Source organism: Oncorhynchus nerka, linkage group LG6 (assembly GCF_034236695.1).
Source record: "Oncorhynchus nerka isolate Pitt River linkage group LG6, Oner_Uvic_2.0, whole genome shotgun sequence".
NCBI classification, from domain to species: domain Eukaryota; kingdom Metazoa; phylum Chordata; class Actinopteri; order Salmoniformes; family Salmonidae; genus Oncorhynchus; species Oncorhynchus nerka.
In genome coordinates, this window is record NC_088401.1 from 58,421,016 (window position 1) to 58,492,798 (window position 71,783).

General features: G+C 42.2%; 4 protein-coding genes across 6 annotated transcripts; 2 read left to right on the forward strand and 2 right to left on the reverse strand.

Annotated features, from left to right (window-relative positions):
• Positions 1-7,817: 7,817 nt before the first annotated feature.
• LOC115130758 (ADP-ribosylation factor-like protein 9) lies at positions 7,818-12,941 on the reverse strand. The gene is made up of 4 exons (XM_029662192.2): positions 12,536-12,941; positions 9,916-10,084; positions 9,491-9,666; positions 7,818-9,180 (listed from the first exon to the last, which is right to left on the reverse strand). Exons 1-4 carry the CDS (start codon positions 12,755-12,757, stop codon positions 9,001-9,003), a joined length of 747 nt encoding a protein of 248 aa, XP_029518052.1. The 5' UTR covers positions 12,758-12,941; the 3' UTR covers positions 7,818-9,000.
• A 744-nt stretch (positions 12,942-13,685) lies between these two features.
• On the reverse strand, positions 13,686-21,846 carry LOC115130759 (signal recognition particle subunit SRP72-like). The gene is made up of 19 exons (XM_029662193.2): positions 21,555-21,846; positions 20,478-20,598; positions 20,205-20,328; positions 19,920-20,063; positions 19,674-19,785; positions 19,518-19,549; positions 19,289-19,413; positions 19,123-19,180; positions 18,854-18,985; positions 18,177-18,305; positions 17,986-18,058; positions 17,484-17,548; positions 17,281-17,376; positions 17,046-17,149; positions 16,842-16,919; positions 15,397-15,534; positions 15,259-15,296; positions 14,935-15,094; positions 13,686-14,754 (listed from the first exon to the last, which is right to left on the reverse strand). The coding sequence occupies exons 1-19, from the start codon at positions 21,652-21,654 to the stop codon at positions 14,451-14,453; spliced, it is 2,133 nt and encodes a 710-aa protein (XP_029518053.2). The 5' UTR covers positions 21,655-21,846; the 3' UTR covers positions 13,686-14,450.
• A 61-nt stretch (positions 21,847-21,907) lies between these two features.
• On the forward strand, positions 21,908-25,951 carry LOC115130761 (leptin receptor overlapping transcript-like 1). Of its 2 annotated transcripts, XM_029662197.2 has the most exons (5): positions 21,908-22,017; positions 22,893-22,968; positions 23,114-23,300; positions 23,651-23,763; positions 25,183-25,951. In XM_029662197.2, coding segments are annotated over exons 1-5 (393 nt in total). In that variant the 5' UTR covers positions 21,908-22,001; the 3' UTR covers positions 25,184-25,951. The 2 variants fall into 2 exon arrangements, with proteins under 2 accessions (XP_029518057.1, XP_029518056.1); XM_029662196.2 differs by having other exon boundaries at positions 21,909-22,017; positions 23,651-25,951.
• Positions 25,952-26,054: 103 nt separating this feature from the next.
• Positions 26,055-31,882, forward strand: LOC115130760 (hyaluronan mediated motility receptor). Of its 2 annotated transcripts, none has more exons than XM_029662194.2 (7): positions 26,055-27,142; positions 27,548-27,705; positions 29,013-29,206; positions 29,976-30,176; positions 30,272-30,424; positions 30,661-30,763; positions 31,534-31,882. In XM_029662194.2, exons 1-7 carry the CDS (start codon positions 27,046-27,048, stop codon positions 31,570-31,572), a joined length of 945 nt encoding a protein of 314 aa, XP_029518054.1. In that variant the 5' UTR covers positions 26,055-27,045; the 3' UTR covers positions 31,573-31,882. The 2 variants fall into 2 exon arrangements, with proteins under 2 accessions (XP_029518054.1, XP_029518055.1); XM_029662195.2 differs by having other exon boundaries at positions 27,551-27,705.
• The last annotated feature ends 39,901 nt before the right edge of the window (positions 31,883-71,783 follow it).

The window sequence follows — 71,783 nt, forward strand, 5'->3', positions numbered from 1 at the left end:
CCCTGTGTTAAGAGTCAGTGTGGAGGAGGTGTTGTTGCATTCCTCACAGCCTGTGGTCTGCCCATCAGGAAGCTCCAGCTGAAAGCATACAGTGTCCCTTCTTGCACATCACTATTAAATCATATGATTTGTGTTGCAGCTAAAAAAAACATTAGCAAAATTATAAAGAAATGGACAATTGAAAAAAATGATACCTCACCGCTCCTTTATTGATATGTATCAGAAAGATAATGCTACATTGCTTTTGACGTCATTTCCGAACTACAATTCAATGGAATGAAAGGCTTGCTGGAGTGGTTGTTAGCATGCTATAAGAGGTCCATGAGGTGTGTGTGGAAGTTGAATGGGCCCTGGTATTGTCTGTTGCTAAGGAGACTTAGCAGGCCTGTGTGGAATCTGTCACCCCAGGACTGGTGAGCGTCAGAGCCGGGAAGATTCACTGGTCCAGCTGGTCCCAGGAACTGACTCCAGAACTTTCCAAACGGCACTTTCCAGGACTCGAGAAGCTGCTAGACGAATACGGTTCACATGTGCATCAATGTATGAGCGAAGATAGTTCTCACAAGGACTTTTGTTGTTGATATTCATTGGACTTGAAATTCAACAAAAGATGCAATTGAGGACATCTTGGTTTGTTCTTATTGCTGGATTAAGAGGAAATGTGCGTTGAGGATGCAGCACATATTTTGCCAACACGCTATAAAAAAGGTTAACAACTCGCAGTGCAACATGAATACTGCCCTTGTCACAGACATTATGTTGAGAGCATGCTAGCTACATATGCTAGCTACATTTCTTTGATCAGAGGGTTTTTGCATGCAGCTTTGAATAGTCAAGGATGATATGACAACATCTTATCTAAGGCCAATAAGACACAGATTGGAGCATGGAATTTGTTTTCATACTTAGCAATTGAGGCAATGAGTTGATAGGAAAAATATTTGTGCAGACTGAACTTCATAAAGGCTTCATCGGCAAGTTGTTAAAGTAGCTAGTTTCACTCAATAGTGATCTTCATTCATGTGTTTATAATGTGATATATTTACACACACAACTGTTCATTACCAATGACTAAATCAGTAATGAAATGCCTATAAACTACCCATGCACTGTTTATAAACCCTGTGTTTATAAACGTGTTGCCTAATGCGTAGCTTAAAATAGTGTTGCAGTTATCTGCCAAAACCAGATCAGTCGCACTAATACTCTGCAAGCGTAAGCATCCCATCTAGCCGGCGGGATCCAGACTGAGACAGCCTCCCCACTCACAGCCTATCAGTGTCAGAGCCGGCTGCCACAAACAGACAGATAACCAGCAGCAAAGTTCAGAGCTCCTCTCTAGGCACAGGTGCAACATAGGAACTGAGTCAACTAGCAGGAGCCACCGACAGAGAGATTACACACCCCTCCTTTCTCCTTTGCCTCCTCCACCTTCCAGTAACCCTCTTTACCCTACAGTCCCAGGTCACGATCATTGGTGGCTTATCCCAGATTAGGTCCCAGTTGGACGCTTGGATCTGCTTTGAAGTCTAGCCTCTGAGATCCGTACGCCTCTCCACTGGGGCTCTACACCCATGGCGGCTACACCAACCCTCCCGCACCGTTCTAAATCCACATGACCCTTTTGAAAGCCATTGTGTCCACCTTTACATAATGCTCACATGCGCCTGTAGTTGAACCAGGATTACGGTGGATTTCAAAGCGAGCTCACGGCGCCCCTTGTAAATGATACAGTGGTCATACAGCGAGGGTTGGCTGCGACTGACTCTTTAGAAGGAATTTGAAGCTCCTGGGGCGAAAATGTTATTTTTGAATCAATGTATGTGATTTCACTTTCTCAAGGAAAACACATGAGGAATCTTTACAACATGTGGTTATGATATAAACAGAGAACCCAAAATGATTGAAATGTAGAAACACATGTGGATCCTTTTATCATACCTTTGCTTTCATTTCAAAAGACGATAACACATTATTTTGGAACAGGGGCTACTTGATCTTGGAAGTAGCAAAGTAAAGAAAACAACCCCAATGGACAGAAAGGAGACAGTTTGGTTTGGCCATTTGCTAAAGACAATGAAATGTAATGCTTCGATTTCGTTCGAAAGAGCTCCAAGCACACGTCTCATTGCACATGATTGCAAAACCAGTGGGGGACAAAGAGGGGCCAGTTTTACCATCTCAGCCCTGGCGCCAAACAGATTTGAAAAAGCAGAGACCCCTTGAGTCTGTACCCATTTATTTTGCTTTTCGCAGGTGCCATTTTCCCTTGTCCGTTGTGCACCAACATGCAAGCAAGCACATAAAGATGGCAGGTCTCTCAGAAGAATGTAGTCCTTATTAAGTCCCTTAGGAGCTGATAGAGGTTGAAGGCGTGAGGTCGCTGTAGCCTGCCGGCCTCCCCTTGACACCTGTTGAGAACGCATGTTTCAGAGAGTCCTTTCCAAGGATCTAGAAATCTTCTATGAAAGCATAGCAGTTTTTTTTACATAGCATCTTTCCCCAAATGATCGAGAAGATGAACAATATTGAGGCAATGTTACACATTGCTGTGAAGCATCGTTCTAGGTCTAGGAGCTGAACTGTTTCCCAGCATGTTGTGTGGGTGTCAGTAAAGGTGATGTGCTCACTGGCCAAATGGAGTCTTCTGGACATTTGACTGTCCCTCAACTTGGTTAGTAAGAGCGGGTCCAGCCTAGAGGTGGTCTGGCCAGTTTTGGCAGCACAGGAAATGTATGTCTCCACTTTCTTCAACAAGAAAAGGGTACAGCCGAAGAACCCTTTTAGGTTCTAGATAGCACCTTGTTTTCTAAGAGTGTACCTTTCATTCTAGGTACTCACTGTACCTCTGTTGCTTTTGAAGTTGAGGTGGTTCCCTTTGAGATTAGCTAGCTGTAGTAGATGTGGAGTGGTCTCAGCAGTGTTCACTCTGGGGTCTATGTGCCAGATAGGGCAGATGTACTCATACCACAACGTGTGAGGAGGCCTGTGGAACCACAGAGATTCTAATATTCCTATTTCTACATGCAGGATCACCGTTAAACATTATGAAGCATCAGGAACAACACAAACACTTCAACATTGCCCTCCACCCTGACCTCAAACATCTCCTCTTTTACGGCCATGCCCATTGGAGAGTGTGAGACAGAATTATGAAAACAAACAGGCATATTGTTTTTCATATTTGATCTGGTGTGCAGGCTTGAGAATCTTTTCTAGGAGGCTTGAGCCCAAATATGTGCTGTTGCGCTTCAAGAATGATAAAAATACTTATGTGGCTGTCTGTGAATGTCCCAGGGGCCTGAGCTTTGGACAATAACCCCCATTGTCTCACCATCGTTTCCTCACTCCCAGAGCCACAACTTGCTACTGAAATAACATGTCAAAATATTGGCTTCCTAGTCCAAGAAGGAGGCTAATTTTAGATCTGGGCCAAGTGGCATGCTTGCGTATACTCTAGTATTTAACAACATGGACTGGGCATGTTTTGATCACATTTTCCACTTTACTCCATTTCCTGGAAGCTTCGGGACCTGGTCTTTGGTGTTGCCAGGCGGACAATGCGCTCATACTGGGCGGTCTTGGAGGAAGGACGTAGTGTCTTCTTGGAGGAGCTCATCACCCCCTCTTTCCTGCAGGAAAATATGAGCACTTACTGTCCATGTCTTTGGGCTAAAGGATGTCTCATCATGCCAGAGTGATAATACATAACCTCCTCTTTCAATGGACAAATGGAAGGGTTAAATGCATCACTAATGATGCAAGTGTTTTAGAGGGGTGAATAGACAGATCTGACTCTGTCGACCCTGATCAACATGTCAGTAAAGAGTTTTATTGTTTATTGAGATATTGATGACACATTGTGAGGGTGACATGCCCACCTCTCTTGCCTACAGGCAGCACCCAGGGAACTAAATTCACTTTTTCTGTAATCTCATTTAGACTTAATAGTTTAGTCATAAACTGCACATTTGAAGAATATCAAATATTTGTCTCCAATTATCTAGTAGGTTTATGTGGTAGTCTGACGACTAAATTATTCCACTGCTCTGTCGTTCTGGCTACATACTTTAGTCTGAGACTGCCATCATTGAAGTCATATGTGGTGACGAGGGGCGTTGTACGAAACAAAGTCATCAGCGATTGGACCAATCACAATTAACTCACGTGTGTTCTGGCTCTAGCCAAACCCATTGGTTTCTGGACCAATCAGATGGCCACAAATGTGTTTGAATTTTGTGAAGGGTCGGGGAGGTACTCAGATCCAGACTCATTGCAGAGATGAAACGAACGTCCATGGGCGTAATGTAGCGTTTGTCCGGAGCAAGGAGTCTGGGTAGCCAGGCAACGTAATGTGGTGCAACTACAACCACTTGGAACACTTGAGAACTAGTTTTTTTCTGCAGCACATTAAGACATGAATTCAATGAGCACAGAAACAATGATATCAGCTTGCCTGTGGCCACACTGGCCATTCAATCTCACTTACTGGCAATTGTTGCCTTTTCAATTCAATGAATGGCTTATTTAACAAGGCAGGGCTTCCTGAAAATAACTTTGATTGGATTATTGGTCTAATGTTCCTTACAGATTTAGCTTGATAGCTGAGAAACAAAAAAGTAAGTAGGTAATCTAATACAGGTTCTGAACCTGACCAACAGATATGTCATACATTTAACATTTAAGTCATTTAGCAGACGCTCTTATCCAGAGCGACTTACAAATTGGTGCGTTCACCTTATGACATCCAGTGGAACAGCCACTTTACAATAGTGCATCTAAATCTTTTAAGGGGGGGGGGGGAGAAGGATTACTTTATCCTATCCTAGGTATTCCTTAAAGAGGTGGGGTTTCCTTAATTCGAATGGATGTAATGTATCTGGAGCAGTCACCTCCAATGAGGATGCAGGAAATTGGCAAATAGCCTGAACATCATTTTCAAGTTTCATGTTTTTTTAGTCGTATGTACTGGATACACATGGTATACAACATCCAACGAAATGATTACTTGCAGGTTCCTTCTGGACAATGCAGCAACAATAAGAAATAATCAATGATAAGAATACGAACATAAAGTAAATTGCTCAGTAGAATAGAATAAACATTTTAGCATAAGTATAATACAGGAAGGCACAATTGATAGTTCAGAATGTACACTTGTTTCGTGGAAGGGGGATTGGGGGGGCAAGTGTTTAAATTGTGCAGTATTTAGCAATCCTAACAGGAGTCTGGTAGCAGCAGTTGTAATGTGTGGTAGCATGAATGCGTGTGTGTGTGGATGTGTGTATGTCACTTTTCATTTGGGAGGAGTATTTCCTGCACTTGATATGAGCTCAGAGCCAAATCTCCTGTATCTGATGCAAGCTTTTAGGACAGACCAATATTTAGACTTAGCAGACATTTTCACAATTGTGTAGTGACACTGCACAATCATATGGTAATGTATGGAGCACTTAAATGCTTTTCTTCTTACAACAGTTGGCTCATACTTTTGATGGAGTCATCAATAATGTTCAGCCTGGGTGTAATTAGTATACAATTCCCTTAGGTGTTTCTCCCATGCTGAGAAGTCTCTTTTGTGCTTAGCTAGGTATTGGCTTATTTCTGCTGGAACTGCTTCCAGCGCTGAGTAAGACAGGGGCTCGACTCCTGGTTGCCCCGAGTAAGCATTGGATTAGATCAATGACAAAATAGACTTTCAAGGTGTGAAATTCAATAGGGAAAATGGCTCAAACATGTCCACTATGAATGTTGATGTAACAAAATAGTATTTGGTTGAACTTTTTTCCACTGATAGTTTTATAAAAAATACAATTTACAAGTCTATATCTAATGTCATGAGAATAAAAATATCTGCAAATACTGATACTCAAAAAGTAGCCTACTTACCAAGGTGTTGTGACCCCCAGTGTTTTGGACTCTTTGTGTTGTGCCAGTTCCAGGATCCTACAAGAATGTTTCAGTTCATTATCACCTGTTCCAATTTATCCTCACAATACAAAGAAAATCAATAACAACGTAGTAGTTATTGTACCTTGCTTTCAGTTACATCAGGGAATTCATAAAGAATTCCCTGATGGACGAGATCGGTATTAAAATCCTACAAAAGAGAAAATTGTTTGGAGAATACTATTAATTTGGGTTTATGCCCTTATGATTAAAAGAAAGGGAAATTCTCCATCCAAGAACATTTTGGATAACATAATGATCAGCATGCGCATTTGGACAACATGCCCCGTCAAACGTAGCTGTTTTTCCAGATACCTTGTTTGCCTGATGGAAAGGCTTTATAATGCACCAGGTTGAGTTCACCTGCTGGGTCACAATGGTCTGTGTTGTTGATATGACATTAGAAGTCACATGGCAGGACTGAAGTACAGTTGAAGTCAGACGTTTACATACACCTTAGCCAAATACATTTAAACTCAGTTTTTCACAATTCCTGACATTTAATCCTAGTAAAAATTCCCTGTGTTAGGTCAGTTAGGATCACCACTTTATTTTAAGAACATGAAATGTCAGAATAATAGTAGAGAATAATGTCTTTCATCATTTCTTTCTTTCATAACATTCCCAGTAGGTGAGAAGTTTACATACACTCAATTAGTATTTGGTAGCATTGCCTTTAAATTGTTTAACTTGGGTCAAACGTTTCGGGTAGCCTTCCACAAGCTTACCACAATAAGTTGGGTGAATTTTGGCACATTCCTCCTGACAGAGCTGGTGTAACTGAGTCAGGCTTTTAGGCCTCTTTGCTCGCACATGCTTTTTCGGGTTCTGCCCACAAATTTTCTATAGGATTGAGGTCAGGGCTTTGTGATGGCCACTCCAATACCTTGACTTTGTTGTCCTTAAGGCAGTTTGCCACAACTTTGGAAGTATGCATGGGGTCATTGTCCATTTGGAAGAACAATTTGCGACCTAGCTTTAACTTCCTGACTGATGTCTGGAGATGTTGCTTCAATATATCCACATAATTTCCTGCCTCATGATGCCATCTATTTTGTGAAGTGCACCAGTCCATCCTGTAGCAAAGCACCCCCACAACATGATGCTGCCACCACCGTGCTTCACGGTTGGGATGGTGTTCTTCGACTTGCAAGCCTCCCCCTTTTTCCTTCAAACATAACGATGGTCATTATGGCCAAACAGTTTGTATAGATGAACATGGTATCTTCAGGCGTTTGGAAATTGCTCCCAAGGATTAATCAGACTTGTGGAGGACTACAATTTTTTGGCTGATTTCTTTTGATTTTCCCATGATGTCAAGCAAAGAGGCACTGAGTTTGAAGGTAGGCCTTGAAATACATCCACAGGTACACCTCCAATTGACTCAAATGATGTTAATTAGCCTATCAGAAGCTTCTAAAGCCATTACATTATTTTCTGGAATTGTCCAACCTTTTTAAAAGGCAGTCAACTTAGTGCATGCAGTGTGATACAGTGAATTCTAAGTGAAATAATCTGTCTGTAAACAATTGTTGGAAGAATTGTGTAATGCACAAAGTAGATTGTCCTAACTGACTTGCCAAACTATAGTTTGTTTTAAAAAAAATGGTGGAGTTGTTGAATAACTAGTTTTAATGACTCCAACCTAAGTGTATGTAAACTTCCCACTTCAACTGTACTTGAGTGTGGCGGGTTGAAACCCGAGTGAGTCGATCTTCTCTCTCAAGACTTCCAATAAAGGATGTCAAATTCAAAGTGATATGAGGTCAAAGAATGACTGAAGTATTTATGGTTAGCTGTACTTTAACTCCAAAAATAAGTTATATGTCACCGTAAGCCTATATACAAAACTTTGAGCCACACAGACATTTACAACAAGGGTTTTTATTTACATCACCAGGTGTGACAAAACAGAAAAATAGTTGCAAAAAATTAGTTTTTTGATGCTTAAATGACAGAAATGGTTTGGAGGTCTGTTGTAGTCATGGCACCTGCTTATTTCTCAAGATTATACCAGTAGTTTTACCCGTGTTAAACATGAAAACAAGAAGCACTTTTTGTGCTCATATGTAGAGTTATTCCTGTAAAAGCTTCAATTAAGTCCAAGGCAAAACATTGTTAGCCAAATAAACATGCCTAGACACATGAAAAATTGTACTTTGGCATTTTTAAAATGCTTCAAATAAATATGTGGATGGATTGCTTTGGTTACACAACAATCAAATTGGTTTTAAGAAAATATAACTAGGTAGCAAGTTCCCCTTCAAGACGATATAGTCAATACTTAACTTTTATTATGCAAAATAACAAAAATAATTCTATGTACCTTGAAAGAGTCTTCAACATACTACCTAGCAGCACTGACTCTAAACATGTAACCTACATTGTGCTCTACAGTTGTAGATAGCACTAAGAGAAGATCTTTGATGACCACAAAGCATTATCAATTAAATCCCTATAGGTAAGGATGTTGAGACCATCCTTGAAATATTGTGTCTGAATGTGAAAAACAAGTAAATGATCATCAATGAATGAATGAATGTAATTGCCAGTAAATGAGATTGACCATAAGCACGTTGTCTGCTTTTGGCTTCTCTGGAATCATCATCATTCTACAGATGTGAATGAGGCCTTTCACTATCATGGTGTCTGTCAATAGAGCTTGTAACTAGTGCTATCAAAACAAATGACGGCAAGCCAGAACAGGGGTAAAATTAAAGTAAGATATCCCCTCTCAGCCAGTGGGTCATTCATACAGATGTAGAATCTTAATTTGAGCCAGTTTGCTACAGCAGGAAAATAATCCTGCAGCAACAGGAAATATTAATTATTATGTGGATTATAATTATACATTTTTATAGGAAGTTGATATCTTTTTCATTAGGGCAAATCAAGTCAAACATTTCAAGTGGAAATTACCAACTTTATAAGCCTTTTCAAAATGCAAATGCACTACAAATGTGCATTTCCTGCTCTGCAGGAAGATTCTCAGCAACAAAATAGTGATCAAATTAAGATCCTACATCTGTATCTGATGACTAGATGGTGAGTCTATCTACCATCCTGCACCATTTGAATGATCAGGTCCCGGGCGTCCTGCACAGCAGAGTTCACCTCTGTGTCCCCCTTCCTGACATGGGTGCCAATGAGGAAGAGCTTGCGCTGGTCCCCCACTTCCTCCAGGGACAGGGCTTCATGGAGCGTTGTGATACTGCAGGCCCCTTGGTTATCCTGGAGATGGAGGAATAACCGGAACAAACCAGAGGTAAGACACTGGAGCAGGTGCAGTATCTCATAGGGAAGGAAAAAAAAGAGGCGACGAGGAAAGGAAATGCCCACAAGTCTATTGAGATGCAACCCTATGCCCTTTCTGAATTGTCTTCCCTCGATTCCTCATGTCCTTTCTGCTTATCTCGTTCTTAAAATGCATTGAAGGAGAAGTTCTAGGATTACGCCCCTTTGCGTTTTGAGAAGGAGGCCAGGAGAGAGGACGTGATGAATCAAGGAAAGACACTTGAGATGGGAGTCTTATGTGTCTCACCTGCTTGTTGGCTAGTACCACTAAGGGAAGGAAAAGGTCAGTTTCGAGTAGCTCGTGGAGATGCTTCTTAGCCAAAGGGAACTGGGCGGCGTCTGAGGAGTCCACCACAAACACCAGCACCATAGCCTTGCACATGTACCTCTTCCAATAGGGCTGCAGGTTCTCTGTGCCGCCAACTGCAAAATATGCCATGTTTTTTTATTTAATTTCTTCACCACAAGGTATCATAGAAGTCATTTTTGTACATTTGTGAAACAAGAAAATACTATGAATGCATATTGAGTGATGAACTCATTTGACATTTTTCATATTTAACAGTTTGAATTAAGGTCTCCACTAATGAGACCCATTTCTTCTTATCATGGTCATCCAGATAATTAACCGTTTCTGTACTCTCATCATTGTTATGTGCAGGTTGCATTCACTTTCTAGGAACTCGATCTGCAGGTCCTCCCTATTGATGGACACAGCGTTAAAGCCCTGTGTTGGGGTCACATCCTGCTCCAGACTCCCCGTGGCAAAGCAGTGCAGCAGGCTGGTCTTCCCTGACCCTTCAAGGCCAAGCACCAGGACTTGCTTTCCTGTGGGCTTCACCTAGGAGGACACATAATAACAAAGAGACATCAGATGTAACCATCCAGATATATAGAGTTCACAATGTTGTATCTGTCTATGGAATCAATGAGAGCATGAGAGCACGGGAAGTGCCATTGAGACCATCTCCATTTTGAAGTAGACGATTTCTTCTTATTCTACTACTTCTATAAGTTGGTAAACAAACTGAAAGGGTGCACACTGCCACCTGGAGTGTGTTGTTTGAACAGGTATAAAGCCAAGGTTGGTGATTTACTGCCACCATACTTGCTCACAAGTATAATTGAGTTATTCCTTCCTTAAGCCATTGGAAGTCCCACCAAGTTGACTACTTCAAAACGGCGAAATTCCTCAATGGCGATGTCCATTCTAAAACATGCTTTTGGGCACTAGAATCATCTACACATCTCTATGGCTGCTAACCCATAAGCAAAGATAAAGTATATAAAGGCAAAAATGTCACTCATGTGGAAGTATTATCTGCAAGTGCTGATCCAGAGTAATGAGTTAATGTTAATTAAAACCATGATACTGGGACATTCTAGAATCTTGCAAATGTCTACCCACACACTCACACTGACACTAACACACACAGCTGCTACCCTGTTTATTATATATCCTGATTGCCTAGTCACTTTTACCCCTACCTACATCCACATACTGTATTACCTCAACTACCTCGTACCCCTGCACATTGACTCGGTACTGGTACACTTTGTATACAGCCTCGTTATTGTTTATATCGTGTTACTTTTTCCTTCAGCAAATATTTGTCTTACTTTTTAACTCTGCACTATTGGGAATGTCATAAATAAGCATTTCACTGTAAAGTCTACACCTGTTGTATTTGGCGCATGTGATCAATCAAATTTGATTTGATTGTGAATAGTGGAATAATTTAGGCCAAACACAATCATGTTTCTTGCTTTATCTTTACTTCAGCCTTTTATAGCATAGGCCTACAGAAGTCAATGAGACTGAACTGAACTGTCACATCATGTGGTCAGTACAAGCTGACCCACTGCCTGAGAATAGACTATAGGGCCAGGTTACCACTGTATGATGATACAGTCTGGCAACATTATTATAATGTCAAGCTGACCAAGCGACAATAGTTGTTTCAGCCACTCCAGTGACTAATCTGTCACAGAAAATAAGCTATATCGGAGTGCTTACTTATTACATATTTATAAACATTACGACAGACATATGACACTAGTTTCACAATAGAAATTGTAAAGTTCTTTCAAACCTAAGGTTAGTGCAATTTTGGGACATTTGGGACGTCGCTACCTTAAACCCTAACCTTAAGTCCTATTTTTTATTAACAACAAATCAATACAGGAAGTACATGGGGGGAACACAAGTATATATGAATAATACACAAAGAACAATTGGGCTAGGGGGTACAATATCACATTACACACGGACCATAAGGGACATACATACACTTAGAATTATAAGATTTGTTAGTAGAGTAATTAATTGTATTAAAATATAGTTCAATTTATTTTTGTAAGGTAAGAAAATGTGTTTTGTTTGGAAATTTACATTTGTGACTATGAAATTTGCCCAAAAGAATAATGAAATGAATTACATAAAATGGTTTCAACTTATTTCTATCATAGGTAAAGAATCCAAGCAGTACATCTCTCCACAATAGTGTAAGATCTTCATAAATGTGTTCAAATATAAATCTCCTGATGTCTTGCCACAGTTTCCTTACATGAATACAATGCCAAAAAAAGATGCCACATCGTTTCTGGGTGGTCATTACAAAAGGCACAATTTGAGTTTGTTTTTCTTAAACTTCTTCATATAGTGGTTGGCAGGATAATATTTATGAATAATTTTTAAGGAAACTTCCTTTAGGTAAGTGTGTGGCAACATCCAAACTTTTTTCCAACAGATATTATCAATAAAACCGTTCCAAAAAGGCATAACATAAGGTACAGGATACAACATCCTGCTAAAACAAGGTTCGTATCGCTCTGTTGTTGAATGAACCAAAAGAGATATACAAATCGTTCATACTGATGAGTCAACAGGGTTAATGGAAGGTCGTTTCCGAGGGTCAGGTCTCGACACGTTCCTGAATAATAAAGCAACACCTGAGGGAATGGCATCTTAAAACAATTGCAAAATCTTTTGGTGTTACAGGGATCTTGCAAAGTGATAAGAATTCATTATAACTAAGTAAAAAGCCCTCTGAACCTTAACTCCTACCCTTACCACAACCCTTAACGTTTAACGTTTAAATTTCAAGTGGGCTAACGTCAGAATTGGGACGTCCCAAGAATCCCATTTAGATTGAACCAAAATCGAGACAATTTGCGGTGAGGTTATTTCCACTAGCAACCACAAACATCCGTCCTGTAGGCGTGCCTCATAATCCCGGAGGTATCAAATATAAATATTTTACAAGCACAAGATGAACAAAAAGTAGCCTACCTCTGTTACTACGACTGTTGGTGTTTGTTTTGCGCGTTCTGGTACTTTTTGTGCAGTTTCATTTCTAGTGTCCTTTTCTATTTTCTCTGGTTCTTGCTTTGGCTTTGGCTTCGCCTTCTTTGCCTTTACCCCCGAAGACACAAAAGTCCAGATGACATACCCAACTCCTCCGGTTACTGCGAGAGTAAAACCTACGACCGCAGCTTCTCTGACACCAGGCATGTTAGAAACAATTTTGCGAAATCTTGAAATACCTGCTTCACATGTCTTTATACATCGTGATAATGGTTATTATCTGGACGTTTGCATCCCCGGTCACAGCCTGGTTCTAATGTCTTTGGTTATCGTTACAACAAGTGGATTAGTCAAACTATCTCAACGCGATAGGGGATATCCGGGTGTTTAGGAGCACACAGGAAGGAAGTACCAGACAAGAAAATATTATGATAGCAGGATCTAGAATATATGGAGATATAGATATATATAGTATAACACATTTAAAAAATCCAATATTCAACAATTTAGCCAGTTTTTGCTACATTACACACAAACTTGCTATCCTGTCCGCGGTGACTTAATCCCTTCATATACAGTCAATGTTTAATTAATCCTCTCATTTCGGCTCATCAATTTTATTGACATGTAGAGAAATCACCCTATGCACACTTACTTTGCGCATAAAATTGTCATGGCTAGATGGGATACAGCTAATCTCAAATTTCCGTCAAAAAATGATTTTGTGTGGATTTCAGCTAAACCTAAACCTTTTCCTAAATGTAAACCTAATTCTCATAACCTGCTAAGAAAAGTCAATTCTGACAAACTGTATACTATCTAGTCAAAACTATTTAACATGTCTTGGCTGGGGAGTGGGGGAATGTAGCGTCACAATTTCAAATGTAAGACTGAAAAACGACTTCAATGACAGAATGGAAAGGAACAGAAAATGTGCAACACCAATGATGCATAATTGCATCCGAATGATCGATTCTGCTTTGCATTTCCATAGTAAATCCAGCAGGCGGCGCTTGATATTAAAGAGGGCACACTGCATACAATGCGGATGAGATGTTCCATGACCATAAATCCAGATAAATTTCGCTTTGGAAAGTCTGTTAAGTTAAAAACAAACACAAGAAAGCAACATCAGTTTGTCAGTTGTTAAGGAAGCCTATTTATTAAGACAACAATGGGACACACATTTTGGCAAAAATAGTTTGCTTCCATCATTGTAAACAGTTCCTAAAACAATGTCCTAATTATGTACTGTTAGCCAATAATTAAAAAGGTACTCAGCAAAATTACATTGCAACGATGAGCAAGATGCAACACTTCGCTCTCACACAGTATCTGTGCACGGGTTCACTTCACGCTGTTTACAGCGTGGCAGGTAAGGGACCAAAACAGCAGAGAAGTTGAGCAACGTGCTTCAACGCTCTTAGTTGTTGCAGAAATTGACCCACTTTGCTGTGTACTTTCTGCATCATATCGCTGAGTCTACGTTTAAAAACAGACTTTTTACTTTAAGCCGATAACAATGCAGGGATTTAAAAATAAATATACTTTAACTTTGACATACACAGCTTACCTCTTAGGTTGAAAATAAGGTCAAGTGATTGAAATTGAGTGGGCAAGTCAAGGAAATTAGTTCACGGTCAAGGAACCGTGTTCAAATACTCAGGCTCAGGGAGAAGAGAAAAACGTCATTTTTTTCTGCACAGAAGATATGCATTACAAACTAGTAAAACCCCCCTAGTCTACAACACAAACAAGGTCTCTTAGTTCACAGACATTTGTTTCTGCATCTTAAAAGAAAACCTAACCGTGAACAAAGCATTGGGGCCTTTTACTAAATGTATTGCAACTTATTCAACAACCAGAAATTGGATACCATTATTTGTTTGGTAAAAAAAAATTAAAATGTTATAACCAACTTAGAAAAATGACAAAGCTCATGATTCTGTGAGTTCCGGGCCATGTGGTGGTGGTCACCAATGTGTTGCTCAATATCTGCAACGTTCTCCAGGCTACCAGCCACCCTTGCCTCCCTTTTTCTTCTTCTGAGGGGCCTTCTTGCGGGCCCCTGGCCCTGCAGTGGCAGGCTTCTGCTGTCGCGGAGGGACAACGTTGCTGGCAGCGGGGGCCGAGGTGGAGGCAGGGGCTTGGGCTGACCCTGGCCGGGGGGAGGTGGGGGACTGTTGGCTGTCTTACTGGCATCCCTGGAAACACAGCAAAATGAAGTGATTACCAGCCAAATGCAACACACTGCATGAAAAAAGGTGCCAACTGAATGAATCTGGAGTCAGACAGATGTATTAAATGTTTAACTATTAGATGCATATACCTTTTTAGAGCTAATGAAAGTGACAAATGATAAGAGACAAGGATGCGTTACTCACAGGTCGGACACGGCTCCTGACGTGGCCCCCTGCGTGCCTTTACCCACTTGTTCCTTCTTCTTGCCCTTCTTCCTGCCCCGGTAGTAGGTGCGCTCTCTCATGGGCAGCCATCTCTCCTGGTCAGGGTTCGCTGTTTGGTCGTAGTTCTTGGGCAATTTTCCTAAACAGAGGCGAGAGAAAAATAGCAATTCCCCATCAAAATCAGAGATGTTGACTTTATAAACCTCTTAAGGATCTGCCCCTTTGCCCCCCAATTTTCACCATTTTCCCATGGACGTTGATAAGATATTCACATATGTTGCAAGTTGTGTTGTGAGGACATACCCTTCTTTTTCTTCCTCTTCTTTTTAACATCCCCCTGGCTGTGGAGAGAGAATATTGACAGTGAAAGCATATGTATAAAACAGGTATTACGCAGCTTAATTAACACAGCCTTTAATTAAAAGCATTAGGTCTCCTTACCCTTGTTCTTTGGGAAGGTTGTCTCCCGGTACTTTAACGGCCTTCTTTCTGACGTAGTTGGCGCCATGAGAGTTCTCCAGCTCATCTACGTCCACGTTAAACGACATGCTTTCAAGGGAAGGGAGGTGCTTGCTGAGGCTGGGACAAAGGACTAAGGACATAATAAAATATGCTTTTCCATTCACTAAACAGTTCTAGGCACTTTATGATATCCCTGGTAAAATCACCTTGACTGTGAATGAGAACTGGACCAAATCAGAGGTAGCACAACTTTCAGAACGGCAATGTCTATAATAGTGGCAACGGCATGGACTGCTGGATCAATTGCAAGCATTCGTTACAAACCTGCACCTACCCGCCTGTCCAACATCACTACTCTGGACGGCTCTGACTTAGAATACGTGGACAACTACAAATACTTAGGTGTCTGGTTAGACTGTAAACTCTCCTTCCAGACCCATATCAAACATCTCCAATCCAAAGTTAAATCTAGAATTGGCTTCCTATTTCGCAACAAAGCATCCTTCACTCATGCTGCCAAACATACCCTTGTAAAACTGACCATCCTACCAATCCTCGACTTTGGCGATGTCATTTACAAAATAGCCTCCAATACCCTACTCAACAAATTGGATGCAGTCTATCACAGTGCAATCCGTTTTGTCACCAAAGCCCCATATACTACCCACCATTGCGACCTGTACGCTCTCGTTGGCTGGCCCTCGCTTCATACTCGTCGCCAAACCCACTGGCTCCATGTCATCTACAAGACCCTGCTAGGTAAAGTCCCCCCTTATCTCAGCTCGCTGGTCACCATAGCATCTCCCACCTGTAGCACACGCTCCAGCAGGTATATCTCTCTAGTCACCCCCAAAACCAATTCTTTCTTTGGCCGCCTCTCCTTCCAGTTCTCTGCTACCAATGACTGGAACGAACTACAAAAATCTCTGAAATTGGAAACACTTATCTCCCTCACTAGCTTTAAGCACCAACTGTCAGAGCATCTTACAGATTATTGCACCTGTACATAGCCCACCTATAATTTAGCCCAAACAACTACCTCTTTCCCAACTGTATTTAATTAATTAATTTATTTTGCTCCTTTGCACCCCATTATTTTTATTTCTACTTTGCACATTCTTCCATTGCAAAACTACCATTCCAGTGTTTTACTTGCTATATTGTATTTACTTTGCCACCATGGCCTTTTTTGCCTTATAGACTTGTTTTTTTACTGTATGTTTGTTTTACTCCATGTGTAACTCTGTGTCGTTGTATGTGTCGAACTGCTTTGCTTTATCTTGGCCAGGTCGCAATTGTAAATGAGAACTTGTTCTCAACTTGCCTACCTGGTTAAATAAAGGTGAAATAAATAAATAAATAAAAACAAATAAAGTTATTATTTATGTGTAGTTTCAAATACAGAGAGGAGAAAAAAAGGATACGACTTGGCTTTATCTTGATCGACCAAAGAATAGGCAGAGATGAGTTGTGCCAAAGTGTGGATGTCATTGGTGTTTTGCCTGTGGAGCAAGGAGATGGATGAGTTGTTACACTGAATACCACACGTAGAGCAAGCAGGACATACACCAGCATCACCACTGCAGAACAACAGTAGAAACAGAACAATCGTTAAGAGCATCACTCACTTCCACAGTTGTTCCAGGTCACTGATGGCTTCCTTTTTCCGTCCATACTTCAGCTTGAAATCGGCGGCCTCTCGAACGAGTGCCAGGTGAATAGAGGAACCAGGCTTGGATGGAGGAAGACAAAGTGGAATAGTGGACAATGCAGTGTTACTATAGAAACAAAGAGCAACACACACACTCCAGTATTTAAAAAAACTTACATTGACTTCTTTATAATGTGCTTGTTGACTAATACCTGTTCAGATTGGTAGTGCTGAATAGCTTGGCTGAAGACATCAATTGCGCTGTCAATGTCCTCTTCGTGGTTGTACATCGTTACCAGAGCTGAGATCTGTGAAACAATTTCAATTTGTTAGCAGGAGTGTTATGATGTAATATTCATTCAGAACATTTTTAATCTATGATTAGATGTAGAATAATAGAAGTGTAACAACTAACCATCCCTTGTTTGTGCTTGAAATCGTCGATCGACCTCAAGATGTCACATGCTTTGGTAACGTGACCTTTGGAGAAGACACCAATGAAGGTTTATTTACTACTCGGTCAGGTGCTCAAACACCTGAATTCTGACAGAACAGGAGTCACTTGTTCATCAAATGACATGATAGCACAGCACTAGGTATCAATGAGTAAGTATACTGTTAAGCACTAATCTAATTTATCATCTTCAATAGGCGGCAGGTAGCCTAGTGGTTAGAGCGTTGGGCCAGTAACCAAAAGGTTGCTGGATCAAATCCCCGAGCTGACAAGCTAAAAATCTGCCGTTCTGCCCATGAACAAGGCAGTTGTTCCCTGTTGGCCATCATTGTAAATAAGAATTTGTTCTTAACTGACTTGCCTAGTTAAAGAAAGGTTCAATTATAAAAAATATAGGCCTATTTTCTGCTTGTTACCGAGCAAAAAAACAAAACAAAATTGGGATAGGGAAAGACAACCTTACCTTGAGTCAAATAGAGTTGTGCCATTGTTAATTTGATACCAGATGCACTCTCTGGGTGCTGGTCTGCGAAACACTTTAAAACAGAAACACACACATCTAGCATTATACATAGAAGAGCTTTCCATGGCTATTTATGTATTTATACATCAACTACACGTATCTCAAGTTAGGCTCTGGTCAACAGGAAGTACCTGAAGCAGCTCCATGGCCTTGGAGTGTTGCTTCTCTCTGCACAGCTGAGCCACCTGGATCAGAACGGGCCGCGGGTGGCCTGGGTTCTGGGACTGGAGGCCTGACGACAGCTTTCTGCACTGGTCCACCTGTGGGGTGCACGTAACAACTCAGCAATGACCGTTGAGATTCCCAGTCTAACCTGTTCACCATTCTCCCTGGTCTGGGACCAAAAGGCTCCTGAACGACTTCAACCCCAAAGCCATAAGACTGCTGAACAGTTCATTAAACGGCTACCCGGACATTCTGCTTTTCACCCCCTACCTATATGTACTTCAATCAATCACCTAACCAAATCTATATGTACATATTACCTCAATCACCCGAACTACCTCGTACCCCAGTACAATGACTCAGTACTCCTTGTATATAGCCGTGTTATTTTATTTAGTTACTATTTTCTTTTGAAATATTTGTCAATTTTCGTACTTTTTAACTGCATTGTTGGGAAAGTGCTCGTAAGTAAGCATTTCAAAGCATTTCAAAGTCTACACTTGTTGTATTTAGCGCATGTGACAAATAACATTTGATTTGATTTTGATTTGACATCAGTATGTAGTGAAATTGTCAAAATAAAGCTGTGAATAAAGAGTGGAGGATAATTTTAACAATGAGTTAATGCATTCAAATCCGATACCTGGTTAGTGTACATAGCCAACAGGGCTTTGTTGAATTCGATGGCTTGCAGCTGTTTCTTGGCCAGCTTGTACTCGACACCGTCAGCATTTGTCAGTTTCACCTTCTTCTTAGAGTCAAACACGTTTTGGTCCTGCAGGAGAAAAAGCATATGAGTAACATCGTCAGCCCACATGAATTCAACAATAAGAGAACAGTCAATAACAGCTTAGCCTGTTTCAATGTTTAGTAGTTCCTAGCAGTACGGCGAAGGTTCATGCGTGTATCTACCTTGTTTATTGTAATGATGTTGTTAGCAGTCACAGCTAGAAGTCCCACATCCGATGGCCTAGGATTCAACAAAAACGGATTCCACTACTCTCTCGTCCTGTGCCTACAATAGCACATACAAATGAATGTAATGGCTCAATTGATTCCACTTTGGAGTAACACTCACTTGAGCTTGATGACTTGGTTATAGAGCTGCAGCGCCACTTCTGTCCGACCCTGTAACTGCATAACGTAGGCCATCTGGGAGTGGATGACGGCCAGCTCTGACTCAATGTCCTCCTCAGTTATATCCTAAATTACGATTCACAATTTGGAAGAAAAAAAAGAAGACATTTTTAAATCTGTAAGCTCAGCCATGACATTGTGAACTTATTTCACAGGCATAGAGCACTCACCAAATCCTCAGACAATGAAACACGACAAAGCTCTGAAAAAAATGACGCAAACAAAAATTGTCAACATTAACCATAAAAGGGCTGGACAAAACCTACCGCACAGCATTTTGAATTATGTCTGTAGAATGCAGAATTGCAATTGTCTGTGATCCTAACCTTCTGCTTCCTGTAGTTTGTTCATAGCCTCCGTGAGTTGGCCTTGACCAATTAGAGTACAGGCAGCGTTGTAGCTCAGCTCATATGTAGTCTCTGACAGGCCAAGATCATCCTGCAAAAACAGGATGGAATTAAATGTATTATTCAGTGTTAAATTGAGACTCAGGGAAGATGGCTTCAATAACCAAGTGTCTCATAAGATCAGTACGAATAGAAGTCTGTTCTAATTGGGTGCAGAAGACCCACCGGAGAAGCCTTCTCCCATGTGCTCATAGCAGCCACCACGGCTGAGAGGTTTGTCTTCCTCTCCTCTTCGTATTCATCCTGGGAGTTCCTGATCAGGTCCGTGTAGACAGCCTTGCACTCGTCATAGCGCTCCATACGGTACAGCTATGGTGAGAACAAAGGGGAGGTCAGGGATCAGTACATTGGGTCAGTTTACTGTGGCTGGCAGGATCATCCACTGAAGGGTAGACAGGCAAGCAGTGCAAACAACATCTAATGTCATTTCTTATTTTCATAAAGTCTTACCACTTGACCATAGAGTTCTTTGAGCTTGTCTGTTTGTTCTGAAACACCTTCAATGGTCTTCAGAGCACTTTCAACTCTGTTCAACCGGTACTCACAGTAGGCCTTTTCAAACACAATGAGTTCACTGAGGTAGCACAAAGAAAGTGTTAAACATTGACCTAAGGGTACAGCCAGGAGTTTCTCAAACCAGACCAAGAATTTATAGATTTTGCATTGCTACAAGATTATCACTATATAACATTATGTTAAAGTCACAAGTCATATTCAACATACCTGCCAAGTATTTTTGAATATGTGTTCATGACATTCAGTGCCTCTTTGAAGCTACCATTTTGCAGCAGGCATACTATTTTACAGTGAAGGGCTGTCACGTCTTCCTTGACTTCATGCAAAACTGTGGAAGAAATGAATAATTGAGATTAAAAAGGGGCAAACTGCAGTTAACAGTAACAAAGCATACACCCCACCAGTGTTTTAGTAGTTTAATGATGGGGCTGGAGAAATGTAACTTGTCAAATTCATAGACAGAGCTACAAATGCTAGGACTCACCATCCATGAGATACAAATGATCATTTCAACCATGTTGAGGTTATATACTGTACAACGTTGGTTTACAATTACATTGTTGACAAACATTGGAGTAAAACAAGCTTCTATTGTGGGTTCTGATGATGTATGACAGTTGAGCTCAGTTCATAGTTTATGAGGCATGTATACGTTCTAGTCAAGAATCACTGAGTGTATATAATTAATCTAAAAGTATTTATAAAATAAAAAGTGATGTAGCAATCGCAGATTGGCCCTTAGTGTAATTACATGCAAAAGTATAATTTTCCTTCAGGTCAGTCACCACCAACGATAACTTAATCAAATCTCAATTTACGGTGCAATAGAGAACTCAATAATGTTCCAATGAAAGTGCAAATCTGTGAATCACACTTCCCAGCAGATTCAAGGCTGCTAGCTACAGGATAGCTAGAGTAAAACAGTGTAGTTGCTAGCTAGCCAGCTAACTAGTCAGCCAGCTAATTGGGACACGTCACTGTGTTTACAACTCAGATGTGACTGACAATTTTGAAATATTATCCCTAGAGTAAAAATATGCTATTACTGTTCTCAATAAAAATCTACACTATGTTCCGATCATTGGGGGAAAATTGTAATTTAACAAAAACTACCTAATTAGTGATTAGCTTGATTATAGCTGCATATTTATTTTTTTAGCTAAGAGTTGTAACTTAACGTTAGCTCGCTAGCCAGCTGGATAGTAACCATTCAGCCCTCAAACAACACAGAACATCTATTCAGATTTGACAGCTACAAACATGTGAACAAGAGTAAACCCCTACTTTTGTTGACAGCTTTGATGGCCCGAGTAAAATCTCCATTCTGTCCACAACGATTCACTTCTGTCCACAGCGAAGCAACTGTGCCTCCTCCACTCGCCATCTTTTACTCCATGCAGACTGCCAGCGGAGGCACAATTATGTTTCTTCCGGATGGATAGAATCACAAAAACGGCTAAATAAAAAAAGTGAAGAACCCGCATGCATTTAAAAAGACAAACATCATAATTAGCAAACGTATTTAGATACAAGGTGCGTTTCAGCATACACATTGATTAGTCAGATGATCTATTTTACATGTTCTTCTGACTGATGGGATTCCGCGCATGCGTGTTGCTAAATACAGACACAGCTCTGTGGGTGAAATCGAATTCACGGACTGTTTGATGCAGTACTAGTTAAGGGTGTATTGTTGTCGTGGACTGTGTGACGAGTTTATGTCCTGCAGAAATGGCCGGGATTAAAGGTGAGGAAGTTGCTGTCTTACTTTTAAATAATACATTAATTGGATTACAACAAAGGTAGTCAATCACACATAGCGAGCCAAGTAGCTATGCCTTGACATGGTGTGCTGCTACCTAACACTGCCTGAGTGCTAGCCAGTTAAGCTAACTCCCTTAGCTAGCCAACTAATTTGATGTCGGCTTATTATCTGCTAGCTATGTAACGTTAGATAAATAACTAGCTAATTATATAACGTCAACTAACAAGGACGTTAACTAGGCACTGTAGCTAGCTAGCTAATAACTTGATTGGTGTTCTAGTTAGTAACGCTTTAGCTAGCTACAGTTAACGTTAGGTAGCTAGATTAGCACCTGGCTAGTTGTGGTATTGATGATGGGCCATTTAACTAGCTCATGATGCAATTACGAATTGATAAAATACACGTTAGAAACTAGCTTTGTCCTGCCAAACCTAATGTTGTATTGTTATGGCTAGGCAATTATGACAAGCTAAATTAGCTAAGGTTAGACCTCGCTAACAAGTGCGTTGTCTCAAACCTCCTTTATCTAGTTAACCATCTAGCTAGCTAAGTCATAATGACATGCAGAAGTTTACAAATCAATGTTCTAACTAGTTAAATTAATACACTTTAATACTAGCAGCTAGCAACTTTCTTAAAAAACATCTATGATAGCTGAAAATACTCTGCATTCCCTCACCCAATCCATCCCAGCCAGGCCCTGAATGTGAAATCATCTGATTTGTCACATGATTATTTCCTCGTTGGGTCTACAGCATTAGGGTCATGGTCAGATCAATTATGACCTAAGGAATTAGTATTACATGAACACACACACACACACACAGTTGTTTAGTTTATTTCCCTCTCCTTTCTAGCTCTGATCAGCCTGTCCTTTGGTGGGGCTATTGGCCTCATGTTCCTGATGCTAGGATGTGCTCTTCCAGTGTATGAGTAAGTATCTCCATCATATTCATGTTTCATGCGTTAATGTCAAGTGCACAAGTACTGTATAATGCCTTGCAAGGTTTTATAATATGATGCTGCCCACATCAAGTATTTTCCAAGTCATAACTGACGGGAACTTCTCTCTTCACAGTAAATACTGGCCCTTGTTCCTCCTCTTCTTCTACATCCTCGCCCCAATCCCTTACTGCATCTCCCGGAGAATTGTTGACGACACAGACTCAGCCAGCAACGCCTGCAAAGAGCTGGCATTATTTCTCACAACGGGCATAGTGGTTTCAGCCTTTGGCCTGCCCATCATTTTCGCAAGAGCTGATGTTGTAAGTATACATCTTGGTGATTTTACTTGTGTAGGCTAAGGGGTGTCCGACAACACTTTGTCCTCATACCTGTGCAGTAACAACATTGCGTTAGCTTTGTTGTTACAAGTAATTGCTTTCTAAATTGCATACATTTTTGGTGTTACACAAATGGAATAAGGACCATTCCTTATAGGACTGTTGGGCTACATCTTATAGGCTACCATTTGTGTAATAACAAGAAATGCTCAAATCCGTTACTAAACAACACTTAAAAAAGGGCTGTGATTTGCTCAGTCCAAACAGATTGAAAGTATGCAATGCAGAATTTTGTAACATATGTTGACTGAATTATTTATGTTTGTTTACAGATTGCCTGGGGAGCATGTGCGCTTGTGTTAACAGGCAATGTAGTCATCTTCGCAACCATTCTGGGATTCTTTTTGGTCTTCGGCACAAACGACGACTTTAGTTGGCAGCAGTGGTAAAATTGGGGTGTGGGGGGGCTAAGTCAGAATTGTTTATTACTAGCATTGTTATTATTATTGTTATGATTGCAATTATTGTTTGTTGTTATTTATATGACTGCCCGTCCATAGACACACGAAACCAGTGCAATAATCTGTTTTAACTGTCATGTGGAATGTCAGACTGACTTCAGGTGGATGTGCTGACTTTCATTTGGACTTTTATTTTTTGCTCCATGTTTGTGAGTCTTCTCCCTTCATGTACTGTACAGGCTTATTTTTTGAGTGTTGCGATAAAATATTGTTGAGATCATAAATGCCCATCTAATCTGTGCAAATGCAAAAATGTCCACCTGGACTCAGATTGACCTTTGGAAGGGGTCTTTGGCCATCGGTTTGGGATTTTTTTCCATTGTCTGAAGGTTGGAAGCTTTTTTTCCTGTGACAAAGATATCTTACTGATAAAAGATTTGTAACTTTGGGAGTGTGGGTGTATAGTAGTGTGCTGGTCAGTTTCGAGAGGATAGTCTCCCCCTCCAAGTGCTGACATGAAGCTGAAGCACTGGATATTTTGTATGGAGTAAAGGTTGTTTTTGAAGAGCACATTGAAAGCTGAACGCCTGTGAGTTTCTCTCAGCTTGAAACCATTCAATATGAAGGTAGATACAGCATATATTGATATAATGCATTATCCAATGCACTGTCCCCCATTGCAGTGATCAAATTCGAATGACTCAGCTATTCACCAACATTCATTTGATACAGGCCTCTTGTGTTTGGTTGTTTAGCGTAGCGTAGCATATTCTGCCCCTTTTGAAAATGGTCTAGAAGTCATTGTAACCCTGTGTCATCTTTTCTCTTTGGAATAGAGTCATCAAAAACCTTCGTCAGACAGCCCAGGATTAAGGCTAGCCGGCGTGAAATGTGGCCAACTTAAGATCTAGGCTACTTATAACCCGGGTCACTAATACCGCTAGCCCTAGATTTACCAGGTATCCAAGAGACCAATTTGTTTCAATACCAGTAATTGGAAACCAAGGCTGCACTGTAGTTATATTTCACAAATAAATGTGGATGAACCCTAGTTTTTACCAAGGCATATCATGTTTTGTTCTATATTTAGTACATCCTCACTAAGATGTTCTCCCGTACTCTCCCTGAAGGAAATGAATTCGCCGTATAGGTCTAAACTACTTTTAATGTGGTCATTGTATACTTGCATTGGGTGTGCTGATATCATACATTCACTCAGTGTAGTTTGCTGTTACTTAAAGGTGTCAGAGGACTGTGTCCTGAGCTTTGAAGTGTGTTGTTACATTTAACTGAACTAGTTGTAGCTAAGCAAGGTATTAAGCATCCGTCACCCCGTGTGCACTGGCCTGTTTAGCTGGGTGGAAAGGTTGCGTGTTTAAGATCTCTTTGTTTTTATTTTGCAGATGGAGCAGTTATCTTTGAAAAGTGGTCTCTGGAAGAGGCCAAAAAAAAAAAAGACTGAAATCCATCTAAAAAAATTCCAGAAGTAATCGGAAGCACCGATTCATCCGGTATCTCTTTCTGTCCCACTCAGATTGTGAGTAAGTTTGTCAACTTCTTATTTCCAGTCTTCCAGAGACCACAACCTCCATGAAGATAGTGATCATAATGAAAACCCTTTGGCACCTTTTGTGAGTTTAGCTGAACTTTTTAAATAATCATTGTTACCTTGATTATCAAAGGTAATGTTACAACAAATGGCTTTTGGTGTTTTTGTTATCCTTTTATGTAAGTAAAGTTTAAACTTTCCATACGTCAAAACAAATGATAAAATATACATTTGTGCCTACAGCAATGCACTGATGGCATATCTACAGTTTTTGGACATCCAGGTTAGGCTATTTATAGCATTTTGAACCACAATTGAAGTATTATAGACTGAGTATTGCTTAGTGAAAGTTTGAGAAATGTACAAAGACTTTCAATACCATTCTATCAAACAAATGAACACATACAAACTGCATAATCAGGTCATTCCAGTCATGGGATGGGTTTGTAACGGATCTCTTTTGTGAAAGATGTGTTTCACACAACGGGAAGAATATTTTATTTATTGGTATTAGAGGACGCTTTGTGTAGATGACCAATTGCCACTTTCTATCTACAACTGTTGTTTTTGAAGGCAGAGGTCAGCATGGGGGTTTTCTTTTCTAAATAAAAGCCTTTTTTGAACATCCTCTCATTGAATGAATTATGCATAAAATTCCTACAATATTAACACTTCCTAGTTGCATTTGGTATGAGATGTTTGAAGAGACTAAATTATTGGGTTCTAACTTGACTACAAAACCTTCAGATCTCGCAACAGAATCAATGGTTTGATCCTATCTAGTTGCTTTGATACGTTCTGCACTGGTGTGTGTATAAGGTAGAGAATGACATGTTCATTAACCATCACACATGGAAGCGGGTAGTCAAGCACTAACAGGAGGAATAGCTGTGTTTCGTCTCCCCCACCTGGCAAGGAACTGATGTGAAACAAGGCCGTGCATAAACTGTGACTTCTTAATTAAAGGCCCCAGACTCAGTGCAGTGATGTCCCCATTGTTGTGCTCATATTAGCATCAGAACTGTAAATGGATCAATGGTTGTTCAGATGGGTAAAACCTCACAGCCTACTACACCCCCCCCCCCCCCCAAACATGTCACTAGATAATTATATAGCAAGTTCAGTCATGGTACAAATGCAAATCTGAGGAAATTATCTGCAGAGGAAATACTTCCTCTTTAGGAACGTTTATGGATTTGACTCCCCTGATATAAGATCCAAAATATAAATGTCAAGTAAAGAGTAAGGTACCTGTTTTAAGGTTGTTTACCAGAAGGTTAGTTATGTAAGTGTATATAGCTCCAGGGTGTATTTTAGATATGCATCCAAAGGTGCCTGCTAGCTACAACTTGTCCGATTGCCATGTTAGATTTCATAACATTCACAGCCTGAGGGGCACCATTTAGGTAGATTTGCATATAACTTTGGATCCTGTAAAAACTAGGCCCTGAAAGGTTAAAATCGTCAATTAAATCCTTAGTATATCCAGTGACATGCACTGTTTGGTATTTTTCCAATTCCGTCTCAAAGTGACATAGCAATAACACTGATAAAGGCCTAACACTGACATATGAGAACGGGAGGAGTTTCTCTCTGTCTTTAGGGTGCCACGCAACTAGAAGAAGCTAGTAAATCAGTGGCTTGTTCCTTTGCATCTGACAGTCATGGAAGCTGAACGATACAGGTGAATCACAGTAAAGGAACGAGGGAAGCGGGAATGAGGAGATTTTTCAGAGCGCATAGCTACAGCGATGAAGACAACAGTCAGATCCAGTACCTGACTGCTAAGTGTAACCGCCTGACACATGAAAAAGGTAGGTATTGGTAGTTATTGGGTCATTATGGGACTGGGAGGACTTATAGATCAACTACTTTGGATTATTAGTCTGTTGGCTATTCACTCAAAGAAGAATGCCTGTCATTGAGCAATGTACTGTACACATGTCACCATAATCAATTGCAAAATGGTTAAAGTGTAGTTCTACAAGAAAAACAGCAATACACTAACAGAGTTAGCTATTCTCAGGGTGAATGATGTCATGATTTCACTGTTTCTAGTTAAGCCATATAACAGGCACCAATGATTTTACAGGGTTCAAAGTCCAAACCTACTGTACAGTGACTGAGAATCATGTTGAATAGGTAAGGGAAAGTTGTCCTCTGATGTGGGGACAATATACCAATTCCAGTCACAGGGCCGTTGTCTTCTTTTGGTACAGTAGTGCTGGAGAGGGAATGCATGGGGGCCAGGGAGAGAGAGAGGAGCCTGCAGAATGAGCTGGAGGCTCTGTCCACACAGCTCTGCCAACAGGAGCAGGTCAACATAGATTTGATGTTCAAACATGATCAAATGCTCTGCAGGGTCCATCATGAACAGGTACTGACGTCTTGTTTCCGTCTTTTCACTGGTCAACCACAGATGGCTCTTGTCACTCTGAAGCTGTGTACCTATAGTATAATTACAGTGTACGTGCTAATGTAATGTTGTGTAATTGCATGGATTAGATGTCATGCAATGTTCTACATCTTTCTAATATTCTACTTTTAATTGGCAGAATGTAGAATCTAAATGCAAAAAAACTCAATACATTCCAATGCTAGTGAAGCTAAGCAAAATTGCCTTGACACATTCCTTGTTAAATCCTAATTCTGTTCTCACGTGTGGGCTTGCTAGTCGCATTTATCTACACTGTTCCTTGCCAAAGTATTCATCCCCCTTGGCATTTTTCCTATTTTGCTGCATTAAAACCTGTCATTTAAAAATATTTGTATTTCATGTAATGGACATACAACATTAGTCCAAATTGGTGAAGTGAAATGAAAAAAAACTTGTTTTAAATTATTTAAAACAATAAACTGAAAAGTGTTGCGCACATATGTATTCGCCCCCTTTGCTAAGAAGCCCCCAAATAAGATCTGGTGCAACCAATTACCTTCAGAAGTCACATAATTAGTTAAATAAAGTCCACGTGTGCAATTTAAGTGTCACATGATCTCAGTATATATATAATATATATATTTAATATATATATATATACACCTGTTCTGAAAGGCCCCAGAGTCTGCAACACCACTAAGCGGCACCATGAAGACAAAGGAGCCCTCCAAACAAGTCAGGGACAAAGTTGTGGAGAAGTACAGATCAGGGTTATGTTATAAAAACATATCTGCAACTTTGAACATCCCATGGAGGACAATTAAATCCATTATTAAACAATTGAAAGAATATGGCAATTAAACAATTGAAAGAATGGGGGGGGGGGGGAATTGTAAGGCAACAAAATAGAAAAAATGCCAAAGGGGGTGAATACTTTTGCAAGCCACTGTAGGTGTTATTGGAAAAGACGTGTAAAATCTCCAGAGTTTGTCAACTGGATAACATGAATACTAACAGTATTATAGAATAAATGTCATGGAAATTCCTCCCATTTTTGAGGAAAGTCTTACAATAGCATGTGCTGAATACATACAGCATCTGTGTCCTTGTGTTTACCCACGTGTTTCTGTTTGTGTGGACTGTGGCCCTCACCAAGGATCTGGTTGTGTTCTTGTGTTTACCCACGTGTTTCTGTTTGTGTGGACTGTGGCCCTCACCAAGGATCTGGTTGTGTTCTTGTGTTTACCCACATGTTTCTGTTTGTGTGGACTGTGGCCCTCACCAAGGATCTGGTTGTGTTCTTGCAGCAACGGGTGCATCTTGTGGTGGAGGAGAGCTTCAGAGATGCTGCACTGCTGGGCCTACAGCTGGAACAGGTCAACTCGGAGCTACTGCACCTGCAAAGTTCTGAGGTGCAGCTGGAAGGCCTGGTGGAAGAGCTGCACACGGAGGACCTGCAGAGAGCTGCATTGACAGAGGACCTTCAGGTGCAGCTGCACAGGTAAATCTACTGCCCTGCACTGTGGGAAGGAGAAAGTAAATGGTACTATTGTGTGTGTGTACCCAAAGACCCCCTTAATGTTTAAAACATAAGACCATACTTTTTTTTTTAAAGGCAGCAGTATTTAGCTATGGTTTATCCAGCTGTACAAATGGACATACTGTAAAAGTAAAGTCACTCCAGATAAGGGTGTGCACTAAGCAAATAAACATTCAAATGAATGAAACTCCTAACTTTTGATTACCATCTCCTACAAACATGAGCCAAGTGAAGCCGTCCCAACTGTTTTAAAAACACACTGAACAGATCTCCAAATAGTCAGGTTGTCACACGTCAAATAAATGTTTGGATTTGTGATTTTTAAGTCTGCAAAAACACACGTGCCCTTAAGCATGCTGTGCTATAACTTGCTGACTTTGAATCCCCAGTTTGGAAAATTGGCTGACAGTCAGAATACATTATCACATCGTGATTTCAGGGGTAGCATTGCACTAGGGGTATGATAAAGGAGAGTTTAACATGAGCTCAGCTCAAACCCTCAAGCTGAAATTCATTGTTTGCCTGTGAAAGAAACTGGGGAATCATGGAGAAGTATGTTTTCATGATTGCTTGTACACGAATATGACCAGGAGGTTACATGTTGGTTAGATATATTGGCTGTTCATGCAACATTCAGGAGGGATGATGCATAATAGATTTTTTTAAGACCACAAATTAGAAACATTTCTAAGCACCTAAGTTCAGGGTCTCATGTGTCTTCGGCTGACAGTAAGGTATTGGAGTTGGAAGAGCTTCATTGCGGCTACGCTGCCAACACCCAGGAGATGGAGGAGCTGCGTAGCGCCAACCAGAGGAAGGTGCAGGGACTGCAGCGGGAGAACGAGTGCAGCCTGAAGAAGCTCCAGGAGACGGCCGAGCAGTTTGAGTGGCTGTGTGAACAGCAGCGCTACTGGATGTGCTGCGTCAAGAGGTAGCTATGCTGTACCATCACTCTGTTGTCATTGGTTATTTAGCACAGACAAACGGTGGATAACACCAGATTTAATCTCTGAATGAAACCTCCAGATTCAAAGACTGCCTGTCAGAGGAGAAGGACTCTCTGGTGCAGCAGGTGAAACGGTTGGAGAAGGAGGTAGCAGAGCTGAGGAAGAGCTCAGAGAGCACCACCCAGATGCTGTGCTGCCCCCTAGAGGACACAGTCAGCCAGCACTGTGACAGGTAACAGCAATTTGTCCTCAGTGACCTGAGGCCTCTACCTATAACAACTTGTCTCAGATCAGTTTTTCTTCCTCAGTCATACCATTAACAGTCAGTTATGTGTGCCACAGCAAAACAGACCCCATAACAGTTCTCAGACATAGCTAATGTGATTGGTAACAATGGTTACAGACACAGGCTTTTCTCAATCCCACATGTCCATGAGAACTTATTCCCTTCCCTTTCCGATTCTGCAGAATGCCCTCTTGGGAATCCGGTAAGATGGCTGACCTGCAAACCCAGGTGGACAAATGGAGAAAGCTGTATGAGGACCTCTTCAGCCAGTTCACACCCCACCAAGTAAGCATAGCCTACACTAACTTTGACCGAACCAATGGCTGCGTGTTGCACATCTCTAGTCTTCAGGGGCTGCGTCTTTCTGTGTGTTGCCAATCAGTGAGTTTGTTTGCTTGCTGGATTTAGACTGACTACAAACGGGAGTTGTGCGTCACTGGTCTAAATGGACATGGCAATAGTAATATGACTGCCTAGGATGTGGAGAATCGTATGAACCTTCATTTCTCGGGCATGGATTTCTGTCTGCTTTTCTCAGTCAGTCTGTGCTATGCATGGCTGGGTTCCAGGCAACGGGGTGCTCTTCCAAACCAAGGGAATGAGATGACTAATGACTGGAGGAGGTGTTTCCCAGTGGTCTCTGTGCTTTGTTCCCTTTTGACTAGCTCTGGAGTGCACATTTTGAGATAATTATTCTGATTGAGTGCAGATGATGCAGGCTGCAGTCTCTAGTGAGCCTGAGAGAAGAGGAAGTTAGCCGAAGCAATAGGGACTGCCGGAGGAGACGTATAGGACATGAGACAAGTGACCATGCTAAAATGCATTACCGTTTTATGAATTATATGGTTGATTCACACACCAGAGAACAGACTCATGTTATGACTCTTACATTTGAGGGAGATAAAACATACTGTTCCTTACATGAAGGTTTGGGGAGGGAGCAGATGTTGAATTTTCCAGAATATTCTCACTGTAAATTGTGTAGGCCATGTGTGTGTGGTTTATGTTCATTGCCTTTTGGCCGGACTCACCTATAGTTTACTTTGTATTCTCAGGGGGGGCACGTTGTCGACGGATACCAAAAACCTCCTTGAGGTCAGAAGACCATGAAATCCATCTATTTTTCTTCAACCCAGTGGAGGCACTCCTAACTTTTGGCTGTTTGTCTCGCTACTCAACTGTTGCTGAGAACCATACAACCTCACCGTTCTATTGTTGTCATTGTTTAAATGTCTTGAAACCACTGCATGACCATGACTGTACTGGAGTGTGATATGCCACTTTGTTACAGTCTATTGTCTATATTTTGGTATGAGTATTAGTGTTCTCCTATTTGGACACTTTCCTGTCATTGTCTATTTTCAGACACACTGGTGGAACATAGTAAATCAACAAGTAAAAACACCTGAGAATGTCTGTTTTGTTGTTACTCTGCCAATCCGGATGATGACTCTAGCTGATGAGCAGAGAACCACAACACATGCTAATGTTTTGTCCTGGTGAACATTCCTGACATTAACTCCCATTTACAATTAACCAGATGTGGGATTAAAAACACAACTCATGTAAAATATACTCTCGGTAAAATGTACATAGGTTCAGAACTTTTGTGAAACGGCGCAGTTAAAAAATATATGGCAAAATAGAAATCAAACTGGATGCGCTTTAGCGATAGATGGTAGCTGAAGGATGGGATTAAAAACAAACAAGGGAACTATTGTAAAATACGTTGTCTGTAAAGTGTGTGTGTAGAAGCCTAAGTGGTCTTGTCCATTAGTTTACTCCAATTAGAAGGCATGGTAGGTTTAGGGGGAAAATAATAAAGGAACATATATTTAAAAAAATATGTATATATATAGTAGCAGTCAAAAGTTTGGACACCTACTCATTCAAGGGTTTTTATTTTTTACTATTTTCTACTTTGTAGAATAACATTGAAGACAAACTATGAAATAACGCATATGGAATCATGTAGTAACCAAAGTGTTAAACAAATCAAAATATATTTTAGATTCTTCAAAGTAGCCACCGTTTACCTTGATAAAAGCTTTGCACACTCTTGGCATTCTCTCAACCAGCTTCACCTGGAATGCTTTTCCAACAGTCTTGAAGGAGTTCCCACATATGCTGGGCACTTGTTGGCTGCTTTTCCTTCACTCTGTGGTCCAACTCATCCCAAACCATCTCAATTGGGTTGAGGTCGGGTGATTGTGGAGGCCATGTAAACTGATACAGCACTCCATCACTCTCCTTGGTTAAATAGCCCTTACACAGCCTAGAGGTGTGTTGGGTCATTGTCCTGTTGAAAACAAGTGATTGTCCCACAAAGTGCAAACCAGATGGGATGGTGTATCACTACAGAATGCTGTGGTAGGCACACTTAACCACCATGGCTATCTGCAATATTAAAGCTGATCTACCCCCCAAAAATGTTTTTGTTGAAAGATGCCTGATTCATTTCTATATCAACCACAACAGGATTCAACGGCTGCCATGTGTGAAGTCAGATGACCTGAAGGTGTTCTGGAAGGTGAAGGTGTAGCCAAGGATGAACTATGTGTGGCAGCTGGAAACTAGTTGAATTTGCACATAATAAATAGTTAAGAACTCAACCATGCAGAATCCAACCTGGGTTTATTAATGGTACCATTACAGGTATTACCAGAATAGCATATTTACGTTTGACCTTGGTCACAACCAGGGAAAACACATTATATACATTCAACACCAGGATATATCCATTAAAAATGAGAATTTTGTTATGTGTGAAATGAATGTTTGTCTACTGACCTGCTTGTCTAAATATTAAGTCCTCACCTAGGGGTTATAAATAGAAATGGCTGAGTCTGGGAGTTGTTCGATTCTTGTAAAAAGGCCACTTTATAGGTACACAGGGTCTATGTAAGGAATGCCTCTACGTGCCTCCTCAGAAAACACTCGTTCCTGAACTCTGGGTCTAACAAGCCACAGACATACGGCTTCTCACAGAGGTTTCTTGCTTACGAAAGAGAAAACATTGCCAAAATGTTGAGTCCTGTTTGATTCTGCACCATCTTACAGATGAGGTTTCACCCTACCCGAGGTGAAGGTTGTTTACTGAAAGTCCATCCATGTTCTCATGTTTGGTTAGACCAGATTGATTACTATGGATGTTTGGGGGAATTTGCTGTTGCTCTCAGAGGAAAAGAGGAACTTGTCGTTTGCTTGTTAATGCAAAACAGAGTGGAATTATGTGGTTGTTTGACACCGTGTTTAGAAGGATATGTAAATGTTTAACGCTGACGTGAGTAAACACACACAAGGGGTTAGGTGTCAGGGTTTGGAGAGGGGCTGCACGGCCGGACTGACGCCCACGCTCACTACGCTTCTATGAACAGGAACATCTCCGCGACACAACACTACCAAAACAAGATGTTATTCTAAATCTAAAACTCACAAGGACATCGCACGAAGTGACAACAGTTTCTCTGGAAAAACAAGTGGCTCAGTCATTTGAGGATAGTTCTAGTGTTGATGTCGAGTGTGCTAGAAGAAGTAGTCCTCCTCAACCCCTCACCCTCAGCAGCTCCCTTTGTCCAGCTTCAATGAGCGCTCTCCAAAGGAAGAGGACAGGGGCTGGGGGGGACTTGTGGCTCGACGGAGGATTATTGACACACCGTTGACCCCTCGTTGGCGAGCGACAGCAGCTTATTTTACAGCCAACGGGGTGACCAGGGGTCCAGACACCCGCTATGGGTCAGGCAGCCAGGCCACAGGGTGCAAAGGTGAAGTGACAGAGCTGGTTATTACAACCATCAGCTGGTGGGGAGGAAAGTCTCCATTTACTGCTGTACAAGATGTATGTTAGCACACCTCCAACTCTTCTAGTGTGTCTGGAAGACAGATGTGCTTTCTACGTTTCACGCAGATTACCGTAGGCCTACTTTCAGCACAATTGGGTATTTACCCTGGCAAGACATAGTGCGTGATATTACAGCTAACATGTTTCATTGTTATAAATTTCCAATCTCGCATATGGTCAGTAAATCACAAGAGAATGTGGTGTTATTTTCAAACTTTAAGATGCCTAACAAAAAGACTCAGAGGTTATAACCATAGTATAATAGTAGGTTACCATAGTCTGCAATTTAGCAGGAATGTATGATACATTCCCTTACTTCTGGATTTCTAGTCCTCTAACTTTAGCTTGTTATAATCCTTTTGGATTCACTATGGAGTTGTACCCATCCCTCCATATTCCATTCCAGGTGTTGAGTAACATATACCTCTATGAGACACGTTTGGAACCATGTCTACTACTGTTATGTGCTATGATTTCAACTTGCATTTGAATGTGAAAACAGCAAGGTATCATTCCATCTGTCTGGCACCCATAGATGATACAAGGTGCACCAGGCTTGAGACATTTCCCCCTGCAACTTTAGGAGCCATCTGTAATCTATTTTCTCACAGGGCCTAAATACCTTAGTGCCAGGCAGCTTCTGAGGCATCATTTCTGCTCAGCTGTGTTTCTTTTCTTTTTATCTTCCCTAGCCTCCCACTTCTGATACCCAACTGGGATTTTTTTCTCAACCATAAAAGGAGGAATGAAGGGAAAGGCTGCTAAGTATCCTGGGAAAAAAGCTGAAGTTTCTGTCTTATCTCTCCTCTCCTTTTCCTCTTCTTCCTCCCTCTCCCTCCACTTGTCCATTAAAACAAGTTGAGCTACCTCTCCTACCACCTGTCCTGTCTTTAGGAAAAATCTATCATGGTGGTAGTAAGGCCTCTTCTCAGGGCCCGTTAAATCAAGATGGTAGTCCACCAACCTTTGGAGCATTGATGAAAGCAGGAGGATACTGGGTATCAACGCTTCACTGGGATGACATAGAGCATTCACAAGCATTGAATAACCTTTTTTGAACACTGCGCTGTTACACATGCCAAATGTAATGTTGACATAATGTGTACAGTAGTAAACAAGCCTAAAGTTGTTGGTATACTTACGCCTCTGTCTGCCATAGGGCATGAACATTCATTTATGGGTTACTACTTGTAGAAGAGTGCCGAGAGAATAGCTGTGATAATGACAATATGGTCAGCCAGGTCGTAAGCCTCAAAAGGACTTCATTTGAATGGCATGTATGTGGCATAAACTCCATCTGGCTAGCAGGAAAGACATCTGTACAACAACAATACGAGGGGCTGTTCCAAAAATGGTCATGCCAGTAGAGGTCTCTCTTGCACCGGTGTTGCTGTCTGTGGAGCTCTTTGGCAGCCGTTGAGACATCTCTCAAATGTGTCTTCAATTATAGAGCTCTGCTCCACACCATCCACTGAATCGGAATGCCAGTTGAATTCAAGATAACCCAGGATAAGATTTTATTTGATCTCCCTCATAAATATCCAAAAGGTGCAAATTCTATTTGGACATCTTGATACATTTTGTTAAGCATGTTCAAACATATGAAGGCACTATTAAAAACCCTTTTCCCTTTAGCTTACTGATGATGTATGAGAAAACAAAGGAGTTGTTTGCTTTATGGAAATAAATAAAGTATGACAGAACATAATATACTTATTTACCCTGTGCACACCAGCTGCCTGATAACCTCTTAGTGAAGTTGAAGAGACAATTAACTTTGTGCTCTGAGTGAGATTCTTCAGCAACAGGGATCTCAGATGAAAGGAGAGTATCAGGACACACACACACACACACACACACACACACACACACACACACACACTCCTCTCAAACCCCCATCTGCAATGTTATCACAACATATCCCACCTGTCTACCCCTGTCAGCTGGGTTGTCTGTCTCTCTCTATGGACTGACACCTTCTCAGTCTGCTATGCTCATCTTTTCAACACACACAGTAGTCTACTCCCCAGCAGTAGAGGGGGCCTTGACTGGCCTGATGACCGTATCTTCCACCACAAGAATGAGGCCTCCCCTTTCGCCCCAAAATGAGGTATGACAACAAACCTTAAAACATTTGCAAAACAATTTGAAAACTTGAGCCTCCCTGAGTCCCTGCATACTTGCACGATGCAGCCCACCCTCTCCCCGAAAGGCATTCAAGGGAAGGCAAGGGAGCCCATTTCCTTTATTGGTCTCCAGAAAACGGGATTCAACAAACTTACTTCCATGCCTTCACACGGTTTCCAAGAAGTATGTTTTGAATCAATCAAATTAGTGGCACAAAATATGGTGCGTGACACAATGACCATGTTAACAATGTGAAACTATGCATGTCATTACAGGGGCGGAGAGGTGGGGGCGGTGGGTGTGAATTCTCCTCCTGTTGCCCCTCTCTGCCACGCAGACGGGGGACTTGAGAATTGAACCATCTGTGTCTTTCTGTCTGTCGGCCTGTCGTTAAGCAGTCTGTAACTCAGCCCAGCTGTCAAAAATGGAAAAGATGCTCTAAACCGATTGGCAAGAGAGGTACAGAAGAAGAAAGAAAGAGTAAGAAGAAAAAAAAACATGAGACAAGGCAGATGCAGATGTTACTTTCTCTAAGCCATGTTAACTCTGGCTGGATCTCTTCCATCATTCACGTCTGGTACGCGCTGCGTTGACCCAAACAAACCTCTGTAGCAGATGTCAAAATCCTGATCCTTGCTCGGACAAGACAGGAGAGTGTTCAGTTTTGCGGCGGGTAGCCTAGTGGTTAGAGCATTGGGCCAGTAACCGAAAGATCGCTGGATCGAATCCCCGAGCTGACAAGGTAAAAAACCTGTTGTTCTGCCCCTGAGCAAGGCAGTCAACCAACCCACTGTTCCCCAGAGGGGTTGGATTAAATGTGGAAGAAACATTTCAGTTGAATGCATTCAGTTGTACAACTGACTAGGTATCCCCCTTTCCCTTTCTGTCTTAGACATGTTGACACTAACCAGGTCATCAATAGCTGAGAACATAAAAAAACATAAATCCCTCAGCCCATTTACTTCTGAACAGTGTTTTGTATCAGGGACTTGGCTAGCCAGTAGTAGAGGTCTTCTCGGGTCCAAAAGGTGAGACCCGGACCCGAGGACAATCAGACCCGGGCCCGAGAATAATGAGCCCGAACCCGAATAGACCCGACAACAGCATGACCTAGACCTGACGGGCCCTGACGGGTCGGGGTCTAGATCCGAGTGACAGAAAAAATAATGTTTGTCAGCCAAGTTGCTCTTCTGGTTAACAAATACGTCTTTATCAGGGCCGGACTACTGCATTTGAGACCCTGGGGCACCGGCTTACTTCCTGCATGTCAACACACGGTGCGTGACACAGTGCAGAGAGAGAAAAAAGAATCACTGCTCTTTCAACCATTTAAAACCACAGCAAAATTCAAAATGGGAATACAATGTCAGATGATATCACTGTGCTTCATCTAATAGCAGAACCACATGACCTGGATTGCAGTTGAGATTACATTAAAAGTACATGGTGCAAGGGATCAATAGCTTTCGAGATTCTGAGCAAATCATTGCAGCAATTGTGAATATCTCCGCAGATCTGCGATGACCTATGCATGCTACTGTATCTTGAACACGCACACTTTATATGATTACATAAGAAGACATTTATAGTTAAAGTAACCTCAAAATGTGGCCATGGATGTGTTACTAATTTTAAGGTTGAATGTTATGTTAGTTTGTAAGATAGCCTTAATGTTTAGACATTTCCTGTATTGCAAAAGTAGTGTTGAATTGTTTGGTTGACAACACAACCAAATACCAACATTTAAGGAGATGCATCTACTGCTTGGATAGTTCCATAATCCCATTCTTTAACTTTTAATTTTTGGTTGAGTTGGAGACGTGAATCCTACATATAATTTGTTGACAAGTTCAAAGGCTATTTATTGTATTTCGAAAGTGATATTGAATTTTGTTTGGTTTTCAACACAACCAATATCAACATTTGAGGGAGATGTATCTTCTGCTTGGATAGTTCCATCCATGCCAGTGTAGATAGGGTAGCTGTAGATAGATACACTGGCTTTATTCCAATTGATCTAAAAAGTATTAATTGATGGGCATCTCAACCAAAAATGTAAGAATAAGACTAAAATAGGACTAAAATTGAGATTCATTCCTGTTATTTAACTTGGTTGAGATGGAGACGTGAATCCAACAATAAATTATAAATCTGTAGACAAACTGGAAATAAATCCAGACTAAATCAGTTGCAGAGATGGAACTATCCAATCAGAAGATATATCTCCTTCAAATGTTGATATTTGGCTGCTTTGACAACCAAACACAATTAAATATCAAATCAAATGTTATTGGTCACATACACATGTTTAGCAGATGTTATTGCGGGTGTAGCGAAATGCTTGTGTTTCTAGCTCCGACAGTGCAGTAGTATCTAACAAGTATATCTAACAATTTCACAACATATACACAATACACACCAATCTAAGTAAAGGAATTAACAATATCTAAATATACAGAGCGGCATAGACTAAGATACAGTAGAATATAATATAATACAGTACATACATATGAGATGAGTAATGCAAAATATGTAAACATGATTAAAGACACTTGTGTTCCATTTATTAAAGTGGCCAGTGATATTAAGTCTATGTATATAGGCAGCAGCCTCTAAAGTGTTAGTGATGGCTATTTAACAGTCTGAAGGCCTTCAGATAGAAGTTGCTTTTCAGTCTCACGGTCCCAGCTTTGAAGCACCTGTACTGACCTCGCCTTCTGGAGGATAGCGGGTGAACAGGCAGTGGCTCAGGTGGTTGTTGTCCTTGATTATCTTTATTGCCTTCATGTGACATTGGGTGCTGTTGGTGTCCTGGAGGGTAGTGTTGCGTTGGGCAGACTGCACCACCCTCTGGAAAGCCCTGCGGTTGTGGGCGGTACAGTTGCCGTACCAGGTGGGGATACAGCCCAACAGGATGCTCTCAATTGTGCATCTGTAAAAGTTTGTTTTAGGTGCCAAGCCACATTTCTTCAAGATTTAAGAGCCGCTGTTGCGCCTTCTTTGCCACTCTGTCTGTGTGGGTGGAACATTTCAGTGATGTATACGCAGAGGAACTTGAAGCTTTCCACCTTCTCCACTCTGCAGTCCTGTTGATGTGGATAGGGGGGTGCTCCCTCTGCTGTTTCCTGAAGTCCATGCTCAACTCCTTTATTTTGTTGATGTTGAGTGAGAAGGTATTTTCCTAGCACCACACTCCCAGAGCCCTCACCTCCACCCTGTAGGCTGTCTCGTCATTGTTGGAAATCAAGCCCACTACTGTTGTGTCGTCTGCAAACTTAACGATTGAGTTGGAGGCGTGCATAGTCATGCAGTCATGGGTGAACAGGGAGCACAGGAGGTGGCTGAGCTTGAGCCCCTGTGTCTGAATCACGCCCTGTGCAACTGGGTCCTGGACTTCCTGATGGGCTGCCCCCAGGTGGTGAAGGTAGGAAACAACACCTCCACTTTGCTGATCCTCAACACGTGATTCAGACACAGGGGCTCAAGCTTAATGATGAGCTTGAAGGGTTCTATGGTGTTGAATGCTGAGCAATAGTCAATGAACAGCAGTCTTACATAAGTATTCCTCTTGTACAGTTGGGATAGGGCAGTGTGCAATGCGATGGCAATTGCATCGTCTGTGGATCTGTTGGGGCGGTAAGCAAATTGAAATGGGTCTATGTGACAGGTAAGGTAGAGGTGATATGATCCTTGAGTAGTCTCTCAAAGCACTTCATGATGACAGAAGTGAGTGCTACGGGGCCATAGTCATTTAGTTTAGTTACCTTTGCTTTCATGGGTACAGTAACAATGGTGTCCATCTTGAAGCATGTGGGGACAGCAGACTGGGCTAGGGAGAGATTGAATATGTCTGTAAACACACAAGCCTGCTGGTCTGCACATACTCTGATGGATGATGTCTGGGCCGGCAGCCTTGCGAGGGTTAACAAGCTTAAATGTCTTACTCACGTCGGCCACGGAGAAGGACAGCCCACAGTCCTTGGTAGAGGGCCACGTCGGTGGCACTGTGTTATCCTCAAAGCGGGCGAAGAAAAGGTGTTGGTGTCCACGATGTGACTGGTTATCCTTTTGTAGTCTGTGATTGTCTATAGACCCTGCCACACACGCCTCATGTCTGAGCCGTTGAATTGCGACCACCTTGTCTCTATACTAATGATTTGCCTGTTTGATATCCTTGCGGAGGAAATAACTACACTGTTTGTATTCTGCTGTATTCCCAGTCACCTTGCCACAGTTAAATGCATTGGTTCGCGCTTTCAGTCTTGCGTGAATGCTGCCATCTATCCATTGTTTCTGGTTAGGGTAGGTTTTAATAGTTACAATGGGTACAACATCTCCTATACACTTCCTGATAAACTCAGTCACCATATCAGTTTATTCGTCAATGTTATTATCGGAGGCTACCCGGAATATATCTGAGTCCGCAAGATCAAAACAATCTTGAAGCGCGGATTCCAATTGGTCAGACCAGAGTTGAATAGTCCTTAACATGGGTACTTCCTGTTAGAGTTTCTGCCTATAGGAAGGGAGGAGCAAAATGGAGTTGTGGTCAGATTTGCCGAAAGGAGGGCGGGGGAGGTGTCACGGATCCCCCCGGTACTAATGCTCAATCTGTTCCAGAAGTCTACGTCACCGCCTTTCTAGGTTTAACTGAATGAGATTCCTTATCATGAACCCCGGACTGTCTTGTCTGATTACACACACCTGGTTCCCATTTCCCCTGATTAGTATGTTATAAAAAAGAAAAGTCCTCTCACTGTCAACTGAGTTTATTTTCAGCAAACTTAACATGCGTAAATAATTGTATGAACATAACAAGATTCAGCAACTGAGACATAAACTGAACAAGTTCCACAGACATGTGACTAGCAGAAATGGAATAATGTGTCCATGAACAAATGGGGGATCAAAATGAAAAGTAACAGTCAGTATCTGGTATGGCCACCAGTTGCATTAAGTACTGCAGTGTACTCACCCTCCAATCCAACAGGTCCCAGACGTGCTCAATGGGATTGAGATCCGGGCTCTTCGCTGGCCATGGCAGAACACTGACATTCCTGTCTTGCAGGAAATCCCGCACAGAACGAGCAGTATGGTTGGTGGCATTGTCATGCTGGAGGGTCATGTCAGGATGAGCCTGCAGGAGGGGTACCACATGAGGGAGGAGGATGACTTAGCCTGTAACGCATAGCACTGAGATTGCCTGCAATGACAAAAAGCTCAGTCCGATGATGCTGTGACACACCGCCCCAGACCATGACGGACCCTTCACCTCCAAATCAATCACGCTTCAGTGAACAGGCCTCGGTGTAACGCTCATTCCTTCAGTGATAAACGCGAATCCGACCATCACCCCTGGTGAGACAAAACTGCGACTCGTCAATGAAGAGCACTTTTTGCCAGTCCTGTCTGGTCCAGCGCCGGGTGTCTGTCAACACCACTATGGTGGAAAGTCCAGACTGTGCTCTTCAAGTGGATTTTCCGGAGGAGTACCAGGATCTGCACCGGGTTTTCTCAAAGACCCAGGCTACGCACCTGGCCCGTCGCCCCTGGGACTGTGCCAAATCAAATCAAATCAAATGAGATTTTTCACATACACATGGTTAGCAGATGTTAATGCGAGTGTAGCGAAATGCTTGTGCTTCTAGTTCCAACAATGCAGTAATAACCAACGAGTAATCTAACCTAACAATTCCACAACTACTACCTTACTACCATACTACACAAGTGTATGGGGATAAAGAATATGTACATAAAGATATATGAATGAGTGATGGTACAGAACGGCATAGGCAAGATGCAGTGGATGGTGTCGAGTACAGTATATACATATGAGATGAGTAATGTAGGGTATGTAAACAAAGTGGCATAGTTTAAAGTGGCTAGTGATACATGTATTACATAAAGATGCAGTAGATGATAGAGTACAGTATATACATATACATATGAGATGAGTAATGTAGGGTGTGTAAACATTATATTATATTAAGTGACATTGTTTGAAGTGCTAGTGATACATTTTTACATCAATTTCCATTATTAAAGTGGCTGGAGTTGAGTCAGTATGTTGGCAGCAGCCACTCAATGTTAGTGGTGGCTGTTTAACAGTCTGACGGCCTTGAGATAAAAGTTGTTTTTCAGTCTCTCAGTCCCAGCTTTGATGCACCTGTACTGACCTCGCCTTCTGGATGATAGCGGGGTGAACAGGCAGTGGCTCGGTGGTTGTTGTCCTTGATGATCTTTTTGGCCTTCCTGTGACATCAGGTGCTGTAGGTGTCCTGGAGGGCAGGTAGGTTGCCCCCGGTGATGCGTTGTGCAGACCTCACTACCCTCTGAAGAGCCTTACGGTTGTGGGCGGAGCAGTCACCGTACCAGGCGGTGATACAGCCCAACAGGGTAGAAGTTCGTGAGTGCTTTTGGTGACAAGCCAAATTTCTTCAGCCTCCTGAGGGTGAAGAGGCAACACTGTCTGTGTGGGTGGACCAATTCAGTTTGTCTGTGATGTGTACGCCGAGGAACTTTACTACCCTCTCCACTACTGTCCCGTCGATGTGAATAGGGGGGTGCTCCCTCTGCTGTTTCCTGAAGTCCTTACTCGGATTTCATCAACCTTGTTGTCAAGAGACTGGACATTGGCGAGTAGTATGCTAGGGAGTGGTGCGCGATGTGCCCGTCTCCGGAGCCTGACCAGAAGACCGCTTCGTTTGCCCCTTTTAGGACGTCGTTGTTTTGGGTCGCCGGCTGGGATCCGATCCATTGTCCTGGGTGGAAGGCAGAACACAGGATCCACTTCGGGAAAGTCATATTCCTGGTCGTAATGATGGTGAGTTGACTTTGCTCTTATATTCAGTAGTTCCTCCCGACTGTATGTAATGAAACCTAAGATTACCTGGGGTACCAATGTAAGAAATAACACATACCACAAAATACTGCATAGTTTCCTAGGAACGCGAAGCGAGGTGGCCATCTCTGTCGGCGCCGGAAGTGCTGGAACATTGACCTGTTGCCTGACGCAGCCCTCCAGAGAGGACATGTCTATCCCCTCTTCTATGCCGAGACCGAGGCATGGAGACCTATGTACAGGAGAGTCTCCTGCAGAGTTTTATCCGCCCCTCCAAGTCACCAGCCTCCTCAAGCTTCTTTTTTTGTCAAGAAGAAAGATGGGGGACTGCGCCCCTACATTGATTATCGAACAAGGTCACTGTCAAGTTCAGCTATCCTTTACCCCTCATCCCAACCATCATCAAACAAATGCACGGGGCGCTGAACTTGAGGAGCGCCTACAATCTGGTGCAGATTCGTGCAGGTGATGAATGGAAGACTGCTTTTTCCACGACCACGGGTCATTACGAGTACCTCGCAATGCCCTTTGGCCTGTCTAATGCTCCTTCAGTTTTCCAGGCCTTCATCAACAAAGTGTTTCGGGATATGCTGGGACAGGGCGTAGTGGTCTATATAGACACCATTTTGTTCTATTCTGCTGACCGCGTCCCGTATGTCTCGTTTGTCAGGTCTGTGCCGAGAAGACTGTTGGAGCATGATCTATATGTTAAACAGGATACATTTTTGTTTTTCCAGCGGTCCATGTCCTTTTTGGGCTATCTCATCTCCACGGAAGCAGTGGAGATGGAGGAGCAATGCATCAGTTCACCATCCCCAACTCTGTGAAAGCAGTCCGACGATTCCTGGGGTTTGCCAACTATTTCCGGAGTTTCATCCAGGGCTTCAGCACGGTGGTCACGCCTCTTACCTCCCTGCTGAGAGGAGGTGCCTACGAAGTAAGAGTCGGGGGAGTGCTGTCCCAGCGTATCGGAACCCCTCCAAAGCTGCGGTCCTGCGCTTTCTTCTCTAAGCAACTGAGCCCCGCCCTGCGTATGGAACCCGCACCTGCACAGTGCCCGGAGCACCCTGCCTACGTGCCCACAGGTGTGTGAGACCACCTCCTTTCCTGGGTGCACATGGTGCCTGTGTCGGGGAATCCTGGGATAGGCCGTACCATCGCCTGCCTAACGGAGAAGTACTGGTGGCCCACCTTGGCCAGGTACGTCCGGGTTTATGTCTCTTCCTGCTCCATATATGCTCAGTCAAAGACATCCAGATACCTCCATTATGGAAAGCTCCTTCCCCTGCCGGTTCCACAATGACCCTGGTCTCTCGATGGACTTTGTCACTGACCTTCTCCCCTCCCAGGGGAACACCACCATTCTCGTCATTGTGAACCGATTTCTCAAAGCTTCTCACCTCCTTCCTCTGCCTGGGCTTCCGTCGGCCATGCAAACCGCGGAGGCTCTTTTTACGCACGTCTTCCGGCACTATGGGATCCCGGAGGATATTGTGTCACCTCATGGGTATGGAAGGCGTTCATGGAACGCATGGGGGTCATGGTCAGTCTCACCTCCGGGTATCGGGCTCAAGCAAATGGGCCGGTTGGAGAGGGTCAACCAGGAGGTGGGCAGATTCCTGCGGTGTTACTGACAGGATTGGCCGGGGGAGGGGGCAGATTTTCTACCTTGGGCGGAGTACGTGCAGAATTCCCTCCGCCACTTCTCCACTAACCTCACTCCTTTCCAGTGTATCATCTGGCCCTTGCACCTTGACATCCGAGCCAGTCCGAGGCTCCTGTGGTGGACGAGTGGTTTCGGCACGCTGAGGAGATCTGAAACCATTTCATTTGAAATCAACCAGAGTTTGAAATCCTATGCCTATATGTATTGTCTATTTTTAGTTGAACCCTGTGTTGAAATTTAGCAATAGCTGTTGATGACTTCCTAAATTCTATATAGGCCTAAATAGTAGCATTGATGATATGAGTGATAAAGTATGGTTACATTTAATTTGCTCTGTTGAACCTACCCTTTGGAAATCTTTTGATAGCAACAGTGAATCTATTTAGATATATCAACTCTTCAGTAGGAGGTGCTGCCTAGCCTATTGTTTTTTTCTGATAGTGGCTATAACAATGAAAATCTGACATTGTTTTAAAGGTACAAATTCATTGTATTTTATAGAAGGTTTGTCTATGTTAAAATGTTGTTACCATGATGACATAATCATGTGGTAGAAATTTTACTTTCAAAACAACAGTTTACATTTATGACTTTTTAAAAAGCCAATGTGTTTTTCACGTCTATTCCGTGTCACAATACGCTGACAAATTACATTTAAACAACGTTGATTCAACCAGTTATAGCACAGTGGGTGGACACTAAAAGCGGATTCCCTTGCTACAGTAAATCCTATATGGTTCTGTCACAGAGCCAAGGCCCAACTCGGCAAAGCCCAGAAGCTTCCCATACATCTGTGCATAAAGAATATCTATTCAACTGAAGGCCAGTGTATTTTCTTTCTGGCATACCATGGTTTTAAAATTCTCTATGTTAGGCTTAAATTTAGATTCATAAAAGGGTGTTTTCTTTCCAGGTATTTTTGTTGTCAATGAACCTTTATGGATTGGAGTCAAGGGGTTGCGTTTGATGTTAGCCACCCCCTGAGTAGCAGACATGGAGGAGACTTTCAGGCAGTAAAACGGATCCACTGGATGCTGAACAGAGAGATGTGGTGGGATTTGGACTCCATATTATGCAAGGTTCCCACCACGGTGGCTTCAAACCTTCAGCTTCTATACACACTGAGAAATTGGGTTTGCTGCTGTTGAGGGTCAACACTAGCAAATCTATCAGAACAATACACTCCATGTCTTTCCACAAGAAGACTGGTGTAACAAATTGAAGGCGATTAAAGTTAACGACCACAAGAGGGTGTGTCTAGGGTGCATAGCTATTGTATGTCAATCTGGTTAGATCATATGACGTCACACCGTTCCAATCCAAATCTGAGCACAGTATCCATTTGAAGAAAACAGTCACTCCTTATTGTTTATTGCCACCATGCATATCGAAAATGATTTTGCAGTTTCCAAAGAAACAAGTGTTTTCCAAAATAACAGTCACACTCCCCAAAACCGAATACTTGACTATGGAAACAGTCACTGATGGTTTGAATGAGGGACAGAATGTAACATATTGAGAGCTGGTTAAGGATGGAGGACATGCTTTGAAGTTACATGTATTGGAATGGACTGAGGTGGCTGCGTTCCCACTGTAAGCCGTGTCCTCTGTGAAGGTCCATGGTTCAGGCGGATCCAGAGATCTCACAGTGCTCCACTCTCTGTGTGTCTGTCTTCCCACCGTCTGTCTGTCTGTCTGTCTGTCTGTCTTCCATGTGGGGGGGGTAGTGGACCCCTCACTCACAAGAACCCAATCTTACCCAATCTCTGTCAAGTATCCTGCTGAGAATGTGGTTTGACATGACAGGAAACTCAATTCTCTATCAAATACACACACACACACACACGCTCTGACAACTCACAATGCCCCATCATAATTACATACACACTTGGCCGGTGAAACATCTCTGGACAATCTGGAGTGTGCATTTCGAAATCCTTTTTCAGTGACCTAATCAAAAAGCCTGGTAATAAAAGTCTCCCTGAACAAGGAGTGTGGAAACAATGAAATGATCACACAGAAGGCTGTAATGAGAAAAACAGAGTTATAATAACACCAAGCAGGGGTTGAAACTGGTTCAGGGAACAGAGACGAAAACTGGAAAATAATGGCATTTTTTGAGGAACAGAATCAGAACTGGAAAATAAAGGGATCAATACTGTTCCGGAAAATAACCGTTATTATAAAAACATGGGAACCGGTTAATAAATGTATTTTACTTTCCGGGTATTTTTTTCAGTCACACAAAAAACGTCTATGCAAAGCCCTTACTCTGTCACTCAGAAACCTATTCCAGTGTCTGCCTGTGAGCAGAAAATCTTTGCCTGTGTGTGTGTGTGCCTAGGCAGCCTGCCCCTCCCCCTCCGAAGCTTGGGCTACTATAGCCTACTGACATTACAATTCAGAAATTAGGGAGAGATTTTTTATTAGAGAAGAATGGATTTACTTTTTCAATGCTAGTTATGGATACTATAGTTATCACGTTTCACATTGGATTTTTTAAACTACAAAAAGGTAAGACGTGTTTTTAATTCTGGTGCCGCTTTGCACACACAAGCTTGTTAGCTAGTTAGCTAGCTCTTGTCCAATGTAAGACAATTCTCAGAAGTTTCAAATTCCTCCATCGAAGCCGCTCCTATGTAGGTATAATTAGCGCCCATGCCTCGGCCGGACCATCAGGCTCACCCAGGTGGGACGCGAGTCCCTGTTCCTGTGTTTCATTAAATGTTCACTCCCTGTACCTGCCTCTCATCTTCAGCATCGATCCTCACAGTCACACTCACAACTGTAAGCTATTTTCTGTCATTTGTAAATAATGATCTTGTTGTGAGTTTATTTTCCTGTAAAGTGAAGACGTTGTCAGCTACAGTATATGATATGGTCATTATTTGAACTGGCTAGCCAGCTAACTATATTATGCCGTAAGTTCCGAACAAAGAAAGACAAACAATACTCCATCAGTAGGTTTGAGGAAAAATAGAAACAGAAACCATTGACATGGACCACCTTGGAGGCAAATGGCTTTATTTGTACACTGGAGCTGATTGATGCTGGAAACCAAAGTTTGTTTCGTAGGGTTCTTGGCGCACAGGCACTTTGGGAAGATGTCTAAATGGTAGAAGTCCACAGCAGAGTAGCAGTCTTAATGTGAGAGCAAACACCATTGGCTGTGCTACTGCTGGCTTAGCCAAGGTGGTTGAAGGGGAAAGAACAACATGGCTGTAATAATTTGCATACACTTTCCCCACACAACCTATGTTTCTCTGACATTAACCTGTACTCACCCTTGTAGTCCTAAACCATTATGGCAGCGGAATCTGAATTCGGACCAACAGCTGCTGTTTTCTTACAAGGAATACATTTCTCAAGCTTCTAAAGCAATAAACAACAGCTAAATATTAACCAGAAGTGTCAAGAATATGGAAATAGCTATTGCAGACAAAGGAGGAAAGTACTGGTAATATAATGTATGTCTATACTCTTGATGCCATATTGGGCTTTCAGTTTGAACAATACAAGTATCTAATCCAATTTAACACAATGCACAAAGCCAGTAGGCTCGGCCCAGTCCGTGCTCTTCAAACAAGCAAGGCCTTTTTTCTCCTAATAAGGTAAGATTAGGGGTTGGATCAGAACTGGCTCTCTGTTAGACACATCTGTGCTACAGAATCTCCAAGATAGATTGATGTCACACCTTGAAGCCTTTGTCAAACAGTGTACAGCATATTAGAATCAGGTCTCTTCGAGTTCAGACTTAGACACTTGGTCATTGAGGAAAGGTCTTCGGACACATTAAGAGATGGAAAAAGTGAATGGTCTCTCTTGTTTCATACATGTGTCTCTGCTCTGGACTACGAAACATTGAATTCACTGTCCAAGAACTTGGTCTAAATGAGGCAGAACATTCATAAAAATTGTAATGCTGCCAATTAGTTGAATTGGTACATTTCTGCTTTTCCAAGGTTTATTAATGAGAGCCTATGTAGACCCCTTTATTCTGAATTGTCCAAAACCAACTGGACTATTTTTACCCTCTCTTGAGGAGTGAGGACCCCCAGAAAAATACATAATTGAGCAATTGAAAAACATAATTGAGCAATGTTTCTTGCCAGCCATGTTTCTCAGGATTGCTCTTCTACATTTATTTAGTTTGACTGAACCCTGTGGTTGTAAACCAAGGTCCTGTAATCTTTCCATTTCTAAGGGAGCTTCCTCCCAAAATACACAGCATGGTGGGTCTTCCTGTGTTCCCCTCACCAGACTGAGACTAACTTAAACAGAGAGGGCCTATGTCACCTCACCGTTGACCTGATTTCAGACACAGACATTTCTCAAATTTCACCGAGACAGGTCTTAGTATGTTACCTCATCCTTCTCATTGCCCGGTTACACGTTTGTGTATTCTAAGCCACTGCAGAGACATAGACCTGGACGGTATTTCGGGTGCGCCAGACAAAAGACAAAACGAGTTTAACCCTCTAATAGAGAATTAGTACTAAAAACAACAAACAGACCTAAATACACAGGAGGAAGACAAAATAAGCAACACATGGCAGACACTCGTTAGCTGACAGAAGGGGTTGGATTGACCTAGTTAATCTGCGAGGAAATGTATTGGGCAAGAGAAACAGCTCCTAATGGGTAAAAAAAAAGTAACTGGTGAAACTGTCTCTCCATAGCTCTCATTATTACACCACATTTGGAAAATCAGATCAATATGTTTACAATAATTGTTTTGAAATGGACACCCTCATAGCGTTGACCTGGAGAAGGTGTCAGATGCTTATCTTTTCTAAACAGGACTATCACAAAGGGGTCTGTCTTCAAGGCTTACCAGATTTAATCAAATTCAATTATCAGCTGTTAATCAGTACTTCCAAAAAGAAAAGAAAGTCCAATCAAAACCTCTCATTTTGGATGACTCGTGAGAACTGGAAGAATAGGCGTTCTCTCATACAACATGTACTTTTGTAGGTAGGCCATTCAGAGAACAAAAAGTTGCCAGAGGATTTGGGCTTGGAAAACCGATTCGGATATGCCTCCCACAGTAGTATGATGTGGATTTGTTTAATGGGTGGTTTGGGAGTCTGTATGGTGGAGGCCACCTAACATAAAATAAACAGTAGCTCAATAAAAAGGCAAAAGTCCTCTGTTTTCTTGTTAGAAGCTGCTTTGGTGGTTGCATAAGAAACACATTGTCTTGTTCCGATCCAAAACAGGTTTTGAACACCAACAACCATCATTACCCCTGGCACCTATTATTAAGCATAAGTACTCCTTTTAAAAAACTGTTGTGTGTGTACATTTTCACATTAGCTGAAAGCAAGCTATTTTCACTATATCGTTGTGTCGTCTCTATGTCAACAGGCAACAGTGTACCCAGGCAGGAAAAGGGCCACGGCTGAGTTATAGCTTTGGAACTTCAGTAGGTCCAATTCAGCGCAGCTTTCAAAAACAAATAACTGAAGTCCCATGTTCTTTGAACCGGACTGCTCCGCAGACCTCCAAGGGTATCCCCACTCTTACTTTGGTGTATAGTTTAACATTTGTCGTTTTTTTATACAGCCTTTTGCTATCGAGGTTATGAGGGGTCACGTCACTCTGTTATTAATTACAGTCAAATAGACATTTACTTTCACACTAATGTGTTCATTTGAAATTGTAATGATCCATGGACTCTTGCCTATTATGGATGGTCTTTTATTTGAGACAAAAGCGCTACCTATGTGGTACTTCATAGTATACTTCAATACAATACAAAAAATGTAGACCAATTAAGTTATTTCAAGTCCTCAATTACGGTGGGCTTGAATGACTGTATGTTTACTCATTACTAGTCTGTTACAGGATAATTACACTGGTTATTACACTGGTATAAGGCCTATATTATGTAAAGTGTGTCCCTTTTCTATGTCATAGCCCCAGCAAATACAATCCTCATTTACAACATTTTGTGACTGCTTTCTGACATCATTAATGCCATTAATGCCATAGTGTACAGACTTGTAAAAATACTGCAGGCTCTAGTGTTGTGTATGGGAGAGCAGTAGTAGTCCATGGAAAAAGGGTGAGTCATGAATTTATGTGAAATGTTTAGAGGAGAAGTTGAACCACAGCGACGTGTTAGAGTACGTGAGGAAATATATGCTCCGAGGAGGCTTCCTAATAGTGGTTGGTGAAGTCATTATACCGCTGCTTGCTATCAACACTGATATACTACTCTTGGATTGGAAAGTTATTAGGGAGACATCTTGGCTTTCTCAAAGCACGAGATAGCATAGTACAGCATGGGGAATTTTTGGTGGGAAACTGTTCTTAGGTATAACAAATAGCTCAATAACTTTGAACATGAGCTTTTTGGTGAACCAGTACAGCTGCGGTCAGGAAACTGGGGTTATTATCGTGGGGCCTGTTAATGGCCACTCAATCTTGCCATCATTTGTTATGAGGATGCAACGCAGGTGCTCTTCCATCAGTACAATAAAGAACCTATCCGAGGGACTTGAACCAACTCAAGAGGTCCAGAGGGACCTGAAGCTGCAGAGGGTCATTTTCTTGCTACAGTGCATGTGCATCCTGTCTGACTATAGATATAAAATTATTGATAATAACTGATTGATAAATGATTGATAATAACTGATTGATACATTTTTGATAACAACTGATTAATAAATGATTGATAATAACTGATTGATACATGATTGATAATAACTGATTGATAAATGATTGATACAGCAATAACGGTAATAATAATAACTGCAACGATGATGTACACTACGATTATGAAAGACACATTTTGACCTTTGAACCCCGGCGGAAGTTTACATCTGACCTCAGTCGCCTCAAAACTATCCTGTTTTCTGCTCCTGTTGTGTGGGCTCAGAAAACCGTGAAAGGGCTGGTCTGGATAAGAGGGAAGCTGCGGTATCAGCAAAATCCATCCCATATGGCAAAGACGTGAGGGCTGGAGGATGATTGTAATAATTGAGGGCCAAGACTTTCTAGCCATTCTGTCTGGTTACAATGAAGTGTAGTGGACTTTGCCTGATGCTACCAAAAGGTTATCACAAGTCATCCTGTGAGGGCTTTTAACCGCCAGAGCAATTGGTATTGTGCATTTAAAACAACAGTTTAGTCTTCTCGACAAGGCTTAAGAGTGAGGTTATTCTCTGGAGAGTGATGGCATACACGCTTGGGGAAAATTGCCAGGGATCTTCTTCCTGTTTCCCTGGTTCATGTCCTGTTTGAATGGAGGCAGGCAAGGAAACCCACAAGGTGCTCGTATCAGCAAACTCCTCTGAGGCAATAAAACAAGAAGAATAAGGGTCTGCTTATAGCAGTGAGGAGGGTTACTCTGATCCGTTGCAGCTGGGCTTATCCCATGCTTTTGCTCTCACTGCACGGAGGAGCACAAATGTCCCTCGTGCTTTGGGAAGAATTATTCTCTCGGACGATACATTTTGACTGGAAATTGTTTGTAAAAAGAGGTAAATGAGCCATAGGGCAAGTATTGGCATAATTACTTAATTCACACATGGCCTCCCCAGGTCTGTTGAGATTGACCAGTGACTGTACTGTGCGTTTGTGACGTGTACAGCTGTTAATGACTGCCTCTAGGCCTGATATCCACAAGCGGAGAGGCTTTTGGCACTGCAGCAAGTTCAAGTTGGTGTGGGACAGAGCCCAGGGACTACAGAGAGAAAATGTATCCATATGATGATTGTCCATTAAGTCCAGACTTCATCTCTCGGGCTTCAGGTATTGCTCTCCAGATTGCTCCTTTGGAATAACGTTCAAAATATTGTTGCGTTTACACATAGTAAAGGCCAGTTGAGTGAAAACTTTGGACTGTGAGATATAGTATTCACCATTACTTACATTGTGCGAACATCCCGTTTCCCTTAGTTTACGAATAAGGCAGTATCACATTATTGTCGTACCAGATAATGCCTAGGTTGGGACAGAAAAACCCTTTCCTAAGCACTGGCTATGGATCACTTGGAGCGAGGGTGAAATCCCTTGTCTGCAAACAGGACATAGTCCAACCAGACCAGCTCTTCACCCTTAATGGACACCCCCTTTTAATATCCTCTCCCATTGTCTGGTCTGGCCCTCCGACTGCAATTATACTCCAAAAAACCCACCTTCCTTGCACCTCTCTGGAATCATCAGACGTCCAGAACATGTTCCTAATAACGACCTGGCATAATGATGGATGGAGGTCGAGACCAGAGTGTTGGCATGGTGTCTGTTTGAATTGGATTGCCTCTCTAAGTCTGTGCACACAGATTCTACCTCCTAGCACGTTAGCTTTCGCTCTCTCTTTGATCATTTTCATCTACGGTCACAAATCTATCGGAAAGAAGGAAATACTGTGGTCGAAAGTGCTAAATTTGACAAATATAGCAGGGAGAATGTTTTTGCATCAAGGTAACACGAAACTGGAGTATTTCTTTAGATTTGTGGTTTTGATATGACAAGGCTTGATAATTAAATCACAAGATCAATGAAAACCTCACAAAGAAGGTTTAATATTTGAACTTCATACATTTTTATACATTGCTATTGTGGTAAAAGGGGGAAAGTGAGAGCTATAGAGCACCAATGAGTATTAGAAGCAATCAAGAAAGCTGAACTTTGATATTGGATATTTAAATGCCATTTGTGATGTTGATAGGGGTTGGTTGTCTCACGGGTTGGTTGTCACAGTGTTTATTGCTCAAAATTGAGTGGGGCCTCCATGTGGTCAGTTCAGGTCAGGTTCACAAAACATTGAGGTGAGAGGATATTTGAATTGTTCATGGGTGAAAGTAAATATGAATATGCTTGTTATTTCTGTAATAAATAGTTGTATGATGGTAGTAGCCATAAACAAATAGTTGTATTACAAAAAGAAAATGGAGAGCTTCATTTCAAGCCTATCTGTGAGTTCCATAGATCAAGCCATGTGGTAACAAGCGTCTTAATTAGCATTGGGGATGGTTGTCACGTACATTTAGTTGTTGCTTGTCACAATCTGACAACCATCCCCATGTACCCAGTAAGCTAAATGATGTTGAAAAGACGCATAGAATACTTATTTTCCGGACATTGAAAAGACTTCTATGTTTCACAAGTTTGGACAATACAGTACAGCACAGTACAGTCCAGTATAGTGTAATTTTTTAATTTAAAAAAAAAAAAATTATTTGACCTTTATTTAACTAGGCAAGTCAAATTCTTATTTACAATGACGGCCTAGGAACAGTGGGTTAACTTGCCTGTTCAGGGGCAGAATGACAGATTTGTACCTTGTCAGCTCGGGGGTTTGAACTCGCAACCTAGTCCAACGCTCTAACCACTAGGCTACCCTGCCGCCCCAATTGAGCAGAGTACAGCACAGTGCCGTAGAGTACGCAAACAATTTGGAAACAATTTGGGATTTTCAACACTTTAATGTTTCTTATAAAAAGAAGAATGCAGTCAGTCTCTCCTCAACTCTTAGCCAACAGAGACTTGCATACATAGTATTTATATCAGCCCTCTGATTACAATTAAGAGCAAAACGTGGCACTCTGTTCTGGGCCAGCTGCAGCTTAACTAGGTCTTTCCTTGTAGCCCTGGACCACACGACTGGATCAAGATTAGACAAAACTAGAGCCTGCAGAACTTGCTTTTTGGAGTGTGGTGTCAAAAAAGCAGAGCATCTCTTTATTATAGTACAGTACAGTTAAGTTTAATTCAGTAGAGTACAGTATAATGTACTGCATTTTATCCTACTGTACTCTACTGAATTAAACCCTACTTAAACTCTACCCTACTGTGCTGTACTGTACTGAATACACTCTACTTTTATTTACTATACTGTATTGTTCTCCACTGTAGACTGTGCTGTCCAAACCTGTGAAACAAAGACGTCTATGATTGGTTCAGATTTGGTCCGGACCTGCTTGTCAAAACGGTGTCACGCGACTCCCGACTGAGATTCTGCAGAATCCTTGGTATCCACATCACCAACCAACTAGAATGGTCCAAACACACCAAGACAGTCGTGAAGAGGGCACGACAAAGCCTATTCCCCCTCAGGAAACTAAAAAGATTTGGCATGGGTCCTGAGATCCTCAAAAGGTTCTACAGCTGCAACATCGAGAGCATCCTGACTGGTTGCATCACTGCCTGCTACAGCAATTGCTCGGCCTCCTACCTCAAGGCACTACAGAGGGTAGTGCGTACGGCCCAGCACATCACTGGGGCTAAGCTGCCTGCCATCCAGGACCTCAACACCAGGCAGTGTCAGAGGAAGGCCCTAAAAGTGTCAAAGACCCCAGCCACCCCAGTCATAGACTGTTTTCTCTACTACCGCATGGCAAGCGGTACTGGAGTGCCAAGTCTAGGACAAAAAGGCTTCTCAACAGTTTTTACCTCCAAGCCATAAGACTCCTGAACAGATAATCAAAATGGCTACCCGGACTATTTGCATTGTGTCCCCCCCCCCCCCAACCCCTCTTTTACGCTGCTGCTACTCTCTGTTTATCATATATGCATAGTCACTTTAACTATACATTCATGTACATGTTTACATACTACCTCAATTGGGCCGACCAACCAGTGCTCCCGCACATTGGCTACCCCACATTGGCTAACCTGGCTATCTGCATTGTGTCCCGCCACCCGCCAACCCCTCTTTACGCTACTGCTACTCTCTGTTCATCATATATGCATAGTCACTTCCTGTTTCTGCCTTCCAAAGTGTGTCCCCACTGCTACCAGTTGTAGCAGAAACAGGAGCTTTGTGAGGAAAGGTATCACCATATCTACATATACATACTACCTCAACCGGTGTCTGTAGGTAGCTCGCTACCTTTATAGCCTCACTTCTGTATATAGCCTCGCTACTGTTTTTCACTGTCTTTCTACTGTTGTTTTTATTTCTTTACTTACCTATTGTCCACCTAATACCTTTTTTTGCACTAAACTCTCAGTTCCATTGCATTACACATAATAGTCAATGGACGAAGGTATCTTCTGTAGGGGGGAGTTTTGTTAAAAGCCGCGACGCTCAGTCTGAACATTAACACGCATCACTTGTGGTATGATTTTGGAAGCATCAGGACCTCATCTTTCATATAGGCGAGAAATAATAATAATAAAACAAGTTTCTATTGATACACACCTTTATAGGGTTAGTGTTCCCACACAGCCATGTTTCCATATGACAGTGCTGGTTTGTGGAAAACAGACAGAAGACAGAGTGGAATACCTGTGCTAATTTGCTCTCTGCGTCTCCAAATGCCTGTGTGTGTAAACGGAAGACAGACGCTGAAACGTGTTGTCACTGAAAAATACTGTCGGCTGCAACTGTGATAAAGCCTGTAAGTGTAAGTGTATATTTAGCATTTGTGAAGTTATTTTGATGTGATATGAAAGTCTAGGGATTTGTTTCCAGAACCGCACCGCAATTGAGAATCCATTTGTGTTTAGATGGAGTATTTGGCTGTTTCTGCTTCCAGTGCCAATTCCCTCTTTAAACAGAACATGTACGTTCCTTGTACTAAGGAGGCTGTTTTATTAAAATATTGGGCTAAGCCAAGATAAGTGATCTACAGCACGCAAACAACCTTCTGCTATACCAAGTAGGTACCTTTCCTCACAAAGCTCCTGTTTCTGCTACAACTGGTAGCAGTGGGGACACACTTTGGAAGGCAGAAACAGGAATTTTGAATAAAAAAAAATGCTATTTGTGGTAAAATTACAGTAGTAGGATTTTGCATCAGATACACATGTAAGGCGTATGGTCTCCTTGGAGCAGGGCTTCTCAGCACAGCACGAGCCAATGTGTTCTTTATACAGCTGCCAAGCCTAATCAAAGAACCAAAGCTCTGGTGTGATCTGGCATTTATTTATGGCTGCATTCAGAGCCAGAACATATCATCCTTCATTCAAAAAGCATGGTCTTGTCCCTCAATGCTATTGCATGGCTACAATCATCCTGCTACTTTGGACACAACTTAAACATGTGAGATCATTATAACTGTGGATCTGGTCACGTATCTGGTGATTGCATTGACTGGCTTAGAGCTCCACCACCATGAAATGACCTTGTGAATGCCAAATACTGGCACTAATACCATTGACACTAAGGGGAGTTAAGCGTTTAATCCCCTATTGCCCATGTCAAGTTTGTGAATCTGATACTTTCGGTAATAAAGAAATGTTCAAACATGGTGAGGCCCAAAACTCCCAAATGACCTTCAAATTTAAGTTTAGTCTTAAATATGATGATGGCATATATGATATTCATTTCATGGCTCTTCTAAAATCTATACCATTAGGCGGCCAATTTGAGGATAAACTTTACTACTATAATTTGCATGCACTGAATGTGCAGACATTCACTCTAACCCCATTATACAAAAAAAAGATCTGTAGATTAACATTGTTGATGAGATGCTAGTTTAGGGGGGATGAGTTTAGCTTGCTAGTTCAGCAGCCTTGAACTTTATAAACATAAGACTTGGAACAATAGCAACTACACCCTCATTCTGCCATGTTTTGCATGATTGGTGAGGTTTGATGCCATAAAGGAAGTATTGCTGTAACAAGGCATGTGGGCAATGGAAATTAAATTACTACCTCGCACCTCAGCTTCATCACACAACCTGCAAAGCAAAACAAACCAGTCTACTTTTGCTGTAGAGGGAATGTTTTTTTTCTCCATAAAGTTGTTTCAAACAATTGCTCCCACTAGGATAATGTCTGGACAGGTCTCACCAAGACATAGTCCCATTTTGGATTTCCTGTTGTGGTTTACCAGATTGGGCACGACTTTGCTCCTACTTGACTTCTCAGTCTGTATCCATATTGTATAACAGTACACATACACTCTAGGAAGAGTGTTATAAATAGACATTAAAACAATAAATACATATTTTAGCAGCTGAAGAAGGAGACGAGGAGTTGTTGTTGGAACGATCTCATTTCACAGAAATTGAACTCGGGGACAAAACTTTTGCTTTTGGGAATGTTCCTCCTTACCATAATATGACAATACCTCAAAGAGTAAAATGGAAAAATATATTCATCCTCTGACTGACGTCTCACCCATGCTTGCCAGAATTGTAATGTTAACTAGTCTTTGATGCTAAATTCAGCACATTTGACCACTAAAATATAATTCCATGGCATAAGCCCCAATGTAGCCAATGAAACGCCTGAAAGCAGCCTTTTATTTTGTGAAATCTGTTAAAACATTTGATGATTAATTGCTAATTAATTTGCAGACACACATCTGTTAATTCTTAGTGTGTGTAATATGATATGACCATCTGCTATACCGTAATCTTAATCATCTGTTGATAACCTCTGCTGGCTTTTTCAATACCCCCAAGCTTATGTGCTTTCTGTAAGTAATTAAGAATAATTTACTCTCTGACTTGATGTAAACCATGTTGATATTCCTCCCTGTTTCCTCTGGAGAAGCGTGCTGGGGAAAAACATGGACTTAAATGTTGTAAACATGAAGAGGAGCCCGTTAGAAGATAATTACAATCATTACGATGATTCATCCATTGTGAAGTATGCAGATCGTATCCATGAACTCAACAACAAAATAATGATACTGATTGATGTGAAGGAATGTTAAGCCTCTTTAATTAATCACATAGACTATAGTAAGGCTAACTGTGTCAAAGTATACGCTGTGGGAGCCGGAGGTAACCAAGCTTCCAATGATGAAAGGACACTTCCCCCTTACTTATGTGGTGCTTACAAAGGCATGACCTCAATATCACATCACTGTGGCACATTCATCTTGTGATCTCAAGAGTATCATTCGGTTAAAGATGCGACTGAGTGCGGTTTGGGATAACAAGATGGTTACTGTGCCATCATAAGTCTGAGGTAGTGCATCTGACTGTAAAGGACTAGTGTCTCACCACACCACATAGTAACCTGTCTTTGCTTCCCCGAAGTGGGGCCCCTATGCTAACCCGGGGCTGTGGCTTCAGGGGTTGTCGTCCTCCCTTTAAAAACGTCATAACTAAGCCGGTCATGTCTGTGCTGTGTCAGGACTTGGAGCCACGTTTCCCATCCCGCGGACCAGGGGCCATGGCATCTTGGCCTAGAGCTGCCTGCTCCCCTCCACAGCACGTCTTTGTTCTTTCAAGGCCGCGTCGGGCCTGCTAATGCAATCAGCGTGAAGCTGAATGTAAAATATAATAGGAAAAGGAGCAGGAAGAGTTATAGGGCTGGGACGAATAGTTTCCCCTTTGAGTTAGTTCCGTCTTCATTCAATTTATTGCCCTCAGCTCCTGACCAGAGAGTTCTCTGTTTCTGTTTCTGCTCTGAGCCGAAGGGTCCACTTAGTTTGTATCACGGTGAACACATCTGTTTAACTAGACCCATTTTCTACCTGTCCTCCCCCGCCACTGATGTGACTTAGTAGAATCCATTTAATCATAAACACTTCTACATGTTGCCATTTAATGGCCTTACTGTAGATGAATGTACGTCTAAAGGTGTTTCGCTCCATGTTTTGTTCTACATTCAATAACATATGAATTTGGAGATTTCTTCAATGTTTGGATACATTGTTCCAATTCATGGGAAAACAATTACCCGCAACTCGTCTTGTCCAGTTGCCTTCTTTTAGATTGTAATATAAAGGTGCCATTGATGCAATAATGCATGCTGGTACATATGGACTTCTGCTGTCTGAGCTATTCCTCACCCACGGATACAGAATTCGATGTCATTTGTTGACAAATCCAAACAAACTGGAAACTTAGCTTGTTTATACAGCCAGTACTAGCCCAAGACTGTACATTCCAGTTGGCACGACAGCGCTGCAATATATGAACATTTTTAACTGCTAAATGTATTGACTCATACTTAAGAACATTAATAAGCATTACCGGTGTTGCTTTGGAACTCTTCATTATGGAACCATGGGAGGTGTTGCTTTGGTCCTGAGAAGGTGTAATAATCATTTGTCCATACGTAAATTATCAATGGCATAAAATGCATCCAGAAATCCACTTTTGAGCTGAATGCAGTTAAACAACATCTTCTGGCAGAACAGTAAAGTGTGTGATTATGTGCTGGAAAAAAGCGACTGCATCGTTTGGCCTCCTCAGGATATAGACATTGTTTGGATGAGGGCCAACTGGAAGGGGTCACACAGTGACAAATTACCTCAATTGGCTCAGTTAAGCTAACTCAACACATATGCTGATAAAAAAAGAAATCCTATTATAAATATGACTGTTTGATGTCCATCGCGAGATGTGTTTAGGTGTGAAAACATTACTCACCTCTTAATGTCCCAAAACTGCAAAATATCGTCTTTGGACTTCCGAAACCTACTGGCACTCACTCTCTCTCCGGACCTAATTGGCATAGATGAAGAATGACATCATTAGAACACAAGGGTGCCTTTTGGAATAGGATTCTCTGGTTCCAATCTCTGTGAAACAGAATGCTTTCCATTGAGTCATATAGGCCTAGCCATATTTGAGTGCTGACATAGCCTAGATGTTGCTTTCCATAACTTCACCAGTTAGCTAGTTAGTTCATTGTTTCAATAGAAGTTACACTCTTGTGTTACTAGCAAGCTTGCTAGTTGTAGTTGGCTTGCTAGCAAACAGTCAAGCCATCACCTTGTAATAACATCCCTTAGCTGTGATGCATCACAGGCTCTTAGAACACTATATCACAGGCTCTTAGAACCCTATCACAGGTTCTTAGAACACTATATCACAGGCTCTGTCACGGGATTCTTCCGTTGAAGGAGAGGCGGACCAAAACGCAGCGTGGTTATTTTGATACATCTTTAATAAAGATGACAATAGAACAATATACAAAAACAAGAACCGAGAAAAACCAAAAACAGCCCTATCTGGTGTAACAAACACAAAGACAGGAACAATCACCCACAAAACCCAACACCAAACAGGCTACCTAAATATGGTTCCCAATCAGAGACAATGACTAACACCTGCCTCTGATTGAGAACCATATCAGGCCCAAACACAGAAACAGACAAACAAGACATCCAACATAGAATGCCCACTCAGATCACACCCTGACCAAACAAAACATAGAACATACAAAGCAAACTATGGTCAGGGTGTGACAGGCTCTTTGAACACTATATCACAGGCTCTTAGAACACTCTTAGAACACTTAGAACACATCCCACTATATCACAGGCTCTTAGAACACTATATCAGATTATCTTAGAACACTATATCACAGCCTCTTAGAACCCAATCACAGGCTCATACAACACTACATCACAGCCTCTAAGAACACTATATCACATGCTCTTAGAACAGAATATCACAGCCTCTTGGAACCCAATCACAGGCTCTTAGAACACTATCACAGCCTCTTAGAACCCAATCACAGGCTCTTACAACACTACATCACAGCCTCTTAGAACACTATATCACAGGCTCTTAGAACCCAATCACAGGCTCTTAGAACACTATCACAGCCTCTTAGAACACTCCCAAGCTTTTAGAACCATATCACAGGCTCTTAGAACACTATATTTAAAAATATATACATTTTACCTTTATTTCACTATGCAAGTAAGTTAAGAACAAATTCTTATTTTCAATGACAGCCTAGGAACAGTGGGTTAACTGCCTTGTTTAGGGGCAGAACGACAGGCTCTTAGAACACTATCACAGGCTATTGTGACTTATTGCTTTAATAGTACACTTGAAATTAAGGATACATCCCAAATGTATCCTGACTTCCGGCGCCGACAGAGATGGCCGCCTCGCTTCGCGTTCCTAGGAAACTATGCAGTTTTTTGTTATTTTACGTGTTATTTCTTACATTAGTACCCCAGGTCATCTCAGGTTTCATTACATACAGTCGAGAAGAACTACTGAATATAAGATCAGCGTCAACTCACCATCAGTACGACCAAGAATATGTTTTCCGCGACGCGGATCCTGTGTTCTGCCTTACAAACAGGACAACGGAATGGATCGCATGCAGCGACCCAAGGAAACGACTCCGAAAAAGAGGGAAACGTAGCGGTCTTCTGGTCAGACTCAGGACAAGGGCACATCGCGCACCACTCCCCAGCATTCTTCTTGCCAATGTCCAGTCTCTTGACAACAAGGTTGATGAAATCCGAGCAAGGGTAGCATTCCAGAGGGACATCAGAGACTGCAACGTTCTCTGCTTCACGGAAACATGGCTCACTGGAAAGACGCTATCCGGGTTTCAACGGGTTTCTCCACGGTTTCTCCACGCATCGCGCCGACAGAAACAAACATCTTTCTGGTAAGGAGAGTGGCGGGGGCGTATGTCTCATGACTAACGAGACATGGTGTGATGAAGGAAACATACAGGAACTCAAATCCTTCTGTTCACCTGATTTAGAATTCCTCACAATCAAATGTAGACCGCATTATCTTCCAAGAGAATTCTCTTCGATTATAATCACAGCCGTATATATCCCCCCCCAAGCAGACACATCGATGGCTCTGAACGAACTTTATTTAACTCTTTGCAAACTGGAAACCACTTATCCGGAGGCTGCATTCATTGTAGCTGGGGATTTTAACAAAGCTAATCTGAAAACAAGACTCCCTAAATTTTATCAGCATATCGATTGCGCAACCAGGGGTGGTAAAACCTTGGATCATTGTTACTCTAACTTCCGCGACGCATATAAGGCCCTGCCCCGCCCCCCTTTCGGAAAAGCTGACCACAACTCCATTTTGTTGATCCCTGCCTACAGGCAGAAACTTAAACAAGAGGCTCCCACGCTGAGGTCTATCCAACGCTGGTCAGACCAAGCTGACTCCACACTCCAAGACTGCTTCCATCACGTGGACTGGGACATGTTTCGTATTGCGTCAGATAAAAATATTGACGAATACGCTGATTCGGTGTGCGAGTTCATTAGAACGTGCATTGAAGATGTCGTTCCCATAGCAACGATAAAAACATTCCCTAACCAGAAACCGTGGATTGATGGCAGCATTCGCGTGAAACTGAAAGCGCGAACCACTGCTTTTAATCAGGGCAAGGTGTCTGGCAACATGACCGAATACAAACAGTGCAGCTATTCCCTCCGCAAGGCTATTAAACAAGCTAAGCGTCAGTACAGAGACAAAGTAGAATCTCAATTCAATGGCTCAGACACAAGAGGCATGTGGCAGGGTCTACGGTCAATCACGGACTACAAGAAGAAACCCAGCCCAGTCACGGACCAGGATGTCTTGCTCCCAGGCAGACTAAATAACTTTTTTGCCCGCTTTAAGGACAATACAGTGCCACTGACACGGCCTGCAACGAAAACATGCGGTCTCTCCTTCACTGCAGCCGAGGTGAGTAAGACATTTAAACGTGTTAACTCTCGCAAGGCTGCAGGCCCAGACGGCATCCCCAGCCGCGCCCTCAGAGCATGCGCAGACCAGCTGGCCGGTGTGTTTACGGACATATTCAATCAATCCCTATACCAGTCTGCTGTTCCCACATGCTTCAAGAGGGCCACCATTGTTCCTGTTCCCAAGAAAGCTAAGGTAACTGAGCTAAACGACTACCACCCCGTAGCACTCACTTCCGTCATCATGGAGTGCTTTGAGAGACTAGTCAAGGACCATATCACCTCCACCCTACCTGACACCCTAGACCCACTCCAATTTGCTTACCGCCCAAATAGGTCCACAGACGATGCAATCTCAACCACACTGCAAACTGCCCTAACCCACCTGGACAAGAGGAATACCTATGTGAGAATGCTGTTCATCGACTACAGCTCGGCATTCAACACCATAGTACCCTCCAAGCTCGTCATCAAGCTCCGCCCTGTGCAACTGGGTACTGGACTTCCTGACGGGCCGCCCCCAGGTGGTGAGGGTAGGCAACAACATCTCCTCCCCGCTGATCCTCAACACGGGGGCCCCACAAGGGTGCGTTCTGAGCCCTCTCCTGTACTCCCTGTTCACCCACGACTGCGTGGCCACGCACGCTCCAACTCAATCATCAAGTTTGCGGACGACACAACAGTGGTAGGCTTGATTACCAACAACGACGAGACGGCCTACAGGGAGGAGGTGAGGGCCCTCGGAGTGTGGTGTCAGGAAAATAACCTCACACTCAACATCAACAAAACTAAGGAGATGATTGTGGACTTCAGGAAACAGCAGAGGGAACACCCCCCTATCCACATCGATGGAACAGTAGTGGAGAGGGTAGCAAGTTTTAAGTTCCTCGGCATACACATCACAGACAAACTGAATTGGTCCACTCACACTGACAGCGTCGTGAAGAAGGTGCAGCAGCGCCTCTTCAACCTCAGGAGGCTGAAGAAATTCGGCTTGTCACCAAAAGCACTCACAAACTTCTACAGATGCACATTCGAGAGCATCCTGGCGGGCTGTATCATCGCCTGGTACGGCAACTGCTCCGCCCTCAACCGTAAGGCTCTCCAGAGGGTAGTGAGGTCTGCACAACACATCACCGGGGGCAAACTACCTGCCCTCCAGGACACCTACACCACCCGATGTTACAGGAAGGCCATAAAGATCATCAAGGACATCAACCACCCGAACCACTGCCTGTTCACCCCGCTATCATCCAGAAGGCGAGGTCAGTACAGGTGCATCAAAGCTGGGACCGAGAGACTGAAAAACAGCTTCTATCTCAAGGCCATCAGACTGTTAAACAGCCACCACTAACATTGAGTGGCTGCTGCCAACACACTGTCATTGACACTGACCCAACTCCAGCCACTTTAATAATGGGAATTGATGGGAAATGTTGTAAATATATCACTAGCCACTTTAAACAATGCTACCTTATATAATGTTACTTACCCTACATTATTCATCTCATATGCATACGTATATACTGTACTCTACATCATCGACTGCATCCTTATGTAATACATGTATCACTAGCCACTTTAACTATGCCACTTTGTTTACTTTGTCTACATTCTCATCTCATATGTATATACTGTACTCGATACCATCTACTGTATGCTGCTCTGTACCATCACTCATTCATATATCCTTATGTACATATTCTTTATCCCCTTACACTGTGTATAAGACAGTAGTTTTGGAATTGTTAGTTAGATTACTTGTTGGTTATCACTGCATTGTCGGAACTAGAAGCACAAGCATTTCGCTACACTCGCATTAACATCTGCTAACCATGTGTATGTGACAAATAAAATTTGATTTGATTTGATTTGAAATGGCACCCTATTCCCTACATTGTGCCAATAAGGCTCTGGTCAAAATTAATGCACCATATAGGGAAAAGGGTGCCATTTGGGATGCACACTACTTTTTAAATTCCTGTTAACTGCTGTCTTAGTTTTATGCTTTGTTCATTTCTTTTTTTTTTGGGGGGGGGGGGTCTGCATCACTGGCATTTGCACTTTTAACAAAGTTAGTGAAATGTACATACAAGCTTTCTTCCCTTTTTGTTTTCCTTTATCATAGCAGCATATTATTTACAATAATCACGTAATAGGTTTTAGTCAATGTGCCTGTTTCAACTCACAAAAACCTTTTGGAACTGCCTTACGTTCTGTTCTGGCTTTCATCACATTGCCCACTCATTCTCTCACTTCCACTCTGATGGTGGATTCATGTCATCTTTTCAGGAGTCTCGCATCAATGCACTTGGACAGGATTCTCAAGGATTGCGATGTGGAGACACTAACCTGTGCACATAGATTCAGTCCAACACTATTCCATATGTTAATTATGTAAACATCGGTCTGCTCTTACACTTCCTTAACAAAAATATAAATGTCACCATTTGGTAATCATTGAGAGTTGAAATCTTACTCGACGTACTGCACATGCATGTTTAATTTAACTTTCAAAGCAAATTTCCCATTGACATCAATGCATGCAAAGCTCAGGTTCCTCACAAACATCTTGAGTTAGGATTCAGCCCTGAATGGATAACAGTTTGAGGTGCAATTGCCTTTTAAAAAGAAAAGTCTTGACAGTGTTTCCCATTCTAGATTATAAATAGGAAACACTATTTGTTTGGCTGCTGCTGAAGGCAATCAATTTGCAATGTTATTCCCTTGGTGTAACTTTCACCGATAACACCCTTGGTGTTTCTCGCTCTAATAATGAAGTAACATCCCAGGTTACTGAACACACGGCTAAGGGCAGCCAGATGTTTTCCAATAACCTAGTAGACATGCTGTTTTTGTAAGAATGAATGTGTCTACTCTGGTAGTCGACATCCTCTGGACCATCACTGGGAGCTTATTCGGGAATATCATTGGACACCCTAACAGACTGTAGATTAACATGAATCTACAGGCCACATCTGTCCTGCACTGAAGCTCATTTACCAGCAGTTAAATTAGGCTGACAAAAGGCCATGAGAGTTGGTGGGTTGTGTGTGGTGGTTGGGGTCCACAGTCCTCCACTTTTAATAGTCCTCTGTGTCTCAGGCTAAGGGCTGAGTGCTGAGGGCTCACTTTGGGGAAGAGGGCTCTGTGCGCTGGGGGGGGGATGCATTCCAATGGGGCCACAACCTCTGGGGCTGATTTGGAGTGTGAGCCGTGATGTAACTGAACCAGGGGAGCAGTCGAGAGCAGACGCGTGATCCAGAGCCAGATCGCTGACAAGAGTGCCAGGCAGCAGGCAATTTGCCTTCTACTGCCTGAAAACAACCCTGTATCTTGAAGAGGGAGGCCCTTTCAGTCCCCTGTGTAGTTGTTAAACATGCTGTTGTCTTAACATCATGCAAAATATTATATATAATATATTTCTCGACGGGGCTACGCTGCTCTTTGTTGCATGAGAGTAGTGTTCCCAAAGCATTTTTGGTTCCCGTTTAGAAGGGCATTGATGATGTCAAAACACTGGCGCCATGGATTCATAAAAGCACAAACTGGTTGCCATCATATTCATGGACTTAAATGAAAAATCATTCTTCCAGAGAAAGCTCGTACGGGGTCATTAGAAGTATTACAGGGATTATTTCGATGGTCATGGCCTTCCAAGTTCTGTGCTCTGGTCTAAATCGAAACTGAGAAGCACCAGTGAGGGGGGCTCTAAATTACATGATATTTTGGCCAAACTAGGGAGGAGAACACAGCTGCAGACAGGAGCTCACACCATCTCTGCAGGGTCAGGGCAAAAAGTCGAATTGGACACCAAAAGCCTTTATGTCCTGACTTCTCTGAAGACTTTAAAGAGCCAGAGACTTTGACGTTGACTCTGGCAAGTGATGTCTGATTGAATACAGATCTTAATTCTTCCCTGGCTATATGAGGAATGTTTATGATACCAGTGCACCAACTGTCCTCAGAGAGTCAGTATACAGTAAAGACATACTCACAGCAACTTTCCATGGCCCCAGATGCTTGTGTCAAAAACATATTTGATTAATTTCTTATAAAAAAAACATCCATTGTCCAACAAGTCCCCTTAGATGTGAAGGAAAGGGAATGGGGCTTCTAAAGGTTCCAAGGGTATGATTTGGTGCACTGCTAACCATCTAGCTTATTCATGTCATGAATTCTCAGAACTCTAACCTCAAATAGCGTGTCAGTATTACAGCAGTATTATGTGGGTTTTGTGAGGGAGAGTTTGTGAGGTTTCAAATGAAGTGTTGCCAATAATGTTACCTCTGAACTTTCTCTGACTTATCGGACGGAGTCTTTTGGTACAAGTGCTATCATTATCTTACACAGTAGTATCAGCATGACCATCCAATGGCCAATCTGAAGCTATTCTCTCCCACAACTCTTTGAAAAGACAACTGCATTATCAGACACATGCCAGTGAACAGTCACAACAGATAAGCACAGTCTTGAGGCACCCAAAAATGGCAAGCAGAAACAAGTCTCTGTAGGTCTTTGAATATGCAAACTCCTTTTGCAACTAGACCAAAAAAAAGTAGATTGATGCAAATACATGAAACAGAGTGAGATCAAGACCTATACCTCCCCTTTAATCAGTTACAGTGGACTTTTCTCATGGACAAACCATTGACAGAACAATGAGCTCCCATGGACACACAGAACAACAGAGGTTCAACGGGTTTCCATTTATAGCAAACCAATTTCATGGTGGCTGCAGACCGGCAGTGAGAGGGAAACATAGCAACGTAAACACACAGCATTCGCTACAGCACATAATTCCTCACCCACACCTTTTGGTAAAAAGGACCCAAACCTTTGATAGATTAGCTAGATCAATTTACTAAACAGAGAAGTATTTTTTAATTTTACCCCGTTTTCATGGTATCCAATTGTTTTTAGTAGCTACTATCTTGTCTCATCACTACAACTCCCGTACGGGCTCGGGAGAGACAAAGGTTGAAAGTCATGCGTCCTCCGATACACAACCCAAGCCGCACTGCTTCTTAACACAGCACGCTTCCAACCCGGAAGCCAGCCACACCAGTGTGTCAGAGGAAACACCGTGCACCTGGCAACCTTGGTTAGCACGCACTGCTCCCGGCACCCCACAGGAGTCGCTGGTGCGAGGATGAGACAAGGATATCCCTACCGGCCAACCCCTCCCTAACGACGCTAGGCCAATTGTGCGTCGCCCCACAGACCTCCCGGCCGGTTACGACAGAGCCTGGGCACGAACCCAGAGTCTCTGGTGGCACAGCTGGTGCTGCAGCACAGCGCCCTTGACCACTGCACCACCCGGGAGGCAGAGAAGTAATTATTTTTTAAACGTACTTAGTCTACTTTGAAGACCATCTCAAATGGTTATGTACACATTTTCTGACACAACAGTAGATGAGAAGTATTTACTCTCATGGGCACTCCAACAAGAACAACAATGGCAATGGCACTGTAAACCTCTTCAACTCCCCTTTAAAATATTTGCTGGTTTGGAAAATCTTATTCGGGGTAATAAGAGTCGATTAGTTACAATAAACAAACAATAGGTGGAACAGGAGCCAGTTTAGCTGATAAGGATCAATTACTTCCTGGTCGAGAAACAGACAGTAACACTTTAGAAACATCACAACACAGTTGAAAAATCTATAGAAAATAGAAGTCAAAACTGGATGGTCTTCAGAGATGGGAGGGGTTGAGGGTAACTGAAGGATGGGATTAAAAACAAACAAAACATAACTAATGTAAAATGTACTGTGGCCATAAAATGTATATAGTAAATATAAGCTGGAAGTAGAAGCTTAAGTGTTATTGTCCATTAGTTTACTCCAATTATGGGAGGGGTGGTAGGGTTAGGGGAAAATAATAAAGGAAAATATATTTAAAAAAATATATATATTTAAAATAACATATTTATGAAAACTTTACTGGAAAAGATAAAGACAATTATATTGATGGAAGCCACAATCTACATGCAATATTAAAGCTGATCGACCCCCGAAATGAAAATAGATAAATAAAATAACACTTTATCTGAAACCTTTAAGGTTCATAAACACTAAATAACACTAGCATAAAATAACATGACAGGTGTCACAAATAGCCATAACAGTTGATAGTTGCATTTATGACACTTGATTTCACACAATCTATAATGACATACAGAAACACAGTTCTTTACACTGTATTCATAGAGCAGAACAAAATCTAACCAAACTGCTCAATATGTTGCATCGTCTGCATAGCATACGCTTCTTTGTTGACATAATCGCTAGTGTAAATCTGCTTTTCATATGTTGATAAATATCCTCTAGTGGCCAACATTGAGTACACTAAACAGTCTCTTCACCTCCTGGCTTTTTCAAGGAGAAGAATGTATCTGATACAGTGACAAAATTGCACACTGTTGCAGCAATGGAATAGCAGTAGCCCAGGGCTAATTGTCCATATGTAGCCTCACCAGCAAGTCATACACTGTGCTTTGTGCTGTGCCATCAGTGCTCGTCCAAATAATGCTTTTGTGGTCTGTTGACGTCTTACGGCACAGTTTAATATAAACATGAATAGCTCATTCAGAGTGAATGAATATATATACACCAGCATTAGAAAATAATACAGTGTATAGCAGTCTATGGAAATACTACTGTCAGGTAAAATAAAATCCAATCTAGTATCCAGCAATTAGACATGGACATTTAGGACCCATGAAGAACCACAGTGTCTGGAAAATACGGTTCCCTTACACCATCGCAACAATGGAGACTTTCATTTAGCTTTGATTCAGCATTTTACTCCCAGACGAAATTGAAATCCTAATCCTGAATGACTTTTTCTAACTGCTGTGTGTCTTTTAGGAGAGTGAAAGTGTTGTTTCATTTGGCATGGTCAAGATCGTTTAGTCTGACTTAAACGGATGACGAGGGTACCTTGTCAAGGGTTTCTCAGGCCAGAAGACTATTGGTCTCCAAAATTACTTTCATAAGTGCTCCGACGAGAGGCGTTCAAATATGCACCCTTGATACACTTCACCACTAACTGCACTCCTTAAAGCCTTTTTTCAATTTGCGTCACCGATGATCTCACCTCTCCACGGTGACTACTCAATTCGTCACCCCAGAAAATGTGATGATGATGATGAAACATGGCCTTTGACAAAATAAAGTAGAATTAAACATGCCTTGAGGTGAGTTCAGGAACAGCCAAGGGAGGACTCCATTATTTGATCGGTCGGAAGATCTGACAGATGAAACAGTGTTGGTCTTGCTGGTTGTTTATAGAAGAGAGGTGCCGTGTCAGAATGGGCAACACCTTCTCAGTCGGTGTTCTTCTAACATCCAATTCCTCACTGTCTGGGTGGATGTGGACCAGCACGTGTGCTCATGCATTGTGAATGTGAGTGGCAACAGCTCAGAGTGAGAGTCTTGCTTGGAAAAAGGCAAACAACTGACTTACTGTAACTTGCATGTTGACCATTTGCATGAAGCTATTTATTGACCATTTGTGGCAGTCGGTGTTGTCCTTAGGACATTGGTTCACCATCATATGTAACAGTGATGGAAAAATGTAGTGAGTTTGTCACAAAACATTGGAGATACTTTGCAAGTGGTTTCCATCTGCATTGTAAAAGTCCTGTCTAAAACACATGAGCGAAGCTTTAAGAGGCTCTGAGTAAGGGTGTTCTTTCCATTTTTATTTCATTTCCAGTACTGCGTTGTCTTACATTTTCAATCCCAGATTGCCCTTTTAACTACAGTAGTCACCCCATCACTTGTTTTGGTAAATAGCTGAGGGCAGGGGCTTGAAAATGTAACTACTCTCAAGTGCTGTCCAGAACCTAATGGGAGAACCCTTTGGAGATCCATTTTGAGTTCCAGTGTCATGACTTGCACCGAAGGTGGTGTTCCTCTCCCTGTTCGGACGGTGCTCGGCGGTCGGTGTCGCCGACATACTAGCCGTCACTGATCCATTTTTCCTTTTCCGTTTGTTTTGTCTTTGGTTCTTTCACACCTGGTTTCATTTGCTTTAATTTCTGTGTGTATAATTAACCCCTGTTGCCTGCTTAGGTTTGTTCGTGTCATGTTGCTCGTTGAGGTTGTGCCTCAGTTATTTTCAGGTATTATACAGAGTGTGTATAAGTTTACGCAGCGTTGTTTTTCCTCCTTCCGTGAGTAACTGTGTTCTCTTTTGTCGTGGGCGTTTATTTGTACCTGACCCTATTGTTGTGGACTTGCCTATTAAAATACGCTACTTGGACATCTCTGCTCTCCTGGCTTGACTCCTTCACCTACCTCTAAATACAATATCGCAACATCCAGGTAGAACCCTTTGGGTTCCAGGTAGAACCCTTTCCATACCGGGAGCCAAGGACCTACTGACCATCCATTTACAGAACATGTCAAACAATCTAACTGAGGCAAAGCTGTTCTAGTGTCAATCCTCCACTCACTAGCCCTCTCCTCTCCTCTCCTCTCTTCTCCTCTC

Excerpts from the sequence above, each read along its gene's own strand:
- LOC115130758 (XM_029662192.2), bottom strand. The coding sequence starts at position 12,757 with ATGCCTGGTGTCAGAGAAGCTGCGGTCGTAGGTTTTACTCTCGCAGTA. Across the intron at positions 10,085-12,535 it reads CAACAGTCGTAGTAACAGAG|GTGAAGCCCACAGGAAAGCA; the intron begins GTAGGCTACTTT and ends GTGTCCTCCTAG. Across the intron at positions 9,181-9,490 it reads TGGTACTAGCCAACAAGCAG|GATAACCAAGGGGCCTGCAG; the intron begins GTGAGACACATA and ends CTCCATCTCCAG.
- LOC115130759 (XM_029662193.2), bottom strand. The coding sequence starts at position 21,654 with ATGGCGAGTGGAGGAGGCACAGTTGCTTCGCTGTGGACAGAAGTGAAT. Across the intron at positions 19,181-19,288 it reads AACCAAGTCATCAAGCTCAA|GCCATCGGATGTGGGACTTC; the intron begins GTGAGTGTTACT and ends GTTGAATCCTAG. Across the intron at positions 15,297-15,396 it reads AACCTTCCCAAAGAACAAGG|CCAGGGGGATGTTAAAAAGA; the intron begins GTAAGGAGACCT and ends CTCTCTCCACAG.
- LOC115130761 (XM_029662196.2), top strand. Across the intron at positions 22,969-23,113 it reads TGTGCTCTTCCAGTGTATGA|TAAATACTGGCCCTTGTTCC; the intron begins GTAAGTATCTCC and ends CTCTCTTCACAG. Across the intron at positions 23,301-23,650 it reads TTTTCGCAAGAGCTGATGTT|ATTGCCTGGGGAGCATGTGC; the intron begins GTAAGTATACAT and ends GTTTGTTTACAG.
- LOC115130760 (XM_029662194.2), top strand. The coding sequence starts at position 27,046 with ATGAGGAGATTTTTCAGAGCGCATAGCTACAGCGATGAAGACAACAGT. Across the intron at positions 29,207-29,975 it reads CTTCAGGTGCAGCTGCACAG|TAAGGTATTGGAGTTGGAAG; the intron begins GTAAATCTACTG and ends TTCGGCTGACAG. Across the intron at positions 30,177-30,271 it reads TGGATGTGCTGCGTCAAGAG|ATTCAAAGACTGCCTGTCAG; the intron begins GTAGCTATGCTG and ends TGAAACCTCCAG.